The 71,543-nt window shown below is 38.5% G+C and overlaps 1 protein-coding gene across 1 annotated transcript; it reads left to right on the forward strand.

Annotated features, from left to right (window-relative positions):
• The first annotated feature begins 30,770 nt into the window (after positions 1 to 30,770).
• On the forward strand, positions 30,771 to 60,737 carry CUNH14orf132 (chromosome unknown C14orf132 homolog). Its single transcript, XM_014055570.2, has 2 exons — positions 30,771 to 31,241; positions 57,351 to 60,737. The coding sequence occupies exons 1-2, from the start codon at positions 31,215 to 31,217 to the stop codon at positions 57,573 to 57,575; spliced, it is 252 nt and encodes an 83-aa protein (XP_013911045.1). The 5' UTR covers positions 30,771 to 31,214; the 3' UTR covers positions 57,576 to 60,737.
• The last annotated feature ends 10,806 nt before the right edge of the window (positions 60,738 to 71,543 follow it).

Here is a 71,543-nt window from a genome sequence, read left to right on the forward strand (position 1 = left end):
TCTCTTATTTTTGCACAAGGAGTTGCACTTATCAGCCAATTCAAAATAAGAGAGTTGGAAGGGACCTTGGAGGTCTTCTACTCATTCAGACATTCTGAAATTGCTCATTGTTTCAATGGCCTGCTTGTCTAGTTAGTTTTTCACTATGCTTTGGATTATGTCTGCACTGTTTTAGCTCTTTTGAGGATCCATCAATAAAGCAGGACGTAACTCTTGATAGAAAAAAGCAATCCACAAAACCTTTACCAAAAAAAAATCACTTCCAATGAAAATCCAGCACATTGTCAAAGTAATTCTATCACTATCTATAAACACTTGCATGAAAGTCAATTATAATCCAATTACTGGAGGTTATTCAAAGGTTATGTTTAAACTGCTCCACAGAGATAGTAAGATATCATTTCATTCATTGGCAGTGGCAACTGAAATGGAGAGAGGAACTCCTACAGGAGTAATCAAAGTAGGTTTGAACTCCTGCCCTAAAGGGAAATGTCTTAAGATCAGTGGGTGACCTTCACACAAGCACCATTCAGCTGAGCCCCCACATTCTGGCGGGAGAAAAGGAATCCCTGCATAATTAAATGAAGATGCTTTATATGTGACTGACATGTTGACATTGATTAATTGTGTTAATATTTGCTCAGAGTTCTCTGGCTGTACAGTGTGATTAAAGATACTGCTGAAATTGGTGGCTTGGTTTGCATTCTATCCTTTAAACGATTGCTAAATAATTTACTGTAATTAGGTATCAAAGTACTGAATATTTCAAATGAGAGATGCAGTCTGATTAATAAAGATGGGATGGATCCAATCTCTGTCAGTGGGGAATTCCCTGAACATAAATCTGATTGTATCTCTGCCAGCATAGAAAGAAAGAAAGAAATTATATCTGGCAAATTCTTCTTCTTTGTAATCCCCAAGGTCAGAGAAGGAGAATATGAGAGACAAAGTAGGACAGGGCATGATGATTCTGCCCCATTTATGACCCTTGTCTCACTGTAAGGGAGCTGGGCAGTTACAAAATGTGATAAGTACAAAATAAATTGAATTCCAGAAGTTGAAAAATGAATGTCAACACTGTAGCTCAACAGTTCTGTGGGCAAGTTGAAACCTGAATTTTCTTGGTTCTAAATTCAAGTGGAGAATCATTTAAGTGGAACAGAAGATATGTGCAGGTACCCATCCTACAGCTGGTGATGGGCACCAGTGGCACAGGCAGTGAACAGGGGTTAAACTAGGTCTTTCCAAAAAGGTCAACAATGACCTCCCTCCAGGGGACAATGGGACTCATTATGGTTGTTATTAAGAGCCACTTTGGTCTAATGATTCAGGTGCTAGCCTAGAAACCAGGAGATTGTGAGTTCTAGGCCTCTCTTAGGGTGAAAACTGGCTGGGTGACTTTGGGCAGTCAGTCGTTCTTAGCCAGGGTTGCTGTTGTGGAAAAAAATAGGAGTCAGGAGTATTTGGTATGTTCACTACTTTGAGTTGATGAAAATACATGTTTTAAAAGGAGGGATAAAAATCTAAAAATGAAAATCATAATTATTTGTAATATTAAAGCCGAAGAGTTTGGGAATGCCCAAGGTAAAGGGAGGCTAGTCCCCCCCCCCAAAAAATCCAGGTGATAGCCATGAGCTCATGATTGAAGCCAACAGCCTGACTTTTTTAAATCAGCATCCCCAGGCATCATTTGGTTTCCAGAAGTATGAAATAGCTCATCTCATATGATAAAATCTTCCTTTTCCTGGACTTATGTATCAGGGGAAAGTATGCACAAATATACACATGTTAGGACAAACACTTATAAAGATGCACACACCTTCTTTTTGATGTCTATGTTTCCAAAGAAGATTTCACAAATTGAAGTGGTAATGGGCTAAATAACACCTAATAGAAAACATGAGGTACTAAATGAATTTGGACAGATTTTCTTTGTGGCCCTTAGGATATAGGCAGAATGAAATGTGGGCTGCTAGCCAGACATGGCCTAAGAGCCTTTTTTTTAATATAGCTTCTGAAGCAGTGGTGAAATTCAATTTTTTTTACTACTGGTTCTGTGAGCTTGTTGGACGTGGCAGGGGAAGGATACTACAAAATCTCCATTCCCACACCACTCTGGGGCCAGCCAGAGGTGGTATTTGCCGGTTCTCCGAACTATTCAAAATTTCCGCTACTAGTTCTCCAGAACCTGTCAGAACCTGCTGAATTTCACCCCTGTTCTGAAGTCATCCAGTTAGATGGCATTATTGATCTTACTTATTTAGAAGCCACCACACTGAGAATACTGTAAAAGAAAAATTGAGAACAAGTAAAAAAACAGTGATGTTACTATGGTTGATGGTTGAAAATATACGGTAATTTTAAAAAGAATATTAGTTTTGCTACAGAAATGTAGCCCTACCCCAATCTGTGTTTAGGAGAGTTAGCAGTAAAAGAAACCAGGCCACCCAACCACACGGTTGTTGGACACCATCAAAGCTGACACCAGCCAAAACAGAACAACTCAAAGAAGTAGTGCAGGATTGGAATACCTGGCAGCACCTGGCTCATAGAATCGCCAAGAATTGGAACATGATTGAATGAATAACGTCATCATCATATCACCCCAATCTGGAAAATCCATTATTGCTTGATCAATTTAAACCCCATGCTGGCTGGGGAAATCTGCAAGTTGCAGTCCACACATCTTAAAGTTGCCAAGTTTGTAAAACACTGGCTTGAACATTAATTGGCATCTTGCCTTTTACCTATGACCAGAGAAAGAGGTTGTAATGTCTAAGCTGAACTAAGAAGTTTAGAATCTCCATCCAAGAAAAGCATTTTCCTTCTCCAGAATGAATAACTAGAATGTGGAAAGAACTCCAATCAGATTTAAATGATAAAAATGTACAGTTGTATGAAAATTGGGCTGTTTCTTATAGCTGATATTTTTCGCTGCTGTTTATTGTGCTGCTATGCTATAAGAGTTGGACATTTTAAATCCATTTGTTTATCTTTGCTGTTGCCACTTTTAATTCTCCTGAGGAAAGACAAACTAGAAATGTTCTGAATAAGCCAAGTAATTAAATATCTCACTCAGTTGTTTGTCTTATGCCTTAGAAAGCTGTTGAAAGCTGGTGCTTGTTTACTGTTGTCAGATGATATTCTGGTGATTGTATTGTTTTGTGTCTCTTACAAGCAGAAACAAAGAAAACTAGGTTAGGTCTAAAGAGAGAAGATGGTTCCCTCACAGAAGTGGAAATGGATGAAGCATATATCTTGGTCTTCTGGGCATCACTGAGCAAGTTCAGAATGAGACCAGTGAGAAATTAAATGGCTTCCTTTCATAAGTAGACCTTTTTACAAGCACACATACTAAATAACAGAGTTTCTTCCTCTCCCTTCTAAACAATACATTTTACAGATGGTGTGTTCCTTCTGCACTGCTTTGAACTGGCTCATTGGCAAAATAGTTCTTTTGTGACTGTGACTGCTACCACAAAATAAAAGAGGCTGGCCTATTTTTTTTTTCATGCTTAATTGATGTTCTGTACCCCTGACAATTTCTTTATGGCATAGTCATTGAAATAGGCCAAGTAGTTCATCTATTTCATTAGTTGTGCTTGACTATCCAAAGAATTCTGCTTCTTACCAGGTGCATTGGATATGGAGGGAGGGAGGGTGAATGGGCTGAAATATTATAATTAATTATGATCATATCTTCCAAAATCCAATCTTACAATTTAGACACTGAAACTAATAAACTAAAGATTTGTTTGATATGTCAATCCTGGTTATGATTAATCCCCAGTGTTTTTCCAGAAGAACCAGGATTTCTAATATTTTCAGAAGGCCATCCAAGTAGGAGCTATCTTTGCTACAGGGAGAAAGCTTCTTGAAAAGAGGTGAGTTATTGCAGAGAATGCCCACTCCTCCTGCTATACCTCCTACTAAGTGAGATTCTTACCATGAGCTCTGTACCTCTTCAGTAAGGCAAGCAGAAACTATTATATAGGGCAGTGATGGCTAGCCTTTTTGCCATCGCGTACCAAACGTGAGGTGAGCATGGGGGGTTATGTGTGCGTGTGCCCACACCCCTAATTTTTTGCGCCCCCGCACAGGCTCAAACCACCATGCCCCCTGCTTTTGTCACATGATGGCATGGTGGAGGACCTGTTTTTTGCCCTCCGCAGGCTCCAGACCCTTTCTAAGAGTCTGGCAAAAATGGCTTCCCCCCGGAGACCCTCCGGAGGCCAGAAATGGCCCGTTTTCTGACTTCTGGTTTGTGCATTGGGCCATTTTTCGCCCTCTGGAGGCTTCAGGCAAGCCTCCGGAGGGTGAAAAATGGCAGAAAATGAAAGCAGAAATCAGCATGCTGGAGCTGCTGGGGCAACACCTCATGTGCCCTAAGAAATGGCTTCATGTGTCACCTGTGGCACGTGTGCCATAGTTTCTCCATCATGGATATAGGACATTATAGGTAGCAACCAGTACCTTAAATGCTACCCAGAAGTCTACTGGGAATCAGTACAACTCCCATAACAGACATGTAATGTGACAGTATTGTGATTAACCACTAAGCTCACATGTTATTATGTTCTGGACCAGTTAATGTCTCCAGTGGTCTTGAATAGCAGCCTGATACAATATAGAATGAATTACAACAATCTAATTTAGATGTAAAGGGTATGAGTAATCATCTGTGGTACATTCTGTTCCAGATAAATTTGCAATTGGTGCACCAACCAAAGCTATTCAAACCCCCTACAAGGCTATGAGCATTACCTGCTCTTCAAGTAGGAGACATGTATCCAAGAGGACTTCCAAATTGTGATCCTGCTTTTTCTAGGGGAGCATAGTCCCATCAAGAGTCAAATATTACACAATCCTGTAAGCAATCATGCTCTGAATCAACTACCATTCTATTTTGCTCTGAGCCCTTTTTCCTCATCTAGACCCTGACAGTCTCCAGACATTGAGTCAAGATTTCCACCATATCTCCCACCAGGTTAGGACCTCCCATAGACCGATTATATCTCACAGGTTAAGTCTCCTCCGGATTCCATCTGCCAGTCAATGTCGGCTGGCAACTCCCCGGGGGAGAGCCTTCTCTGTTGCAGCTCCAGCCCTCTGGAATGACCTCCCCGTGGAGATCCGGACCCTTACTACCCTCCCGGCCTTCCGCAAAGCCACCAAGTCCTGGCTGCTCCAGCAGGCCAGGGGGCTTGTGAAACATCCAGCCCCATGGAAATTGTGAATGTTGTGTTTTGTAAAGTGTTGTCTTTGTCTATTTATCCCCCTTCACCTGTCTATTGTGAGCTGCCCGGAGTCCTTCGGGAGTGGGCGGCATACAAGACAAATAAACTAAACTAAACTAAACTAAGATGTTTAAAAATAAGTACAGGTGTAACAAAAAGGATTCCTCTATTTGGTTACATGGGCCACTCTGTAATGAATTGTCTGGAGGTCTGACCATTCCTACAATTATACCTGGCATGCCTGCTCAGGTAAAAGTACAACACTTTAACACCATGCCTAGAAATTCCGACCTTCAGTAATAGTCCAAATACTATGGCTAACAGCATCAAAAATAAACTGCGCACACAATGTCCTCAGTGAACTGGTTATTAAACCAGTTGGATCCATCCCTGGAAGCTATCGGCCTGGCAACTATCCAAGGACTGATAAGATCTGTTGTTGCAATTCACCCTTGAAAGACTGTTTGCTGGGACTTTGCTGGATGTGAATACTAGGAATTCACATTAGCTAAATAAAAAGGGTTTTTTTTTCGGGACAAGGAGTCTGTTTCATGATTTGGTGAATCCTAGGTCAGAACAAGTTCAATTGTTCAGCAGCGACATCAGAATGAACTTTGGACTTGAAAAATGCTATATCATCCATTCAGCAAGGAAAAATGAAAAAAAATAATAGAAGAAATAGAGTTTGAAAATGGAAGCATCGTGAAAGCATTAACAAAGGATGACAGCTACAAATCCCTAGGCATATTGGAAGCAGATAACATATTGAATGGAAAATTCAAAAAGTCAACGCAAAAGGAATACATCAGGTCCACAAAATATTAAAATCAAAACTGAATGCTGGAAACATAATTAAAGCCATTAATACATGGGCAGTTCCAGTGATACACTACTCCGTTGGAATTATCAACTGGACTGTGGCTGAAAACCTGGACCGGAAAACACATAAACTATTGAATATGTACCATGCTTTACACCCACAAAGTGACAGATTGAACCTGCCAAGAAGAACAGGGGGCAGAGGGCTATTGCAAATCCATCAAACTGTAGAAGAAGAAAAACAAAGTTTGAATGACTATGTGAACCAAAGTACAGAAAAATTGCTGCAGACTGTGAAAATAGAGAACATTATTAAAACAACAGAAACAAAGGCAGAATATAAGGAAAAACAGCTAGATAGCAGATTAAATAGATGGAAAACCAAAACTTTGCATGGACAGCACTTGAAAAACATCGAAGAAAAATGTGATAATAACTTGACATGGACATGGCTTAAGATGGGAACTATCAAGAAAGAAACTGAAGGTTTAATACTTTGCTACTCAAGAACAAGCACTACAAACTAACACCATGAAAGCAAAAATACAAAAATCCAATGCCAATCCAAACTGCTGACTTTGCAATGATAAAGTTGAAATTGCCTCACATTTAATATGTGAATGCAACAAAATCGCATAAACTGATTACAAAGCTAGACATGACCAAGTTGCTAAATTAATCCACTGGTCATTATGTAAAAAATATGACACCTGTATCCAAAAAGTCATGGGAACATGAAGTGGAAAAAGTTATCGAAAATGAGAAGGTGAAGATCTTGTGGGACTTTTGAATACAGATGGATCGTAATTTGGAACACAACACAGCAGATATCACAGTTGCGAAAACTGAAGCACACAATTTATTGGTATCGCTGTACCAGGAGACACCAGAGTCAAAGAAAAAGAACCAGGAAAATCACAAAAATCATATTAAAACTATGTGATTATGGATGAAACATGTGACAGTGATATCCATTGTCATCAGGGCACTTGGCACCATGTCCAAGAATTTTACAAAGTAAATCAAGAAATTGCAGCTTCCTGTAATAACACCGGCGGAACTGCTACTTGGAACAACATATATTTTTAAGAAGATACTTAGTTGATACCTAGGATACTGGCAGCAAACCATATCGACCATCATAGCCAGTCAATGATATTTGTGATACATTTTTAAATGTTCAGTTGACTGAGTTTCATGTTTAATGAATAAAAGTTTATAATAATAATAATAATAATAATAATAATAATAATAATAATAATAATAATCACATACTCAGCTGCTGTAAAAAAATCGCGCAGACTGATTATAAATTGCGGCACAATTCAGTAGCACAAATGATCCATTGGAATTTGTGCAAAAATTATAATATTAAAACAGCAACAAACTGGTGGGAACATCAGCCTGAAAAAGTCACCAAAAATCAGATGGTCAAGATCTTGTGGGATTTCCGTATACAAACCGACAAAATATTGGCGCATAATACACCAGACATCACACTGGTTGAGAAAAAAAAGGTCACAATCATAGACATCGCAATACCAGGTGATAGCAGGGTTGCTGAGAAGGAACATGAAAAAATCGCAAGATACCAGGACTTAAAAATCGAAATTCAACGACTATGGCACAAACCAGCAGTGGTAATTCCAGTGGTAATTGGCACACTGGGTGCTATTCCAAAAGCACTGGAATTACATTTAAAACAGTTAAAAATTGACAAAATCACCACCAGTCAAATGCAAAAAGCCGCACTGCTTGGATCTGCACGCATATTACGAAAATACGTTACGACGTCCTAGGCCCCTGGGTGGGGCCCGACTAGTAACCAATGCCAAATCCGGCGAAACAACTGGCCGCTGTGATACAATTGTACAATAATAATAATAATAATATCTGACCAGTTTACATGCAATATTGGCCAGGCAACTGAATGAAATTTTACAAAAGGGCCAAATTGATGAATGGTTGACAACTGGAAAAACATACTTGATTCAGAAAGATGCAACTAAAGGAACAACACCTGAAAACTACAGACCAATAACATGCTTGCCAACAACCTTCAAATTACTCACAGGCATTATTGCAGATAACATGATGGATTATTTGGAAACAAACAACATCTTGCCAGTAGAGCAAAAAGGCAACAAAAAAGAGCAGGGGCACAAAAGATCAGCTCCTAATTGATAAAATGATATTAGAAAATTGTAAGAACAGAAAAACGAACTTGAATATGTTCTGGATTGATTACAAAAAAGCATTCGACTCATTGCCAGATAGCTGAATCATAAAATGCTTAGAAACAACTGGCATTAGCAAAAATATTACATCCTTTACTGAAAAGGCGATGAAACAGTGGAGAACTGAGTTGGCAGTAGGGAATGAGATCTACGGAATGGTTAATATCAAGCAAGGAATTTTCCAGGGTGATTCACTTTCACCTCTTCTCTTCATCATCACCACGATGATCCCACTATCAGTAATCTTTAAAAAAATGAAATTAGGCTACCAAACAGCCAAAGAAGCTGAAAAAATTTCGCATTTATTATATATGGATGATTTGAAACTCTATGGAAAGTCAGAAAAAAAAATCCAATCACTGACAAACACAGTCCGAGTATTCAGCACCGATATTTCAATGCAGTTTGGCATGGAAAAATGCACCACTGTATCCATAAAAAGGGGCAAAATCACTACATGTGAGGGAATTGAAATGCCCAATGGCCAACTAATTAAATGCAATGAAAATGAAGCCTACGTATCTGATAATACATAAAAAGGAACAAACAGTTAGATATATAGAATTATTGAATACAGAGGGTGAGCTCAAATCTAGTCAAGAGTTGAAGCAAGAAGGGATGGAAATGAACTGGTATTCATATGTACAGATACAATCTAGATATAATGAAGATAGAAAAACTAAAGGTCTCTATAATAAAATGACTGAGCTAGACAAAATTCTAACAGGTACCGATGAAAAAGTAATTAAAAAACTATATGGATATTTATTGGAGTTTAAATTGCATGAAGAACAAGTTAAAGAAACTATGATTGCTTGGGGGAAAAATTTTAAGTATGGGATTGATTTAGAGAATTGGCAGAAATTGTGGTCTCAAAATTATAAAATGACAATGTCTACTGCATATAGAGAAAACTTGTATAAGATGTTTTACAGGTGGCATCTACCCCCGACCAGAATTGCAAGAATGTTCAAGAATAAATCAGAAAAGTGTTGGAAATGTCACCAGATACCTGGCTCATACTACCACATGTGGTGGACTTGCACTGAAGCCAAAAGATACTGGACTAAAATCCACATGTGGTTGGAGAAAATGATACACAAACAAATAGACTTTAAACCAGAGGTCTTTTTATTGGGAATTTTACCAGAAACCTACAACAAAGACTTAAAATATTTGATTGTAAATGTGTTAACAGCAGCCAGAATTGTATTTGCAAAAAACTGGAAAAATGAAACAATACCAAAAGAGGAAGAAATCATTCGAAAAATAATGGACTGTGCCGAAATGAGTAAATTGACATTTGAAATTAGAGAGCAAGAGGATGAACAATTTTATAAGATATGGGACTTGTTTTATCAATGGCTAAGGGAAAAAAAACAAAATTTTGGAAATGAAAAATGATACACTTATGCCTTAATTGGAAAAAGTAAATGATGATATAATTATGATGTGAAATAATTCAACAATGATATAAGGAAGTACTAATATAAGGTCTGGTGATATAATGTATAAGGTTAAGAACTTATTATAATGATATTTCGCTGCTGATAAGGCAATTCCAATAGGGGAACAAATGAAAACTGGTATATATAGGCAGCGATGCCTTGTTGAACAATGAAGGAATAAGATCTCTGTTTGAAGGTATGAAATGCAAGGTTAACAATGAATAGAAGTATATTCTCTGGGGGAAAATAATGCTAATGTTAACTGAATATATATTGTAGAAGGAAAATGAGACCTTTAGTTACATTAGAGGAAATATCTGAGATGGTAAACATTATTTGAAGATGTAGATGTTAAAACAACCGTAATCAAACGACATGCTGCATGTGATGATGGTTTTTTTTCCCCCCCTTTCCTTCTTGGACATTTTTTTGTCCTTTTTGGCCTCCCCCCCCTCCCCCTACCCCTTTTTTTTCTTCTCTCTCCCTTGTTTTATTTTGTTGTTTTTTTGTTTTTTAAACCCTAGCTTATTGTGGTGCTTATTAAATATACAATAGAGAGATATGGGATGTATAAACTTAGTAGGGATGCACCTGTGATTAAACGACATATTGTATGTGAAGATGGGTTTCCTCTCCCCCCCCCTTTTTTTCCATCCTCTCCCTTTCCCATTGTTGTCTGTGTAACAAAAAATAAAAAAAAATGGTTAAAAAAAATGAAGCCTACAAATATTTAGACATTCTGTAGTTGGATAACATCAAGCATGGAGAAGTAAAAACTATTGTCAGGGGAGAGTACACCAACAGAGTTAGGAAAATTTTGAAATCTAAATTGAATGGTGGAAATACAATCAAGGCCATAAATACCTGGGCAATACCAGTTATAAGATACACAGCTGGTATAGTTAACTGGACACAACCTGATTTGGACATTTTGGACCGAAAAACCAGGAAACTAATGACAATGCACTACAGTTTACATCCACATGGTGATACTGATAGATTATATCTGCCCCGAAAATCAGGTGGCAGAGGATTATTACAAGTGAAGCAAACAGTTGAAGAAGAAAAACATGCACTGGCTGATTATTTAAAAGAAAGAAAAGAGCATCTATTAATCGAAGTAAAGAACAAAAATCTATTGAAGGTCCAACAGACGAAACAAGAATACAGAAAAGATGTGATAAAATCAAGAATGGAGAGTTGGCAGAACAAAGCATTGCATGGCCAATTTCTGGAAAAAATAAAAGATAAAGTGGACAGTGAAAAAACTTGGTTATGGTTAACAGCAGGTACATTAAAGAAGGAAACAGAGTCACTAATCCTGGCTGCGCAAGAACAAGCTATCCGTACAAATGCCATTAAGGCCAAAATTGAAAAATCTTCTGGTGATGCCAAATGCAGACTTTGCAAAGAAGCTGATGAAACTGTTGATCACATACTCAGCTGCTGTAAAAAAATCACGCAGACTGATTATAAATTGTGGCACAATTCAGTAGCACAAATGATCCATTGGAATTTGTGCAAAAATTATAATATTAAAACAGCAACAAACTGGTGGGAACATCAGCCTGAAAAAGTCACCAAAAATCAGATGGTCAAGATCTTGTGGGATTTTCGCATACAAACGGACAAAATACTGGTGCATAATACACCAGACATCACACTGGTTGAGAAAAACAAGGTTACAATCATAGACATTGCAATACCAGGTGATAGCAGGGTTGATGAGAAGGAATATGAAAAAATCACGAAATACCAGGACTTAAAAATCGAAATTCAACGATTATGGCACAAACCAGCAGTGGTAATTCCAGTGGTAATCGGCACACTGGGTGCTATTCCAAAAGCACTGGAATTACATTTAAAATAGTTAAAAATTGACAAAATCACCATCAGTCAAATGCAAAAAGCCGCACTGCTTGGATCTGCACGCATATTACGAAAATACGTTACGACGTCCTAGGCCCCTAGGTGCAGCCCAACTAGTAATCAATGCCAAATCCAGCGAAACAACTGGCCGCTGTGATACAATTCTGTTGTTGCGAATAATAATAAAGCAGCTATACTACATGGGTGAAGGCAAAAGGTAAAGTAGGGCAATTATGTCATTTTGCAACTCACATTTGTGAAGAAAATTAACATTTTTAGGTCTAAACTAAACTATGCTCAAAACAGGTTCCCTTACCCTTATTAGATATGTAGATATGAAAGCCATGTACCGGCTCATTTATTTAACATTACCTTACATAGCTCAAGTATATGTGCATGGATTGAGAATTCTTGATTCTGATTAAAATTGAATAATTTTAATTCTAATATATTATTAAACTTGTGAAAAGCTTCAGATTCCATAAGCTGCCTCCTTTGCATTCAATCAACTTCCTTTGTTGTGAACTAGCTGACAAGAGATTTTCACATAAAATTACATCCCTCTTTCAATTTCTCACTTTTTAATAACATCTTCTGAATTTCAAGCATATAATGCTTATTACTGATTCAAAGTCTCTAATGAACAAACCATTTCTGCAAATTTACTGTAATTGTCCCAGCAAGATAATGTGTCCTATGTATTTGGCATATGCCCTTGGTATTTTAATATTCATGTTTGTAAACATGTCCCCATTACCTTATCTAACCCTAACAGAGATGCCATGGTTTATTGGTTCAGGGTTGGACTTGCATCAGAAGACCCAAGTCTATTCTGAGCCACAGAAGTTCAGCAGATAATTTTGGGCAGTTATTCTCTCTCAGCCAACCTACTTCACAGTAGTGTTGTGAGGGAAATGGGAAAAGTAGTGTTATGTACATTGCCTTATTGAAACACTGGGTAAAAAAACCTCTAACAAATAAGCTACAGCCCCAGGAAAGATAGACAATATGTCTTGTTTCACTCTCACTCAGACTTTCCTGGTATTGATTGTCCTTGGCATGTTATTATATTTGTTGCAAAAAATAAATTGCTTTTTCTGCAGAAACCTGAAGATGGGCTTAGAGGTCCAAGCGGACACAGCTCCATATGGCTCATGAAGTTGCCTAACATAATACTTCCAAGTTAATGCTGAATCAGAAGTTCTTGATAAGGTTTGGCTAGAATTTGGTAGCTGCAGCAGACAAGGTTATTTGGAACCAAGCCTTACTTCTGTCAGGGTTCCAAGTAACACCCCCAATGAAAGAAGACTCTGAGGCTTAAGCTTCCTCAAAGTACATTTCATTAGAGATGTCATATTGGCGCATTTGGGAAAACCCGAATCTGAAAGTTTCCAGGTTTTCCCCATCCAAAATAAAGTTCAAGTCCCTGCCCAGCACACACATGTCCATCACATGATCCAATCAGGCACCGTCCAAAACCTACAACATCGCAGCTGCAGGGCAAGGTGTCCTTGAACTCTATGAGAAAAGAATGTTATTTTGACTATATATCACTCTATCACTCCGTATAATCTGCCCTCCCATTTTCCCACAGTAGAAAATGTGGCAGGCCTGAAGGCCCAATATAAAATATGGCTTCCAGATCTGACAATTCTTTTCATCAACAACAAGACAAATATAAATCAAGATGCTCTCTAATGTAAGCCAATCATTTGAATCTTGATGTCAGATCAACAATGAATGTTCCAGAGTCATAAGGGGCTATTTTATGGATCTCAAGTGGATTCTGGTTTTGCCTTTTTCCTTTCAAGCATATTGTTGGGAAATGGAAACTTGGAAATTCTTTATGGATTATCCATTATTTGCCGGATGTTATGTCTTACTAGCCAGCCTTCTTAAACACTGCTGATATCTTCAGCGACTCTGAAACACCTCTCACCAGTTTTTAAAATCCAAAAGATTAGCAGCATTGAAGCATTTGTAATAGAGCTAGCAAAAAGATAGCAACAGTAGATAGCAACAAAGAAATACAGCCACAAATCATTTAACTCTTCTCTGTGACAGGCCCTCAAGTATGGGAAGACTGCTATCAGATTACCCAGTCCTTCCCTTTGTTAGACTAGATATACCTAGTTCCCACAACCATTCATCCTGTGGTTTAGCTCATGGTGGGCTGCTATGGGTGTGCCTGGGTTCGGGAAAACAAATAGCTAACTTTATGGCCGGTTCAGAGAACTTCCAAATCCCACTCCTAGCTGACTCTGCCCACCCCTCCCCTCCCATCCCTGCCCGCCCCTCCCTGCCCCTCCCTGCCCCTCAAAGGAGTCTCAATGTGGCCCGTTTTGGATGCAAGGTAAGTGCAGGGACAGAGCGGAGACTTGGGGAGAGGGGAAAATGGGCCTCCTAGAAGTTCCAGAAGGTTGGAAATGGGTCCATTTCCAGCCTCTGGCAGGGCTTCGGAGCCCGGGGAGGAAGTTTTTGTCCTCCCAGAGGCTTGAGGAAAGCCTCCAGAGCCTGGGGAATGTGAAAACAGCCCCCCATTGTGGTGCAGGAGGCTGGCTAGACCATGCTCACCATGGCCATGTCCACCCAGCAACTGGGCAGAGAACCTGTTACTGAAATTTTTGAAGCCCATCCCTGGTTTAGCTTTTCTCTGCACTGTTTTATAATCAATCAAACACATAATCAATAAATCAATCATATGTGTGTGTGTGTGTGTGTGTGTGTGTGTGTGCGTGCGTACGTACGTACACACACACACACACACAAACGTGCACAACAAGTAACTCTACTGAAAGAACAGCAACTTAAACTGAAATTCAGAACTGAAAGAACCTATTGAAAATATATTCAGTGTTTGCATTGACTGTCTATATATATTCAGGTGAATATACCAATACAACTGTATATTCTTTTCTGGGTTTTCTTTGCCAATTCCAAAAGCATGCCAGAATTGTTTATGTTGGCATTGTTTCTCATAACCTCTCCTGGAAAGGCAGCTCGTGTTGTTTCCAAAGATAATACATTAATAGAAGGAGAATATCTTGGTTATGCATTCACACTAAAAAGGATAGACTTTACTTCTGAGGATGCTCCCAATTCTTAAACACTGAGGGCCATCTTTTGTACAAAAAGAGAAATGCAGGGTGTTTAGCAATATAGCAATGGCTGTTGCTGCTTGTTCAACCAATTTTATACCTTCTAAACTCTTTGATAAAATTCCCCGGAAAACCTGACATCAGGGCATCCTATTCACAAGGTAATTAAGAGCTGCAACTCACACATTGTTTGTATTGGGATAAAGATTCCAAACTATGTGCACAAAATCTGATTTAAAGGATGCATTCTAGTTCCAAGACAAATATTCCTTTTAAAGTGCTTGCAGATGGCAAGGAGATTCAACCCCAACTTTTGACAGATAAATGAAAAAAAAAAGAGGAAGACCCATGTGTGAAACAAAGGTTTCCCGCAAAAATCCCCAGGTTCCAAAATTTCCTCTGTAATTTCAAAGGAAGTCAAACATTGGAAGACTTACCCTTAACTATAACATGCCAGAGTTCTCTGTGGATGTCCCAGCTTATGAAACAGCTTGTCCCACATGATGAAGTTCATCCTTTACCCCTTTTAATTTTGCAGAAAGCAGTCAAAATGTTGTTCTTTGCCCAAGCTTTACTGGGGCACTGTATTGTCTGTCAATCCTGTTAAATTCTGTTTTGTAATTTTATATGATAATGTTTATAGACCTGGGTCGTTTATAATTGTGGACTTTCCAGGGATATGTATTACAGTAATCAAAAGTTAATAAGCACATACTGTTGCATAAATAAATATAGAAGTACCCCCCCCTTTCCTCCTTTTCTTTCTTTCTTTTTCTGAAAGGTTTTCCTCCAAGTTATATAAAAATAACGCCTATCAGGGTTAGGTTGTGGAGAGAGAGAGAGAGAGGGAGGGAGGGAAGAAAAATATTAGCTTTCCTTTCTTTTTGCAGCTTTCTCTATTTATCAATTAAAATTCTAGTCTGTTTAATAATTGATAATTGTCTATATATACTTCATATGAGACTGACCTATTTTATTAATCTGCACATGTTTACTGGAAAGATTAGAGGTAAAAAGATTTATCCAGGACATTTGCAATCTGGCCACATTATAACTGGAAATATGATTTCATTAATGTGAAGTCTTCAGAATCTTACAACTTACCGACCAAAAGAAAACATAGACTATAAATAGAGCTAAGAATTTACTTTGTATTCTCTTTTGGTAAATCATTCCATCTAGTCTTTGTGTGAGATTTCACTCCTCTGCTTCATTAATTGTTCCTCAGATTAGGTTTCTGCTATCAGGAATGCTCATAACCACAAATTCTTCCACCTTCATCAATAACAAAGCTTTTGTTCTTAAATGTGTAGAAGAATGTGCTTGAATTTTCATTATTACAATTTTAAAAGGTTTGAAGAAATGGTTGTCTGCTAAGTTGCTGTCATGATGTACATTTTTTCATTTGCCCTTAGGAACCAATTGGGCAGCAGTTGATCAACAGTTGATATAAACATTAGTGATAATTTAGCCTAAGACAATAGAATCAGTTCATAATGTTTTCCATATAAGGGGATCTCCTAATATGAGCAGCAATCCTGTACATAATTAAAATGTTGTCTATCATGTTGACTACAACAACCCATGAGAAGGGAAGATAAGCACACATGTGCAAAATTTCAGTTGTATTAAGGTAGCTGTCAGTCTAAATATCAGCATGATCTCAAATAAAAAGTCTGATTTAAACCTTAGTAAGTTGTTGCTTCCTAATCATTAGTAACACAAATCATATACTGCAGATTTTAATAGACTTTATAGAGACAAATAATTTCTCCACCTTTACTGGGAGTAAAGATCCTCAATCTTCCAGGCCAATCGTGGTGGGTTTCAAAATTTTTTAGAACCTCTTCTGTAGGTGTGGCCTGCTTTGTGGGAGTGGCTTGCCGGCCATGTGACCAGGTGAGAGTGGCTTGCTGGCCATGTGACCGGGTGGGAGTGGCTTGCCAGCCATGTGACTGGGTGGGCATGGCCAACTTGTAAAATGTGGTGAAACTCACTTAACAATGCTCTTGCTTAGCAACCAAAATGTTGGCTCAGAAACTCTGGCATTTGAAGCACGCAAGTCTTAAAGCTGTCAAGTTACAAGACCCTTACACCGCTTTAGAAAAAAACCACAGGGGTGTTCAAATTTGACAGCTTTAAGACTTGTGGACTTCAACTCCCAGAATTCCTCCTCTCATTCTTTGTCTTGATGATGTGCAGACTGGCAGGGGGAGGGAAATGGAACCGGTTCTAAATGGCACTGTAGATTTGTGGAACCTCTTCTATAGAAGAGGTTAGAAATGGCAGGAACCCACCCTTGAGGACAATGAACACTCTCACAAAATGTTTGTGTTTTATGTGATCATTTACAAACATTTATGTACCATAAGACAGACAAAGCATTTGATTGCAACCACACCATTTTTTTACTACCGGTTCTGTGGGTATGGCTTGCTGGGCATGGCTTGCTGGGCATGACAGGGGAAAGGTATTGTAAAATCTCCATTCCCACTCCACTCCAGGGGAAGGATACTGCAAAATCCTCATTTCCTCCCAATCAGCTGGGACTCGAGAGGCAGAGAATAGATGGGGGCAGGGCCAGTCAGAGGTGTTATTTACCAGTTCTCTAAAGCAGTGGTCCCCAACCTTTTTATCGCCGCGGACCAGTCAGCCTTTGATAATTTTACCGTGGCCCGCTGAGTGCGCGCAGGGGTAGGGGGGCGTTGTTCACGACGACACATTGATTGTTTATATATCAGATTGTTTTGATTAAAGGCGCAGGAACACTGGGGAGACGTCTTCTGAGCGAGGCGTTTTCTATAGAGCCGCAGGGAGACTGGGGAGACGTCTGCAGGGTCGCAGGTACACGTCAGCTTTGGGCCACACATGCGTACCTGCGCAGGGCTCTCTTCCCTGGAGCCTTTGCGCATGGCCCAGGAGCTTTTGCGCACGGACCAGGAGCCTTTGCGCTGCAGCGATCATGTCCCCCGGCCGCTGCAGCGATCATGTCCCCCGGCCGCTGCAGCAATAATGGCCCCCGGCCGCTGCAGCGATCATGGCCCCCGGCCGCTGCAGCGATCATGGCCCCCGGCCGCTGCAGCGATCATGGCCCCCGGCCGCTGCGCGGCCCGGTGCCAGGTACTCCGCGGACCGGGGGTTGGGGACCACTGCTCTAAAGTACTCAAAATTTCTGCTACCAGTTCTCCAGAACTGGTCAGAATCTGCTGAATACCACCTCTGAACCACACACTATTTTATTTTCTACAAATGCCTTTGGCTTTTACATGAAAACACAGAGGCACTATTAGAAATATAGATCATACCAGTTTCTATCCATTTCTTTATCTCTCTTTTTGCTTTGCAGCATGCTAGTTTCACAGACCTTTTCTTATATAAGGAAATTAAGAAAATAAAATTAGGGAGGACAGAAAAGAATGATGCATATAAAATAACGATCAAAAACCAATATGTTGTTGCCCCTGGATATCACAGCAAAGATCCAAGATGTGAAAATTTCAAAAGTGGTATCGGAGAAGAGTTTATCAAATATCTTTTACTAGAAACAGATTATTTAGTTTACAGTTTCTGTAGCAATGAAATTTCTCAAGAAAAGATGCATGATCACATGGTGGCAGGAGAGACTCACCTGAATTAAGGACTCATCATGATTATTGAACAGTTCTAAATAAACATCCAACTTACTACGCCAGAGGAAAACAGCCAGATCTTATCCCAGATGAAGAGAAAAGAAAGATTGCGATCGTAGAGAGATGTCATAAAATTTGCTCAGAAAGTTGAAAAAACAAAGCCTAAAAAATTGAGGTTATTAGTCTTGTTTAGCTTTGGAAAAGCCAAGGTATTGTGTATATCTTACCTTTTGTTATATAATCATTTCCCCAACAGTCTGTGGACTCCTTGGCTTTATTAGTGATTCTGATAAACACCACTATTTTTCCACCACTATTTTAATCTCACTTGTGGAGGGATTATATTAAAACCTTCCTAACTAGTGTCACAGTCACTAGTACCTAGAATATACCAGTAATGTGAACTGGAATGGGATGGCAGTTAAAATGTCTGCAAAGTATCTCAGAATGCTATCTGTCTCTCTCTCTCTCTCCCTCCATCCCCCTCTCTCCCTCTCCCCTTCTCTCTCTGCATGTAATGGTACAAGACCATTGATATGCTTTCATATACCTCTTTGGTCTAAGCACTGAGAGATGCAGGCATTCTGTGGACAAAGATTGACCACTTATACATTAAACCATAAAGAGCCTTTGAGTTATATAAGGTAGAGAAAACGTGGAGAATATCAGCCTCTCTCAGAATGTTCCTTGGCAGAGCATTTAAAATTCATCTAGGGCTACTTGCCCAATAATTCTCTAAGATATTTACTCAGGCACATCGTTCTCAAATTAAATCGATGGGGTTTTAACAAAGTATTGGCTATTCATTCCATTTTATAAGTAGTCCTGATATAGGACTGAAGTATGAATGAATAGCCTTCTGCCATTTGGTAATGCAGCCCAGCCAGTCTTTTCTTTATAAATAATTCAACATCCTTTGCCTGCTTTAAGCCGTTGGGCAAGAAAAACAGCCAGGGTCTGATAAGCATAAAGCACTTGATCTCCAAGCAGGATTCCACATTCACTTGGATGATGTTTGCCAAAGGCAATAAGCTGCCAATTCCCTCCACTAAAAAACCAATGCAGGAGGGAAGATGGCAGAATAAAAAAAAATTGGATGTGGCGCATTTATATATTCATGAATGCATCCAAAGATGAGGTTTTTCTTTCTGTTTACATGTACACAGAATTATCCTACCCTTTAATACGGAAGCACTTCCAGAGAAGCTCATTATCAAACCTACTGGGGAGAAATAATGTCTCAGATCAAAAATAAATCAGGAAAAAGAGAACAGGCAAACTCATTGCACATGAAAAGAGCTCGAGTCCAAACAATCCTAGGAAAATGAAAAAGTGCTCTGAATGCTGAAATTAGATTGAAGCAGGCACCAGGTAAAGCTCTCCAGGGACCGCACTTCATAAATGGAACACAAGAGCTGAGAACACCCTGTGGCTATAAACACAGGTCATTTGAGATAAATTATTAGACAAAACCCATGGAGGATTAATCCATCACAGGTTATTAAGCTGTACCAGCCCAAAATGGAAAATGTCCAGAAAAAAGGGTATTTTGAAAGTTAGAACCCTTACAGTGAGTGGTACTTTACCTAAAGATTGTACAATCCAAAACTGATTAAAGAATTAAATTGCAAAAATAAATAGAGATGGATGGATGGATGGATGGATGGATGGATGGATGGATGGATGGATGGATGGGAGGGAGGGAGGGAGGGAGGAAAGACAGACAGACAGACAAAAAAGAAGGAAGGAAGGAAGGAAGGAAGGTAGGTAGGTAGGTTTGGTTAGCATCTGAATCAAATACAAAAGTTGACTGATCAGTTTTCCACGCTGTGGTAAAATATTCTGTATTACCCTATGCAAATACGATGTACATTGTTGTTTCCTTTTTGATGCATTTTCTTTTTCAAATCTAACCAAAGCAAGTAATTTCAGTCTTCTATTAAATAAACTTCATGAACTGAAGAAATGGAAATCCTTGGGGAGTAAAACATGACCTTCTATAAATGCAAATGTACATATGTATACAGTGCTTTTTGAAAATCCTTTTCAAAGTCAGATTTGATTTTCAAATACTGTTAGATGGCTTTTATAAAGCAAAAGTTGAGCTTACCTTCCCATTCAGCTTCACAAGATTTCCTACTGTGCCACAAGAAATCTGATATTCGTTAAAATACTGTACATTTCTTTGCAATGAAATTAACAGTAATGAATCTCTAACCTTTTTACTAGCAAGCAACCATTTTTCTGAGTGATGAAAGAACTATATAATTGTACAGCTGGCTTTTACTTTTTCAAGTAGTACTATCCAGATGTATTCATTCAAAAGCTAGTATAAGGCAGATGGCAATTGTCAGCGATATTTCAGTGGTCATTTTAAAACCAGTATACAGTATAGTACATTGCTGAAGGTGAAAAACATTGGATTAGATCCAGAAATGTGGAACTGGATTTGTAGTCAAGCAATGAGGTATCCCGTGACCTCCATTTCTGATTTATAATGGCTTGAGGGTCTACACAGCATGGAATCAACAACTCTCCAGAGGCTGATGAAAATTATCCATTATTGCAACAAATAAAAAAATAATACTACAATAACAGAAAACCATTTATATAGTGATTTGCAGAAACTGAGGTCACCTTTTATATTTGAACAATCAGTGTTCTGCTAAGCTGTGATGCCAGATATAAAATTGTTTAGAAATTTGGGTTTAATATATTTACTATTTTATTTCATATATGAATGTTATTTTAAATGTTAATAATTTTGTCATATGCTATGAAAGCATGTATTGTAAGACCAATTTTAATTAATGCATGATTTTGCTTTCCACCCTTTTTTCTTTTTGCACATATTAGGTAAATAAATATCAGATAGTCTTTAAGGAGTTCTAACAGTGTTTCGCATATTTTATATCCCCATATTTGAGTGATAAAATGGATAGTAAAAGAATATGATCATATCATATTTGGTATCATATCAAAAGCAATTTGGATAATGTTTGTCTTTCATACTTCATCCATCAAGTACAAATTAACCTCTCTTTCAAAACTCAACCAGATTTTGCATGATTCTGACAAGACGGTGCCCTCACACCAATGCAAGTTGCACATAGGTACGGAAAATAATATTGGCCACAATCAAAAAAGTAACATTGTTCTGTGAATTAGTGTAGCATTGCCATTTATTCAGTGTTTTGGTATTTCATGTCGTTCATGTGTATATTTAATCCCACATTTATATATTAGGGAAAGAATGAGAAGGCAAGGATACACAAGGGCAGCTAGGCTTTGTGTCTTCAACCACAATTTAAACAAAATAACTTTTTACTATTTAAAACATAGGCTTTTTGGTCAAACTGCACTTAGAATACAACTTAATGCAACTACATCAACTCATCATTGTAACTGGAATAAGAAATGAAGACAGTGTTAAAATCATCATCAAAATGAAACTTATGCACATTATGTAGAAATAGCTGAATATTCCTATGTAGGATCATACAAGGGCCCTTTTCTGTTATCTCTATATGGACAAAATAGGTACAAAGAAGCCAAAGTTGTAAATTTGTATTCATGTCGGCATATTCTAGGATCAGTCAGTTTTTCTAACCAAACATCACTAATTGTCCCCCCCCCCCCCCCGCCACACACACACAGTATAATGTATTTACAAGCTACAAAATTCTGAAGATTGGAGGATATTAATCTGGCTTCTGATATCATCCTTTACTGGTTATTCCAAATACTAATTTTTGGGCTCACCAATATGTCGTATGTGGCCTGGACTGGAAGTTTTGCTGTTGTTTGCAAATTGATGAACACTTCTTGCAATCCTTCTCGTTGATTGATGAAAGGTGTAGACCTTCTGATTACAATAAAATACTGAATCGAGTCGACCCAGGAAATTAAATTTAGGACAGTTATACAGTAGTTTTCATAGGGTGCATAGAGTTTGCTGCTACAAGATATAATGATGGTCCCTAACTTGGACTAATATTAAACTAATACTGAAAAAACATAACTGGGCAACACAGGTTCTTATTGGCCATTGTTAGAAGAGTATGTTGGATTAAACAGATCTTTGAGATGATCCATGGCAGCTCTTACACTGTTGAATCTGCTGCTTCTAAATCAGGTTGTCAAGGAGACAACAACTACCCCAAATACTGATAACTTAAGGATCTGAAGCCTGATTTCTTCAGTTTATTCTAAGCTGTAGTCTTCTCTTCACAAGAAGATACTTGAATTTCAATACACTTAGATGAGGAGGATGGCATGCCATCTGAATTTCCTTAAAACACAATATTGCGATCCTGTAGTAATATGCAACCCTCCAATTATTTTGTTCCCATGGAAACATCACAAATGTAATTTATTTAACAAAAATGTGCTGAACCTAAGTTAAACATCAATTATATAAATCCACTAATCTTACATACTAAATGTCCGCAACGAAGAGCATTAATTAAACATAGCGATTTTATATTTTTAAAGCAAGGATCTTTAGATGCTTCTAATTAAGTAGTCCATAATGTTCAAACTGAGAAAATCCTGACAAATGCCTGATCATATGTATCCCAAATGTTATTATAATAAGTCGTTGGCTACCTTTTTGTGGTTGGGAACTATGTTTTATAGTTGAGGGAAGGTAAGGGCTATCATGCTATGAGAATAAAGTAAAATAGACCTGAGGATGAAACTGAATTTTCTTTTTTTCCATTTTTGAAGGAAGGAAATTCTTTGTTTGCTAAACATAGATTATAAACATTAGACCAGTGGCCAGAATTCCCCAGCCAGCATTCTGGGAGTTGAAGTCCAGACATCTTCAAGTTGACAAGGTTGAGAAACACTGCATTAGACACTTAGTGTGTATGGATTCACCTAAACTAAGATATAAATCAGTGATGGCGAACCTTTTCGGCACTGAATGCCCAACAGGAACATGCGTGAGGAATGCTGGAAACCCAAAGACCAACTGGCTGGTGTGCATGCATGCACTGGCCACCTGCTCTTTGGGTTTCCAGCACTCCAGTGCGCCCGAAGACCATGTGGTGCATCGGAAACCAGAAGAGCAGCTGGCCAGCTGTTCTTCAGATTTCCGGTGCTCGGGCGCGCATGAAGACCAACTGGCATGCTGGAAACCATAAGAGCAGCTGGTGACGGTGAGCGTGCCCACAGAGAGGCCTCTGCATGCCACCTCTGGCACACATGCCATAGCTTCGCCATCATGGATATAAATGATAGTTGATAATGTACAAAATGCAATGTAAAATGTAAAAAAAAGGCCACATTCCAGCATAATATCCTTTATCACTGCCATGTGCCAAAGAAAGGTTCTCTATGGAAAATAGAAAGGTAATATTTTAAAGAGAGAGGTAATATTTTCATTAAACAGTTTGTTTTGATTTTGTTTTCCCACTTCAAAATGATGGGAAATCATCCTATTAAGTTTCTGACAAGTGCTTCAGTGAATGTTGGGACAATTCTAAGGATAAAAGAGGTTTAAGGGATAGGTAATCTGTGCTGGGGTGGTGGGGGGTGAGAGGGTACAATTTTCCCTGACTGCATTTGTTTCTTTGTTTGAATTTATAAGCCACCCAACTCTAGTGGACTCTTTAAAGCAAGGTATCCAATCTTGGCCACTTTATGACTTGTTGGCTGGAGAAGTCTCCCTGAAGTTGGACAGCCTTGCTTTAAAGTAACTTAGTATATCATTATCATTATTGGATGACCATCACTTCGTTTGGCACCTGAACAGATTTTTTTCTAGCCTCTAAGCATTTCAAGTTTCTGCAGGCCTTCTCCTAAATCAGTTTGCTTGATATATCCTCTTCTTTCTCAGGGTCTGTATTTCCAATCACTTGCAACCTAAGACTTAACAAAGTTTCTGAGTCAGACTGCACGCAAGCTACCCTATGAAGAAAGTAATTTAGTATTGAAAATTGTAATTTTGTATGTCGACTTATTATTCTACTTACTTCATTGTATTTTAAATATATGCTCAGAACCAGATTTTCACATTTTGCTTTTGCAAAAAACTCTTCCATTATGTCTTGATATTTCACTTTCCCCCTGTCCAGTTTTTCTTTACCTAGCTGGAAAAGAAGTTTTAGAGAATGAAAAAAAATCTCAACCACTAATTTCCAGAATTTAGTGGTAAAATATATTAATTTACTACTAATCCTAGTTTCCTCTTTCCCTAGATAGTCCAGAAATTTTGCGGAGTGGAGAGTGGGGAAAGAAATGGAATGGAATGGAATGGAATGGAATAGAATAGAATAGAATAGAATAGAATAGAATAGAATAGAATAACTTTATTTGGCCAAATGTGATTAGACACACAAGGAATTTGTCTCTGATACATAAGTGTACATACAAGCAACAACTGATAAATCATTATCATAATCATAAAGTACAATCATAAATAATAAGATACAACACTCAGTGATAGTCATAGGATACTAAGTAATTAAACAACATACATCATAATAAGATATTAATAAAAACAATCAACATAAATCATGAGATAGAAATAACAAAGTTATAGTCATAAGAAGCTAAAGAAACAGGAAAGATGAAAAGGATAATAGTAATAGTAAATACAGCCTTACTAGGTGGTTTGACATCTCACGGCATAAGATGGTGTTGTGGAAATTAGTTGTTTAGCACAATGATAGCATGGGGGTATTTTTTTTTCTTTTATACAACATGTGAATGCAAATGTGGAAGATGATCTGAGAGGAAAATTAAATGCACATTCCAGTCTAATAATTCGTTTTATGAAAACTTTAAAACTAATGTTTCATATGTGTAAATAGCACTAAAACACCTGCCCTATGATTTCTTTTAAATGAACAAGTCTTCATGTATTAATTGTATAAATTATATTTTCTGTTTTGAAAAAATTAAATTTAGTTCTTCCAAACCTGGAGGCTCCTGTACAAATCTCCTGCTTGCATTTTTAAACTGAAGATCACTTGGCTGCTCAAGGAAAAAGAAACTGGGCTAGATAGGCTTTCAACAGGTTCATTTAGGATAATAGAAATGGAGGACACTATACTAAACTCCAGAAAAGTAGAGGCGCCTTAGGCAAAATGGTAGCCTGAAGCAGAGTCGCGAAGGAACGGACAAAAGTAAAGAGATTGTAAATAAGTACTGAAGGGGGCAAGCTATACAGAATTGCTAAGTAACATTTTCCCTTCTACCTCCTACAGCCATCAAGAGACTGTTGAAGCGTCTATTAACTCTGTTGTGGAAAAAGCCTAGAGTTTAACTTCAGGGGCACAAATGCACTATAGTAGCAAATGATCCATTAGATGGTCTCATTTTTGTCTACAGTAAAGAGTCCAACTGAGTTGTGTTTCTGAGTCTTCTGCTGACTAAACCAATTCCCGAATAAGTGAAGTTTCTGAAGAGTTGACAGTTATTGCCAAATTCTGGTCTGAAACCTAATGTATCACTTTGGCCCAAAAGAATGTTTGTTTGGCCCTGGATACGGGCAGTTGGTAGACAATTTTACTCCAAGGCTAGTAAGCCTGTGTAGGACTACCAGACATCCAATAAAAGGAAGACGTGTCCTTTTTATTTCTACCTACCTCCATCTGGCAGGCATAGTCTTAAAATCAAATATTATCTGGCTTTTGGAGCATCTCTCTCTCTCAAGCAGCTTTTTTTTCTATTAGGCAGCACTTTCCTAATAAGTGCTAATTGCGAGTTAACAAGCTCTGAGCAGTGACCCTAATTAATTGATTATTACCTTCAGGCTGGCTTGCATTGCTGCCTGAAATTGACAGGACCTTAATTAGTCACCAACTGAAAGCTTTTACCACCTAACCAGGAACACCATAGGCAAACAATTGAAGCTAGCACATTCTTCACAGTGTATTCCCACTGTGTGACTGTTTACTCACTTGTAATCCCTTCCCCTTCAATAAATGTAGAGCAATTATTAAATAATCATGTGTCCTCCTTTTCCCTCCTTTGTTCTCCTTTCTAATTGTCCTTGTTCTCCTTTGTCTCTTCAAATATCTGGGTAGACAGGCCTACTTTATAGACTAACCCAACTTCATATTAGCCCACAGATAGTGGCAATGGGGTTGTTCATAATTTTACAGTGCAATGACTTGTGTTAGCATGCTTCTAGACACTTCTTTGATTCTTAGTTCAGATTTTGTTGGTATCCTACCTTGACTATAAAGTTTTAAAATCTCATTTTGAAGGGAGCCATTGGCAAGCTTAAATTAACTATATATGGGTGATGTAGTATGGGTGAGGCCTCTAAAGCTAATGTAGCATGTAGTGCATGGAAATATAACGTTTCTTGAGAGGTGGCAATGGTATCTATACAAAGGACGAAAAATCCAAGCTAAAAATTAAAATAGATTACTTTGGAAATGACCACCAAAGAAAATCAAGGAGAGAAACAACCTAGAACTAAGAAGAAAAGATTGATAAAAAACCCAGCTAGTATTCAACAAGGCACAAAAAGGTGGGGAAACAGCAAACCAAGGTAGGAATAAACAAATTATATATTTCCTAGCCCACCCTATTTCTCACAGAGCTGTAAGTACCCCTTTACCTAAAAACAAGCTTGCTATCTTGAAAAAGAAGACTCCACATCCTCTCCAAAGTAGGTTGAGAAACGACAACACTTGCCAACTCCATATTGCCCAACAAGGTTTGATATAACGCTAGTTGCCATCAGCCATACTATATTGCAGGGAACAGAAAGGAAAGTTTTGCCCCACAAAAATTCTTTTTTCTAAATGACATTCAATTTAAACTTGATAAGCTCATTCAAGCTCTAACAATGCCTGGTGCTAGTAGTTGCCATATCACATCTAATAATGGGAAATGTTCTACTAAAAACAGTCTGGAAATAAAACTTGAGTGCTTCAAAGGATCATGCTCTGCTGTTTATCCCTTTAAATAGCTTGTTGGCCAAGAATTCTGCGCATAAGAAAGCGGTAATAAATCTGCCAAGCAAGCTTCTAAACTGTCATCCCAAGCTCATAGATCTGGATATATTTCATTTCTGCCTAGTTTACTAGGGTTTAAAAGAATCTTGTTCATAAATCATGCAATGTACAGAAGATGTTTAGAATGGCAGACTATTCAACAAAAATAGTGTTTTCTCTTCCAGAATTTTAAAGATGCTCCAATCCAGCCTGATTCAGCTGCACTCTCCCCACTTGCTTGAGGCTACAGCCTTCTATTTAGAAGATAATTACTACAGAAACCAATGCTTCAGTGTAGAGATAATTTTTCTCTCCTCCAATGACTCATTGTTATGCTCAGTTAACAGATCTTCAGAATAGATTCCTGATTTTAAAACAAACATCTCCATCGACATCGCTTAGACCTACTGGACAACAACTTAGAGGAGAGTATAACTTCCAACTTTCATGTTCCAAGAAGATGAAATTATCCCTATAGGCTCACACCTACAACAAGATTCAAGAATTAAGCCAGTATAGAATTTCTCTCACCTCTGATATTGACCCAGATTTGGATTCTGATATACAAACTAATTTATTATATAATAATGAACTATCACTCCATCTATTTAGAGGAAAGCTATTATTTCACTTCTCAGTTTTAATTCTTAAAATTTACTTAAAAGACTGACAATAATGTAGACCTGTGATGGCAAATCTATGCCACGTGTGCCACAGGTGGCATGTGGAGGCACTTCTGAGGGCACACGAGGCATTGCCCTGTTAGCTCCAGTATGCATACGCACGCTGGTCAGCTAATTTTTGGCTGTTTTTCACCCTCTGGAGAGCAAAGAACTGCCCAATGCGCAAACCGGAAGTCTGTTCCTGAACTTCCAGTTTGCGCGTTGGGCCGTTTTCACTCTCCGGAGGCTTCAGGGAAGCCTCCTAAACCCTCCAGAGGAAGAAAAATGGGTTCACCAACAAAAGGGCGAACAACAAAACCGCGCCCAACTAACCCTAACCCTAACCCTAACCCTAACCCTAACCCTACAAAACCGCGTGTTCTAAAGCACTCAGACGAATGAGCACTGAATCGCGCTGACAACAGCACGGCGACAGAAGCGCGCTGTAAAACTAAACCTAACCCTAAACCTAACCCTAAAAACGTTACTCTAACCCTAACCCTAAACGTAACGCTAACCCTAACCCTAAACTTAACGCTAAACCTAACCCAAAACCTAATGCTAAACCTAACGCTAACGCTAACCCTAACGCTAACCCTAACCCTTACCTTAAGTTAAATCGGCTTTCTGTTGACGCACTGTTGTAAAGCACCCTTCTGTCTCCACGCTGTTGTCGCTGCACTGTTGTCGGCGCGTTGATGTCGCGGTTTTAGCAACACGATTTTGTCGGCCCGCTTTTGTCGTGCCACGGAAAAATGGCCCAATGGGCAACCGTGAATTTGACAAATGGGCCATTTTTGGAGGGCTTCCGGGTGGGCAGGGAAGGCTGTTTTCCCCCTCCTCAGGCTCCTAGAAACCCTCTGGAGCTTTGGGAAAGTGAATAACGGGCCTTCCAGTCCAACTGGAAGTCGGCAAATGGGCTGTTTCCTGCCTCCAGAGAACCTCCGGGGGGGGGGGGGGGGAAGGCCTTTTTTTTGCAAAAAATGGGTCTACCGTGCCATCCTGTGGCAAAAGCGGGGAGAGCACAGGGGGGTCAAACATGCATGTGCAGGGGAGGGCACATAAAATTATGAGTGTGGGGCAGGCGCACACACAACCCCCCATCTGTGCTCCCCCTGCTTTTGGCACACAATGGCAAAAAGGTTAGCCATCACTGACCTAGACCTTCCTAATCAATCTCTACATACCCGTTGATGCTCTCAGCACTGATGAAGCTAATCATAAAATGAGAAAGGGGTCACCAAACACTCAGAAGCTGCTTATAGATGATCTAGAAGAGAGGGAACATTAAACTTCAAGAGCTACATTACAAAAATGAAATCAGGCTAATATATAACAGCATAACAGAGTTGGAAGGCACTTTGAGTCTGTCATCTGCACCTCTATAACTGTCAGACACAGACTTCAGAGGATAATCAGAACTGCAGAAAAAACAATTGCTGCCAACCTGCCTTCCATTGTGGACCTGTACACTGCAAGAGTCAAAAAGAGGGCCGTGAAAATATTTACAGACTCCTCACACTGGCTAATTGTTCTCACTGTCAGGAAATTTCCCCTTAGTTCTAGGTTGCTTCTCTCCTTGATTAGATTCCATCCTTTGCTTCTTGTTGTGCCTTCTGGTGCTTTGGAAACACTCTTCATTCAGGATGTCTGGCTGGAAGATACAAAAAGATGCTATATTCATTATGTGTATGTTCTTGTGATTCAGGACAGGTGGAAACCATCAAACATCTCTATGATGGTTCTGTATTGTCAATTTTATGTTAAATCTTGAGATGCCCAAAATGCTGCACTCCTGACCAGCAAAACAGGATACAACAATCAACACTGTAAACAACTTCTGCTATCCAACATCAACCCTGAAATGACACACAAAGTAGACAGATTCTGCATGGCAGATGCAAAATCAGGCAAAGAATAATTAGGAACAATTGAGCCTAATTGAGTCTAGATAATCAGAAACAGCTCAGGGTCAGAATTGGAGCATTGGCTATTTTTTAACTTTATGCTTTGGTGTGTCCATGCCATCCATTATTATACTATATTTTTTCAGATTTGACAGGGATCTGTAAGATCATTTGGGGTAATTTTATTGTTTTATCTACAATATATTTATATTTTCTATTGCTATTTCAATGTTTATATTAGCTGGATTGCTAACGTTCATATATTTTCTCCTTTGCTCCCTTTTGTAGCCTAAGCACATCCCATAGCATATTTTCCTTTAATGTGTGTATTGTATTTTAGCCAAAATTCTTTGTTGGTATTCTTTCCTAATTATCCTGATATTGTCAATTTGGTTTTGGACATCTGAATATCAATTCCCTTATGCTGGTTAATGACCACAACTGCTATTTCTTTCTAGTGTAGAACTGGGTACCTCATTCCTCAATTGGAAGCCTAAGTTTCCTAAAATCATTCGTTCCAGTTCAGTATATCAAAGCCTTCTTGACCTCTTCATTTGGATTAAATCTGTCAAATTTGCTCAACCAGAAGAAAACGTCCTCTTCTTCCCATACCAGGCTGAGCAGCAGTTCCCTAAGTGTGAACTTTATTCCCAGTAAAGATGCTACCCGCTCGAACAAGTAGCAGCGGCTGACACCTGTGGAAGGTAATATGCCTGCCTTTCAGTTGACTAAACCGCTTATCAGATCAAAACAAACATGCTCTTGTATCCGACGACCATAGATAATTTGACGCGGGCGTCCCAGACGAGCCGTCTGCTGCCAGAAAGGAAGCCTGCTTCCGGGGGCGGGGGACACTCACGACTGCATCAGTCAGTAGGTGGTGGGAAGAAGCCCCCCCCCCCTTCTCTTCCTCGCAGCATCCCTGGAAGGAGCGGCCGCTCGCCGGCTTCTCTTGGCTCTTCCGCACTCTGAGCCTCCGCGGGGAGGGGCGTGACCAACTCGGGGCGCGCGGACAGACAGGCAGGACTCCACGCGCGGCTTTTTCCCCTCGCCGAGACTGGAGCCTTGGCGTCGGTCCTGCGGGCGCTGGTGCCGTCGCCTGGCCAGCTTGCCGGCGGAACATGTTCCCAGAAAGCTGATTGCAGCCGGGCAGTCGCGACGGCACTGCCGCCGCCATCCCAGTGAGCTGGAATTGGTAACGCGCCCCAAGTTGGTCCTGCGGGAGGCCGCTCCCCAGCAATCCAGAGAGGCGTCCGGGCCGGGCGGCGGCGATAGCGGCCTCGCTGCCACCTTTACCCTCATCTCGACCACCACCAGTAGCAGCAGCAGCAGCTCTGACTCCCACAGCACCATGGACCTCTCCTTCATGGCCGCGCAGGTAATTGGACCCCCGTGGCGCGATTAGTGGCCTCCGTCGGTCGGCCGAAGGGCGCTTCCTTGGGCTCGCTCTTCCTCCCGCCCTTCGTGGATGTTTGGCAGGGTAGCGAAAGAGGAGAGGAGCTGCCCGAGCTTTGACTCGGTTCCAGGCGAGGATGCCTTCGGGTGGGAAAGAAAGCTGGCAATTGCACAAAGCTGGATGTTTCCGATGCCAGTGATGGCTTCTGCATATTTCAGACTCGGGGATTGTGTGTCCTTTTCTGGGGAAAACGGGGGTCCCGTAATTTTTTTTTTTAAAAAAAACCTGTTAATTAAGTTATGTTAATTAATTTAAATCACTGAATGTGGGAGGAGATGGTGGGGGGAACCAAATGACAGGTGGGTTTTGAATGAAAAATGTCCCTTTTAAAATACTTCGCCTAAAGAAGGGTATAAATGGATGTCTGTTTAGCTGGGCAAATAAATTACGCTGCTACTACTATACTATTGTTTGGTACCGCTGAAAGCCTGATAAATAAAGAGTACTTTGATTATCTTGGGTAGCATGGATAACTTGGATAGAGTGGCTTGAGTAACCTTTCGCAGGGCAGATCATCTGGAAGAAAAATCTACCTGGTCACTAATAGTTGACAGCAATTTAATCAACAACACAATCAATCCACCTTTAGGGAGGGGGAAAATATCCTAAACTTTCTAAATGTCTGTCACTAGAAATATGTAAATGTATATCAACATGTAGGGAATGTGAAATTCTGGCAGATGTAGTCTGAATTCGGAGCGCTGACCATTTTTGAGAAGTAAAACTACTATCTTACTTCCCTGTCTTACACAAAAGAGTAAAGCATAAGTAAAGGATTAACGCTTAATTTTCTTAGGCGAAAGAGAAAAATAACCATATGTTAATTAATTATATATTTCACCAGATGGTCTGCTGGTTGACCTCAATGCCTACTGACTGAAGAATAATTTCCTATTCTAGTCTTCCCAATATGGTACATTTCAGGCATGCTGTGCTTGCTCTCCTATGATCACCATCTAGCATTTCCTTGCTACCCTCCAGAACGATTGCACTACAGCTCCATTTATTTTCCTAGCTAGAATGGCTGGAGGTTAACAAAGGCAGTAATAGTTCCATCCTATCTACAGGGCATCAGATTGAGAACAGACATGTTTGTTTCTTACCAAAGAAAGTTTGGTAAAGACCAAATAAATGAGTGTGTGTGCCCTCTTGAAAAGGCCTTCTGTATATTTCCCAGTATCCTCTTTAGTTGAAGGAGAGGGAAAAATCCATTTAACAGCAACAAAAACAAAGATCTAATCAATTTTTGTTTTGTTCTGTTCCTCCCTACTCTGTTTCCAGGCAAAATGAGCCTTTAGACTTTATTTCAAAAATGTGTTTGAAAGCTTAATTGGGAGTTGCAGCAAACAGAAGTTGTGTAATTGGACATTTCAAGCAAGGTTTCTTTGTTTTTAAAAATAGGATAGTAGCAATAGGGCTGAAAATACTGCTGGTTGGATTATTTTTAGTTCGCAAAGCTTCAAATTTCTGCTGGGTGATTCCATGTTAATTCAAATTAGATTGCCTTACAGATGGATGTAATATGTTTCTTGTGATGAGACATCATGCTTGAAAAATGCATTAACTTGTTTTATTAAAAGTCATGAAAATGGCATCTACTTCAGCAGGCAGTTTTTTAATTAATATGTATAAATTTTACTAACAATGAGAGCAGAAAGGATTTTATCCAGAAGACAGTATGAATTTTGTCCTGAGATAAATGTCTTCACCATGAATGTTCATGTTTAAATATTTCAGTTTCTTTTCTATCATATACTCAAATATTGACATTTCCATTTTCAAATACTTTTATAGCTAGATCACTTTAAATAGTAATAAATAAGTATAAATTCTTTGTATTTTCTGAAAGCTATGTGACGCAGTCTTGAAATGTAACATAAATCTGACATGGCTTCTTCCTTTATTTTTAATCGTTATTAAAAATGTCATTTTTGTGTAAAAAGGATATGTTTAAAATCAGAAAGATTGATTTTAAAATTTGATACAAACTTGAACAGTTCTACTTTCAGATAACAATTATATGAGGTGAATTGACGAAATAAGAGTTAAGTTGGCATAGCTTGATCATAGGTGTTATGTTGTTTCTGTCAAGGTATTTAACTGTGTTGAGTAAAATATTATACAGTAAACTATTTCCATTCAATGATCCTCTTTTTAAAATTCCATTTCACTCCCTGTTTAACAGCCAGTCAGAATTCCATAATTGTTGAGCAATCTTTGTTCTTATTAGTGACTATTAAAAGTTATGATGGACTTCTCTGGGATTATTTAGAACCCAGATTCAAAGTCCCCCCCCCCAAGTCATGTGACCACACATCAGACACTCAGCATCCAACCTCCATTTAAAGCTATTTACAATATTCCGTGGTCACATTACCATGTTTTACCACAATTTCACTGAAAACCGGCATTTTGTTTCCGTTTTCAACTAAATAAGCCCATAGCAAACTATTGATTCAGTTAATGATTGCCTTGTTTGCTTTCTAACCACTGTGTTTAATGATCACTGCAAAAATGGTCATAAAATCAGGTTGGTCACATGGATGATTAGATTTATGATCATCACAACTTACAACCGTAAAAGGCAAATTGTCATAACATGACACCAGTATGTTGTTGGTTGTTTTCCCTATAGATTTTCTTTGTTCTCCTGCAAACCTTGAAATTTTATCAAATCAGCTAATAAATCTGTCTTACTTCTGGTAAAATGTTTTAGCAACATAAACATTGTAAACTGAGAGTCAATGTGATGCATTAATTAAAATGTTAGAGTAGGATTGTGGTAAACCAAGTCTTAATCCACAGAAGATCAATGAGGGATTTTGGTCCAGTCACTTTTTCTCTGCCCAACCTACTTCCCAGGGTTGTTATAGAGAAAAATGGAAGAAAAGAGTATACCAATGTGGACTAGTGGTTAAGGCACAAGCTAGATATCAGGAAACTGAGTACTAGTCTCATTTTTGACATGGAAGCCAACTCTCTCTTAGCCTAACTTTCTCTTTTAGCCCAACTCTCCTAAAAGAGTTGTTGTTGGAAAAATAGGAGGCGGAAGGAGCATTATTTGTGTTTTCTACCTTGTTATTATAAAGTAATAACAATGGGATAAAAATCTAATAAATAAATAAGTGGGATATATTGTAAATTTAATAAGTAAACTCTTTAAAACTTATTCCCCTTTAGCAGTTTGCACATAAAATCCTTTTTGAATCTTGCAAGTAATTTAAATTGGTCTTTTTAAATTAATCATTTATTCCAAGAAGATTTTGGGAGTCAGCATAGGATTTTGTTAGCATTATGCGTTTTGTTAAGTAATTTTCATTTTCTTTGTTGTTCATCATAATTTCTTCACCATTCTAAATCTACCAAGATTGGAGTGAATTATAAATTGTGTTGATCATAGCAATATATAGTTCTTATCACCAGTAAATCTTAGACTGTAAGTTGAGACCATTATTGAGTTTCTTATAGTTTTGGTTATTTGGGAGGAATGCGGGAGAAAGAATACTATTCCTCTTTGACGTGAAAGCTTCTCTCTATTTCCAACCTGTGAATATTTTCAGTTATGTTGATTGCTTAGGAACAACATCGTTAGATATCTTGGACTTCAGTTTTGATTATCTCACATGTGCAATGGAAAGAGATCATGGAAAGCATCTGGAGAAGAGTGAGTTACTTTTCAAAGGCAATTTTGGGGTAGATGTGGCTTGCATGCAGTTTTAGTTAAGGAAGAACCCAGAGTGGCTGGAGCTGCATCATGTATTTTAGGGCAGGTTTTTTTTAACATGACACTTACTCTGGTGATTATAATAAGCTTTATCATGTTTTGCACTCCAAACCTACAGGAAATTTTGCAACTGATTTTGGGAGAAAAATCCAGATTGAAGCATTCTTAATAGATTGTCCATCTTCCACTTAAAGGAATCCAGTGAGATGATCTCACCAATTCTTTTGCTGTCTGGTTCAATACTTTTTAGCTAATATTCAACTGGATGAATACCTCTTGAATAAAGGTTATCTTTCTTATGAAAGTAATCTACCATGTTTCCCCGAAATAAGCCAGGGTCTTACTTTCTTTTTACCTCAAAAATAAGCACTTGGCTTTATTTTTGGAGAGGTATTATTTTTGAGGTGCAGGAGGGAGCAAGCGTGGTCAACTCATGGCTGCTGCTGTGTTGCAATATTTTTGAGGAGGGCTTATTTTTGGGGGATGGCTTATTTTAGCGCATGCACTCAAAAGCCCAATTGGGCTTATTATTCAGGGAGGTCTTATTTTTAGGGAAACTGGGTAACATTTTCCCCTCCTCAGTAGAAGATTGAACATTATTCTGTACAGCCGAGGTCTAATGTTAAAAAACTAGTCTAAATGATTTCTTGTGTGTAATATAACTTTTTGTTATTCTCCCCCCCTCTTTTGTCTGTTTGCATGTGCATTCCATCTCTTTTTTCTTTTTTGCTTCTCTCTAATGTATATATTAAAACAATCAAACAAATAATATAACCAGAAACAGCATTACTCTCAGGCAGAGGATTTATTGGTAATCCAGTTCAAAAGCTACTACATCACTTTGTCTTTACAATGCAAATCCATTAATCATATTTTAGCCTCGTGTTGCACAAATGTAGCCTGTGTATGATTTAGTGTGTGAATATTGAACCCAGAAAAGTAGATTGCTTAATCAGCCAAGAAACAAAGATTAATCATGCAGTGCAAATGTAGTTTGTATATTTTAATCAGGAACTTTCTGAAGAGGTTCCATGGCTAAGAATACTAAAAATTGGTTAATTGGTGTAGATATAATTTTAGATAGTGAAATACGTTGAAAAATAAAATACATTGAAAAACTTTTTCAATGGAGCTACTTTTCAATATGTCTAAGCCTTTATCCAAGCCATAGTCCCAATAAGGCACGCTGCAATGAAAATATATGCCCAATTAGAGGAAGCTCTTTATTTCTAATAAAGATTTTCTTATATAATGAAAATTATATCTCTACTGGATGAAACAAAAATAATTCAGTGATTTTCATAAAGAAACTGAAGAGTTATGTAGATGTCAGTGAAGAGAATATTATCTCTTTCGAAACAAGCATTCCAGCTGCAACTAATGAGGCCTGACTTTTAAATTCTAGATGGCTTATTTCTTAGTAATTTATCTCTTGCAATTCATTTCGATATGCATCCTCCAATTAAAACTATAGAAGCTATTCAGATGAAATGTTGAATACTTGTCTAACTTATCATTGCTACATTGGAAAGATTCAGAGCCCTGTAAAAACTCTTTCTTAGATTGAAGTGAAATGCAATGCTGTGGAAAATTGGGATGAATGCATCAAGAAATTGATTGATGATAAAATGTGTTAGTACAGTTTGGTCTTCAGACGAAATGCTTCATGGCATGAAATACCTTCAGGAATAAGAAATCATATCACAACCTTTGATATGAAAAGATCTGTCTAAATACCTGTCAATGTTTATCTTGATTAATTATCAGTAGCCCTAAAAGAGGGAATTGTAGGTGCTACTAAAATGTAAAGCACTTTGGTGATACCGTGCTTCCCCGAAAATAAGACAGGGTCTTATTTTTTGATCCCCAAAATAAGCGCTTGGCCTTATTTTTGGGGAGCTCTTATTATTTTTGAGATGCAGGAGGCGGCAAGCATGATCACCTCATGGCTGCTGCTGTATTGCAATATTTTCAGGGAGGGCTTGCAATATTTTCAGGGAGGAGGGCTTATTTTAGTGCCTGCGCTCAAAAGCCTGATTGGGCTTATTATCTAGAGAGGTCTTATTTTCGGGGAAACAAGGTGATAAATAGTAAAATTGTGCTTTAATAAAAATTAGACAGTTTATTTTTAATTAGTAAAACTGATGCTGTTTATCTAAACAGTCAGTGACCTCATATAAGAACATACAATAATCATATTCAAAGGATGTAGTGAAGCAAGTAGAAAGGAAAGGAAAGGAAATCTGGATTTCTGGCAGAGGTTATTCATGGCAGAAACAGCATCAACTTGCATAGATATCTGCATGCTTTAGTGATTTCCAATCTTTTCGGGATGGTAGACACATCTGGAATTTTGAGACTAACTTGCAAGTATAAATATAGCCTCTTTTTGCTATAAGAATATGTATTTTATACAATTAAGCTTTACTAAATTTCTTCCTTCTTTTTGTATCTTTCTGGTTTTATTCTTTTTAAGATTGTGCTGATCTTTTTTTTTTTACTGTTATTGCTTACAGTTCCAAAATGCCTGTCTGACATTTCTAGCTTGTTTATTGTGATGTCCCCTATATTGTCTTCTCTGTAGAACTGATTTCTATGGAAAACCATATCTAACAGGTTATTTGCATTCTAGTAGATTTTTGATAACCTCAGGTTCTACTTTAAAGTCATGTTTGAAATATAGAAACACAGGTGCATGTTTATATTTCACATTTCTGAACCATCTCCCTCAAAGAGTTCTCTATCTCCTATTGTCTTCGATGTGTAATATTTTCTTATATGGCCATTTATCCTATCCATTTTCGTATGTTTATATCTGCTCCCATTTGGGCAATTAGTTTTCCTAAGCCAGATGCTTCCAAACATCTATTCGCTTTCCCCAAAAATCCTCCTACACTGTTTCACATTTGAAATTGAAGTGCGCAAAGTCTGGAAAATATTCCTTTAGTGTAAGCTTCTTTTTTCTCAGAATGGTCATTTAATGCCTGATAAATCTTGACTTATATTTCCTAAAACATCATTTTATCCACAGCCCCAAAATTTATCATCTTGTCTTGAAGTGAAACAGGTAACATTTTATAGAAAGTTAATTTGGAGATCCTATCTGTTAACTTACATTTGCCCCTAAGGACCATTCAGGAATGCTTATAATTTTGTGTCATTTATGCTGATATGCATCATGACTCCTGACTGCATTCCAACATTTTTTATAGAAACATGCGCTGTCCATTAGCTTCAATTCAACCAGGCCCTTTACCAAGCATTCAGTATTTAATCCATCCTATTTTTTCATGACATTTTTTAAGAATGTGTATGTATTTTTCATGTCTGTATATGCATACAAAATTGTGTTTATGTTCATCAAAGAACTGTGCCCAAATTTGAAAGGCTGTGAAATCAAAAGTTAAGCTGACAAAATATTAAAACAAATCTTGCCTTCATTTTAGAAAAAAGTAAAACAAAAAAGGCACAAGGCATCTCACAACTTCTCAGAAATAGAGAAGACCACTCTTATTCCTCTGATTCAGCCAGTCAAATTATCTTTGGTTGTATATTTGTGGCTTACAAGCTTCTTTCTTCAAGGCAAGGCTGCAAGTCAAAGTGAATTAATTCATCCTTCGTGCTTCACCTAATGGTGCATGTCAACTCCGCCATGTAAAGTGAATTATTGTTGGACATGTGTCCATTTTACATATCCTCTTTATTGCATTTGGTGGCACAGTGGTTAGAATGCAGTACCACAGGCAACTTCTGCTGTCTGCCAGCTGCCTGCAATTTGGCAGATCACATTTCACTGGCTCAAGGTTTACTCAGGCTTCCATTCTTCCAAGGTCAATAAAATGAGGGCCTATCGTATATTGCTGGGGGCAACATGCTGACTCTGTAAACCGCTTATAGAGGGCTGTAAAACTGTATATGAGTCTTAGTGCTATTTGGGTTCCTGATTTAAGAATGGCAACTTATATTTATAAGTAAACTAGACAACTTGTGCCCTGGAAGATCATCATTAAATAGATATTTCCTTAAACTAAACAGAGAAACTATGAACTTTGAACTATGGTGATGGAGAAGACTCCTGAGAGTCCCTTGGACTGCAAGGCGATCAAACCGGTCAGTCCTAGAAGAGACCCTGACTGCTCTTTAGAAGGCCAGATCCTGAAGATGAAACTCAAATACTTTGGCCACCTAATGAGAAGGAAGGACTCACTGGAGAAGAGCCTAATGTTGGGAATGATTAAGGGCAAAAGAAGAAGGGGACGGCAGAGAATGAGGTGGCTGGATGGAGTCACTGAAGCAGTTGGCTTGAGCTTAAATGGACTCCGGGGGATGGCGGAGGACAGGAAGGCCTGGAGGAACGTTGTCCATGGGGTCGCGATGGGTCGGACATAACTTCACAATTAACAACAACAACAAACAGAGAAACAGAATGACCAAAGATGGGCGAAAAAGCAATTGAGAAAAAGCCACTACTGATATCCAGCCATCTTCCCCATTGAATTGTCTTGTATCTGGCAGGGAACTTCAGAAATTCCCTTCTGAGAAGCATTGAAAATTAAGATCAAGTGATCCCCAACAGCAATGCAGCAGCACCAATAGCACTGAAGGAGCCACAATTTTCCCAAATTTCATTCCATCGGGAGTTATGGGTCCCAGATTTTGGTTACTTTCTCACCCAATGATGTATTGTTTTCCCAGTTAAGATCATGACAACAAGTTTTAGTAGTATATCAGTAGTTGCAAACAACGTACATTTTGTCTTTGCAAATGTAACACAAATTCAGATTATATAGAATTGAATAAAAATTAAGCCTGTATTTCTTGCTTATAAGCACTGTCACTTTTATCTTTTGCAGAGCTCTAGTTGAAATTCAAGATTTCTGTAACCACTTTACCTTCTCAGTTGTTTTGTTGACAGGTTTATATCCTTTGGGGGTTAGTTCTGGAACTTTTTAAAAAATATTGATAAATCAGTGATAATTTAATCAAATGAGAGTACCTTTTCTCTGCGTAGATGTTCAACTAATGGATGCTGTGTTGATTTTAATTTTGTAATTTTAAATGTTTTAAATGTTTTTATTGTTGTTTTATTTGCTGTGAGCCGCCCAGAGTCCCTAGGGAGTGGGCGGCATACAAATACCATTAAAGTTAAAAGTTAAAGTTAAACTTACTGTATATGCTTAATTTATTACCAATTAGGATTTATCAGGATATTATTAGCTGCCCTTCTTCCTTCCTTTATATTATGTTGTTTTTCATTCCTAAGGGGGATTTCAATTCTGATTTTTATTAAGCATTTTATCCTGAGTTTTTGAGTGATGGGTGGATGTCATTTTTTTCATTCCTACAAACCCCTAGAAAATCTATTTGATAACTGTCTGTAAACCTCTTTAGCTGTACTCTTGAAAAACCAATACATTTTTGTTAAAGCATAAATTGTGCTTCTCATCTTTCCTAATAGGGATTGCTGTGTAGAAAAACTCATTTTGTAAATATCCCAACATTTGTCAACCAAACAATATCTTAGTATAGTGTTCAGATGTTTTTTTAAAGTGATATATCTACGTATGTTTTAGTGATTTTCTCTCTCATTTGTAAACAACTCAGTGGTGCTGAGATGAATAATTCTAACATCAGTAGCATGTTTACCAGGTGTAACTCTTATTTGTATGTATATCCTTTTACACCTTTTAATTTAGTTTCATTTAAGCCTCCTAATGCTTTGTTCAGAGAACAGCAGTGCATTTTTAATTTTTGAGTATTTTAGAGATACACATTTTTCCTCCTCTTGACAGCTACAGTCATGGTGGCTCTTCTTTTGCTGGTGCTGCTGCAGAATGAGAATGTTATAATTTTCATTCAGAATACAACCAATGTATATAGTTAGGTGTTGACAAATACAACATGCTGTGCAATGAAAAAATACATTAAGGTTTTTTATCTCTCTATACAGAATTATCAATAGATTGTAGCAGACAAATGTTTACATATACATACTTTGCATACATCTAAATATTTCATCTAGTCTTATCAGAGAAAAAAGTTTTCTTGCACAAGTAAAATAAAATCTCGTGAATTTATTTCTGTAGCAGTAAGTAATTTACTGAGTTGTTCCCATTTACGGTAATATTACATACTACTCTGCAAACCTCTCTTAAATCATTGATCACTTGGCTGAATACATGGAAAATTCAAATGGAGAAGGAACGGTGCCATACATAGACTAAATCTAACTTAAATACAGTTGCTATATTCATGTAATGCACATTACCCAACATTAGGCCATAGCACGTTGCCTTGATTCCACATAACTTGTATCCCACAATACCATAAACTAAACATTGATTATGTTTTATCAGATAATATCAATCTTAATTTTACCAATCTCAAAACTCTTGAACTTATCAAATAAATATACCTTGACATGTAGAGGTCAGTCTATGTGCCAGTAGTAAAGAATTACAATATAATAGTGTGTTCAAATCATCATACAACATAATTTCACATGGTACTGTAAAAATATTTAGAATCCTCCAAAGCAGATTGGAGCCCAACATGGAAAAGTTGCTTTTCAACCTGCTTTTAGAAAAGTCCAAGACACATCAACATTATTGCTGATGCTTACAGGATAACTTTCTATTACTAAAGACTCTAGAAAATATTATGATCAGCCAAGAAAACCAGTAAATGGGTTGTTGAACAAATCAAAGTTGTCTCTTGTGAACTTTGACCAGGCTTAAATTATATTTTGGTTATATTATATATACTCCCTTCAGAAGTCTGTAATGGTGGGAAATATGGAAGGAGATATATATTTTAAAAAAAGACATCCAGCAAAAGAATTCAATGGCTATAGTTTTAGAAGACTTTGGTGGAGACCAATTATTTTGGAGAAGACCTGTCTATGTGGTTGATAAGAATCACCATTGATTTGATGTCACATAATCAGTCAAACACTTTATGTACTTTTTCTAGATGATCACGTGAGTTCTACTCATTTCTAATTCTTAGAGAATCTATAATTTGCCCTTCCTTTGGAGGTAAATGGCACTGTCAAACTTTAATCATATTTATCAGTTTTATTATATACTCAGTTCAGTGCTGATGTAGCTTTGTGTAATATTTAAAATTGCTTTTCTCCTTGTAAAGGATTGATGAAAGGAGGCGTCCCCCATGTTTTCCCCCTGCTGTGGCACATGTAAAATGTGAATAATAAACCAGCAGGAGGAGCTCTGATCATGTCTTCTCAGAGCCTATGTAGGCACTGGTGTCAATGCCAGTGTCCCTCTGCAGAGGGAGTAGGAGCAGATATGATGGTAGCTGTTTTTATTCAGGCAAAAATTTGCATACACTTAAACTACCTAGCCCTTGATTTGAAAACATTTGTGAATGATAAACTACTGAGGCATTTCTAAATTTTTCAAATGTGGAATCTAATTTATATCCAAAGCATTTATGCATAATAGTATTCCTGTAAGGAATCTATTTTATAGTTTATAGTTGACTGTTTAGTATAGTAACATAATAACAGAGCTCTCTGCTGTTGCTATTTTCTTTTTCCTATATTGGTGTCATATTTTTATTTCTAAATTAACAATGGCAGCTGTTGTAGTCTACAGTTTCTTTCCCCAAATGTACCAGTTAAAAGCAAGAAACAGCTGCAACAGAATTGACAATATACAATATATAATTATGGTATTTTATTTGTAGACTTCGCAAGTTTTTAAAATTTGCAGTTTACAGTTTGATCTTAGACCTGTAAATTCATGAAAGACTCAGCCTCTAGATTTAAATACAGGTAGTCTTCAACTTACAACCATTCATTTAGTGACTGTTCAAAGTTACAATGGCACTGAAAAAAGTGACTTATGACTATGCTTTACATTTACGAACGTCGCAGCATGCCCATGGTCCTGATCAAAATTTAGATGCTCGGCAACTGACTCATACCGATTACAGTGTCCTGGTCATGTGATCGATTTTTGTGACCTTCTGACACACATAGTCAATGGGGAAGCCAGCTTAACAACCATGTTACTAACTTAACAATTGCAGTGATTCATTTAACTGGCAAGAAAGGTCATAAAATAGGACAAAACTCACTTAACAAATGTCTCACTTAACAATATAAATTTTGGGCTCAATTGTGGTTGTAAGTCAAGGACTACGCAGTACAGCCTTTTGAAAATATTTGTATTTTTGCCTAGAAATATACATTTGAGATTGGGAAAGAGAAGAATTCCATTATAATTAATGCTTGCTGAATGCAGTTATCTGACATGACCCATAAATCTGGAAATCATTATTATTCATGAAACATTATTAACATTTAAATTATATGGCTTCATTTATGTTTCTAATTTTTCTAAGTTGCCCAGTAATTGTAGTCTTTTTATAAATTGGGAAAGAGGAATTTGTAACATTCCAAATTCTTATATTTCTTTTTATTGGTTGAAGCTGATGATAATTGAAATCCAACAATATCTAGGGAGATAACCCACATAAGGGGAATCTAGAGCTAGATCCTCCACTCGTACACACACTAACACTGACTATAGCCTCAGAAAAAAAAATCCAGTGTAGAACAGTTCCTCTAACTTCCAAACTCCAGAGCCAGTCTAGAATGATAAAATGGTACTAAGCCATTGAGAAATCTAGAAAGACAAGGATGGATGTGCTGTCTCTATCTCAAGCCCTTCGAGGTCTAATGCTGTCTCCATACCATAACAGGGCTTGAAACTTGACTGTAAAGAGTCCATATAATCAACTTCCTCGGGGGCCTCCAGAAGCTGTACATCTACCACCTTTTTCATAATTCTGTCTAAAAAGGGAAGGTAGGAAACGGAATAAAAGTTGTCTAGTACAGATGGGTCCAAGGATGGCTTGTTAAAGAGGGGATGAACCACCATTTTCTTCCAAACAGGTGGAACTACCCCCTTCCATAGAGAAGCAGTCACTGCCACTTGGACTCAGTTACCTGCTACCTCTCAGCTACTCTTGACCAACCAGGAGAGATAGGGGTCAAAAATATAGGTGATGGAGCCAATTCCACCAGGATAGGGTGGTCCTTCGACTGGACCCTACTTTTCTTCCAAAAGTTAATTCCTCTTTTCACAGGATGCAAAAGATCATTTTGCCTAACTTTTGTCTGTCCCCCTCTCATGACAGGGAGTGCCTCTGGCACAGTCTTGACGTCTGTTGCGCCCTGCGCATCTATCTTAGGCGCATATCAGGGGTGCACAGATCTGAGGCCCTCTTCATTTCCTTTCAGCCTGGCTCCTTGGGGGCCAGGATGTCTTCAGCCACAATTGGCAGGTAGTTGAGACAGGCTATTGTTACTGCCTATGAGGCAGCTGGTCAGACACATCCCTCGGGGATCATGACCCACTCCACATGGAGCGCCGCCACAACCATGGCGTGGGCCACCAGGGCCCCATTTGAAGACATTTGTAGGGCGGCCACCTGGTTGTCTCTGACTCTCATTATCCGGCACTATCAACTGGATGTGTTCGCATCTGCAGATGCGTCTTTTGGACGTAGGGTTCTTCAGCAGGTGGCGACCGCCTCTCCCCCTGGGTCTTAAGTTCCCACCCTGGGACTGAGCTTGGGTATGTCCCACGTGTAATCCCTCCCTTGACTATACAGGAAAAAGAACATTGGTCCTTACCTGAATGTGTCTTTTCTGTAGAGGAGATGGAGGGGTTACAACCCGCCCTAGTTAGCTATAGAGTTAGCCAGGGGGAGGTCCTGTGGTCTGCTTGTGTTTTGCCGGTGTTGTTCTTCGACCTCGAGGAAACTGGGAGCCAATAGGGAATGGTGGAATATTTAAGAAAATTCCCTCAGTCTATGGACCAATCAGTCTGTGACTGTACCCACATGTAACCCCTCCCTCTCCTCTACAGAAAAGACACGTTCAGGTAAGGACGAACGTTCTTTCTCCTTAAGAAAGCCTAGGAAAGTTGCAGCGTTTTCTTCTGTATTTCAAATGCAAGTGGAAGGTTAAGCCTTCTTCCTTAAGATCACAGGCGAGAAATCTGGGACACTTCAGCAAAGTTTGGAGCTGTGTGACGATCCACAGTATTTTGATTCCCCCAAGTGAAATGCGCCAGGGCATTTCTTGCATTGCAAAATAAACTAATGAGACATTTCCTTATGTAGGGTGCTCGCTGAAATCCTCCTCCCCCCCCATTAAAAAAATACATTAGGAATTTTGTGGGAATGTGAATTGACTTTCACTTTCTTTTGAAGCAGACGATAAATATTGTCATAGTTGATCTTCATGTTATTTGTTATAAGAAATAGGTGGAACTCTATCAAAACTGATAAATACATAAGCAATTCACAATGCTGGGTAAGGGAGCTAGTGTCTCTCAACCTCAGCAGCTCACCAATCCAAACATCTTAAGGTTGTTTAGCAGCAAGCTTTAGTAGAGTATCTGTTGGGTTAGGAAAATCTAACTTCCTGAGGAATTCTAGGAGTTAGCTATCTACACATCTTTAATTGTTGAGGTTGAGAAACACTGGCCTATCTCAACAAAGTATAGTTCCAGTCAAGCTGACCCAGACTAACTTGAAGGACTGAAACTAATCTTGAAAGCCTAATATTTCTATTAAAACAGGCAAAGAATCTTACATTTGATTGTAAAGAGGGTATCTGACCCTCAAGACATTCAACAGAATACCTTGCTGCAGCATTATTTCAACTGGATTTTACAAATAACTAATTGGAAAATGCCATGATACAATTAATACAGCATTTAGGCAAAAATTGTCCCGGGTGTGATTTGATTTTGGTAGGTCAACTAGTAGAATTTCCTACAAAACATGTTACAGTGACTTTCATTCTGAGTTTCTTGAAGGAAAGGGCAACCAAATGGAGTTGTGTCCATCACAAGCAGTGATTTAGTGCTGAATCATTACTCTATTTCTACAAAAATTTAGAGCATCCTTTAAAGATTCTGCTAAAAGAACAATGGAAAACTGAAAGTTCTCCAGTGTGCTGACAGGAGAATCCAAGTATGGATTGACTTCTGTTTTTCTGCCCAGAGACTGAGTGGTCAAAGTTTAGCCACACCTCCTCTACTTGTCTGAACCCAGTTTTTTTTACTCCGTCTTATCCTAGAGAGACATGAAAAACTTTGGCTCTGGTCATCTGTTTGGACAGAAGGCTTATTCATCTTGAATTCTCTCATCAGTTCTATCCTGGAAGCCTGTCTTAGAAAAGGAGAAAAAAATCAAGCGTTGGTATAGCCACAATGCAGAGCTCGGCTTACGATCCCTCGCTGACATTGCGCCTAGGGACATCTAGCCACTGGTGAGTGTGCTGGTCCCCCCCCCCCCCCGCCAGTCTGTCTGGCATGACTGCCACCACCCTGAACTGCTCCTGCTAGAGTTAACTGCTTCAGAGTCAATACCTGATTATTCAGGGCATACTCCACGGAGTGCTTTTGTCCAATTTCACCAATGTAGAACACATGCTGTATGTCCATATCTGAGTACAGTATATAATTTTTGTCTAATTTCTTTGCCAATTGTAGCCATTCTGTTTTTCTGTATACTAGTTGGACTTTGGCTTCCTGGTGTGTTTAGATTTTCACATGAACACAATTTAAAGTTCTGGGATTTCCTTTTTGCTAAAGCATAAACATTGCTGCCTCCAACCATAAGCAGAATAACTTGCTTCCATGTTCTGTCAATTTCAGACTGATGTTAATCATAAAACTCATAAACCTCCTCTATGCATGAATGGTTGGAGTATAAATTAGATACTCATCATATTAAAATCTAATTGATATTACTTGGTCATTGACTACATTGCATCAAGTAGTGTCCTTATTATATCTTTCCTTATTATGGAAACAACACTGTCCCTTCATTGTTGTTCATGTTCTAAGTAGTAAATAATATATTTTGACTGTAGGAGTCCAGTTCCTGTCCATTTTAATTTGCTAGTGCCTGTGTAAGTTATTCATTTCATCTTTCACTGTGTTGAGTTTTCCTATGTTTACGTTTCTCTGTCTTTGCAGTTTCAGATCTTATTTTCCTTCAAGGCAACATCAGGAAGTAGATGTCCCAAAGGTTTTAATCTAGTCATGTCATAACCACAATTACTACTCTGAAAGATTCTTAGCTTTTCCTCAGCATGTTAAGTGCCAGTTGACCCAAGGGGCCCATCATCCAGTTACACTGTATATCTATATGGTTTTCTTGTTAAAGTATCAGTGTGGTTTACCAAGTTCCTTTCTCCCACACAGTATGAAATGATGCCTTTACCCTTGTCACTAAAGTGAACATTCGCTTACAGAATCTTCCTGTAATGTTTCTGCCTAATATAGATGCCTGTTTGCTTTAGCTGGATAGCTGGCATACCTTCATGCTTTGGATGACCCTGCTGGGATTATGTATTCTTGGCATACACTCACAGGGTTCTTTAATTATCCCACCCAGGAACAGGAACAGGCACAGGCACACACACACACACACACACACATCACAATGACGCAGAAAAGTGGGATTTGACGTGAATAGAATAGAATTCTTTATTGGCCAAGTGTGATTGGACACACAAGGAATTTGTCTTTGGTGCATATGCTCTCAATGTACATAAAAAGACAAGATACATTCATCAACAATCATAAGGTACAGCGTTTAATGATAATTATATTCAGTGGTGGGTTCCTACCGGTTCGACCCACTTCAGCCAAACTGGTAGTAGTATGGCAGCCTGGGTCACTGGAACCGGTAGCAACCCAGACTGCCATGCCCCCGAACCGGTTCCTTTGTCGTCATCGTCGCCATCTTGTTTTTTAGTTCTGTGCATGCGCAGAACAATTTTAATTGAACTGTGCATGTGCGCAAGAGAGCGAAACGGCAGTAAAGCTGGGCAGAACCCACTCCTATTGATCCTATTTTATGGATATGTTTTCATTCAAAGAGGCCCTGAAGTTTATGAAAAGTGTCGTGTCCAAAATGACAGTGAAATCTGATAGGTTCTCTTTTGAATGATTTGCTATTCCAAGAAATAATGTAACTGCAAGATCAGAACAAACATCCATCTAATATACCATCTTTTTTTTGGCGACAATCCTAACCTGCCTATAGGTAGTCTTTTCATTTTATTTCTTCTTCTTCTATAACCTTACACCCTCCAGATGTGTTAGACCTCATATTCCATGATTCCAAGACAGCATATCTGGAAATTATAAGAGTTGATGTCCACTATTTCTATAGAACAAACGGATGAAGACATCTGGGCTATAATATTATGAGTAACAGCAATGGCATTTGTATTCTCTGTTAATTTATCTATTACCTACAGAAGACATCTAGGCTAATATCTGGTTTTTACAAATAATTTATAAATCTACACAATAACACAATATGGGAAATGGTTACTCAGTCTAGAAATGTGCATTTTTAACCCCCATTAAAATGTGAAAATGGTACATGAAGAAAAATAAAAGGAATTTCAAAATAAGGATATTACATATACTAATGCTTTTGAAAATAACATTTTTATTGCTAGCTGGTAAACTTCAGACTTCCAAGATGGCATTATTCACTTTTATTATTTTGCACATCAGACTGTGCAAATGTGTGATATATTGAAAATAACTACATGTCACACATTCTGAGTAGTTTTTTTTTCTTCCTTTCTCCAGGAGAAAGGAATTTGAATGCATGAGTTTCTTCAAGATTGTATAGCAATAGCTTCACTATTTAAATGAGAATTGAAATACTATTCTATTATTATTGTAGATGCATCAATTTAACTGTTCTACCTTGAAGTACATTAAAATTTAGGAATACTGTCATCTAGCTTATGCAGACCAATCATGAATCAGTAAGGATGATTTGGGGAATCTAGTAGATAACGGTATATGGGAAGAAATAAGGTATGGGAGTTTGTATAATATAAAAATGTATCCAGATGCTACTATTTGCAGATATGTCTTCCTATAAATATAGATAAGTTTTTTTTCTCGAAATGTGTTCCAACTGTGGGGCCTTCATGTCCTACCCAGGATGTTCACTGTTTTCTTCCCCCATGTTATCCACCATTTCCCAGGATCCTCTGCTTTGCCCCTGTTCCTTCTTTTCCCAATATTTACCTCTGCCTTCTCTTCTTAAGTCTTTTGTCTCTACTCTCTGCCTTGATCCCCTTCAACTGCGTCCTGCATTTTCCTCCTTCTCCATTGGCAGTTATAAATAAACTGCCTATAATTTAAATTAAGTTATCCCCCAGTCTGAATACCAATACAATGCTGGTGTAAGAGGAACCCTCCTGCCAAATGGTATCAAAGGTCTACTTTGTCCTACCTCTTGTTGCCTGCAAAGCCTAACCATGTCTGTCTGTTTCCACACCCAGAACATTATAATTTTTGTGATTTTGGATCCACAGGACCAGGGACGTGCAGTCAGTAGAGGCAGGGGAGGCAGGGCCTCACCAGTCTCCTGAGGGAAAGGAAAGATTTTTTTTTTAAATAATTAAAGCCAGGGTAGTTGCTACCAGATTCAAAGTCACAGTGGCTTGGTGTCTGCTCTCAGTGTTAGCTATGGGAGGAGGCCAGATAACTCAGGGCCTCCTTTGCATAAGGAATTTTTTGCCTTTTAAAAGTTAAGAAAGAGTTAAAAAGCGAAAACTTTCATATGCAAAAGAGGCACTGATTCTCCCGCCTCCTGATCGGGGAGCAGCAAATCATGCCTTATGAGCACGCTTACGTTGAGCACGCTTACGTTGGGCGGACAAGAGGAGAGTTGAGAGAGTTTCCACAGCTGGAAAAGGTGATCGGACGGAGGGAGAAGAGGATTCAAATTTATTGTAATTTAATTTGTAATATTTTTATTGTGAGGTGTGTGTGTGTGTGCGTGTTTTTCTTTCTTCACAGCAGTGGGGTCGGAGGAGGTGGGGGGCCGAGGCGGCGGAGCGCGGAGGCGGCAGGAATGTTCTCGCCGCTGTGTCCCAACAGGCCAGGTGTCTCACGTTTATGTCTGCCATAAATGCGAGACGCCTGGCCTGTTGGACACAGTGGTGGCGGGGGGAGGAATGGGCGGGGTGGCTGGGGAGGGGGGAGCCCTTTAAAGCCTTGCTGCCGCGTCTTCCCAGCAAGACTTCCTTTCGGCTCGCGGTTTCCCTTGCCTGCCTTAACCAAAGCTTGGCGCCCTGCCTCTGCTTTCGCGCTCTCCCTCCCTCAGCTGTGCAGCAGCGTCGGCGGCAGCTCTCGGCCTATGGCGGCAGCATCGCACACGCTATGGAAAGAGGAGGAGGAGGGAACCAAAGAGAGGCTTTTACCAGGCGTGCACCCCACAGCCAGGACCGTCATTGCAGCTCAAGCCGCATTTCTTCCTGCAAAGCCCTTCAGGCGTCAGGTGGAGCTCGGGTTGCAGGGCTTTAAAGGGCTCCCCCCTCCCCAGCCACCCAGCCCATTCCTCCCCCCGCCACCACTGTGTCCAACAGGCCAAGTTGCTGGGAGGAGAAAGTTTGGGCTGCAGAGCAGCGTTTGAACTCCCGAGTGACGTGCAGTGACCTTCATGGCCGGTGAGGATCCAGCTCTATGGCGGACGCGGCGCCGGGGCTTCGGCGGGGCTTTCACGCTTGCCTCACCGGTCATGAAGCTCACCGCACGTCACTGCACAGGACTTTCCCTCCATAGTTTGCCATACTCTCAGTGGAACCCATATAAGCCTTTAGTTAGTATTACAGTTTATATTAAATTATCTAAATCAGTCTTTTCCATTCCACGTCACTTTCATTCTTCTACTATAATTCCCTTCATCAATGGTCAGAATGATGACTTATAACCATCTCTACATTAATATTTTGGAAGAATTTCTTATTCCTCTTGTGTTTATCCTGCATTTTTGTTCCATATTAATCTCTACCTATATACCTATTTTATCTTCACTAACTTTATTTAACAATTATTAAAAACTTGATTCTTGCCCTCTAGAAAGTCTTCTTCCTGAATTAGATAACTCCTTAGCTCATTTTGGCTTTCCTATCCAAGAGGCAATTGAAATGCTGCTTTGCCATCTTTTTAATATAAAGTATCAGCTTTTGATATCCATCTATTGTTTATCTTCTTCCCAAAACCCTGTGGCTAGCAGTGTTTATAGCCTCGTGACCCTTAAAGATATTAAACTCCCCAAAATACTTGCCAGCAGATGGTGAAGATTTCTGAGAATTATACTCCCATACCTCTGAAGGTTGCCAGATTCATGTCATGGGCTTAACTCTTGTTTATCCTATACTTTCAGAAGTGGAGAAAATAATAAGGTAATGTAAATGTACTGTCACACTTTTGTTTTGCATCAACTTTAGAAAAGAATTGCATATGAAACAACCGTAAACTCTTTGATAAGCAGCTTTCCAAATTTTGGGGATCTTTAAAGTTAATTAAGGTTTTCCTAGAGAGAATTTAATAGTTTGATGCATAAAGCTTGCAAATATATTTACACAATCACATAGTTCAAGATGTTGGGAAAAATAACCATCCTGTGGCCATTAGATGGTTGATTGTGTCCATTGGAGATATTTTAAGAGTTCCTTCCATGCTTGGTTCCAACACTAAAGGACATTTCATCCATCTTAATTCACCAATCAAAAATGGCAGGAAACGTAACCAGGCTTCTGGCAAAGACTAGTGTGCCTCTATTTGTATCCTGGTAGTGATAATTGGAATAAACAGATTAATTAAATTCCAGTCTACTTCACAATTAACTGGGAAGAAGTCCAATTGAAATAAGTGGGATTTGTTTCTGAGTAAGCATCTGTACAACTGTACCATAGTATAAAATGTACAAAACATATAGAACTACATTTTATTTGTTTATTAATGTTTATTAATATTGATATATCACAAAAGTCTTTCTTTTTCCTTGAGAATAGTCTTTCTCTGTTGGGACTTCGCTAAACACCTTAAAGAGAGATATCAGAACTTTCATTTAAGATTTCTTCCCCCCGACCCCCCTTTCAGAGAGGAGTGATTGAAGAGAAAGGGATTATAAGAGAATAAGCAGGCACACAGTGGGGAATACATGTTAAAAGGAATGTGGTAGCTTGGAAGCCCTAAGTACACTCAGTCTGGGAGCTTCAAGAACCCTGATATATTCCCCATTGTGAGCCTGCTTATAATCTTTTCCTCTCCAATGACTGTAAATACAAACAATAATTAACTTCTAGTTATTCCAGTGCTGGAATAAACATTACCAAGGGTGGGAGTGTGAGGAAAAAGGAAAGCCAAAATAAATAAGTCGCACCTAGCTTTTGGGGAGGAAAATAACGGGGGAGGGGAATCTGCCTCCCAGTATCCATCTGGTATTCATCTGGCCTGTTTGCCACCGGCATGGCCCATTTGGCATGGCCTGTTTGCCGACGTCTGTTCACCTTTGCCTCTGCCACCCCTAATTCGCCACTGCCCATTCACCACAGCTCATTCACCACCGCCCATTCGTCTCTGCTACCATGGCCCGTTCACCACCGTGGTCCATTCTAGAACAACTGATTGGCGCCGCACCAGCCCCCCTCCCCTGCTGCAATATTTGGAGTATAAGACACACAGACATTTCCACCCACATTTGGGGGAGGAGTGCATCTTATACCCCAAAAAATACCGTAAATGAGAAATACCTGTACTTAGATTTTGATGATATATAGTTGGATGCTGTCAGCTTACTGGCATTAGCCTCTTCCCCAATTTTATTTTTTCCTGGCTTCAGGCTAAAGCCTCCAGGGTATAAATCTCTTTGCCGTTACGAGTAGGAGTGACACCAGTTGGAAATCCTTTGGGAAGAAGCGTAGAATATTCACCATCATTTTCATCTTCAACTGGGTGGAGTTGTATGTTTGAAAGTACAAGGTTGGTGAAAGCTACACCTCCCATAAACATGGTGTGTGTTTGTGATTATGTGATTATACACACACAGACACACACACAAACAGAAGTGGCTGCTTTCTATAATTCAAAGGCTACACTAAGAAGAATTGCTTTTATAGATACTGAGTACTCCCGAAAAGCCATTCTATCCATTATTTAGTAAGAATAAACTGGCCCATTTTAAACTTCTTTCTTCATTTAAATTTCTTGGCAAAGTTTCCTTGTCCTTTTCCATACCCCCGATGCATCATCTTTAAAATCTAATCTATGTTTGTTTTGACTGTAAAAATCATCAGGACTGGATTTCCAAAATGAATGCTAGGTGATTAGATTGTTTGCTTTCTGCACATTTATTATGGAGAGTTCTTTTGGTAGTATAGCAAAAGTATACAGTTCCTATCAATTTTTCAGCTGTCAAAGACATATGGGACCTTTCTAAGTAAAGCTTTAGTTGGAAAGTGAAAATATACTTGATTTAATCCCTTTCTGCTTGCATGAGAGTTGTTTAACCTTTGGAAAGGCTAGAAATATTTTCATGATGGATAAAGCATTTTTACAGAAGAAAAAAATAATTTAAAAATCAAGAAGCTTCCTTGCGTATCAGGTCACGCTATTACCTACGCAGTCTAATTTCTCTAACTGACAGCAGTATCTTAGACAAGACTTTTTTTAACCAGAATTACCAGAAATTGAACTGGGACTTCATCATGAGTTACGTTTTAGTTTCATTTATATTTTATTACTCTCCACTTGATGTTGCCAGATTTAAAGTCTAAGGAACTATAATTCAGATTTCTCTGCAATTCTGCCTCTCCCCGCTCAAAAAATAATAATTGTCTCCAAGTATTTTGACGTATCTACAATACTCAGCTAATATCACCCAGCCTGGTACTATAAAGTCTAGCACATTCAAATATCACCAGACTAGGGAATCCTGTATTTCATTAAAAATCTCCCTCCTCCATTTTTTTCTTTTTCTTTTGTAAAATTTTATTCAATTCTGATCTCTTGGGATTTCTGGTCCTATAAAGGATATAAAAAGTCTACCCAGACCTATTAAAATGCTATGTTTTTGAGGTGTAAAAAATCAGACTAAGATAATTTACTTAAGAATTATTTCCATAATTAATTATAACATATAAGCTGTACAATTCAATTGAAAAACAAATGTAAAACATGTAGGGGGGTGGGGGTGGGTAAAAATAAAAAACAATAATTTGAGGTTATAAGAATGCTTTACATCTCACTTGAATTATACAGGTAGTCCTTGATTTATAACCACAATTGAGCTCTGAATTTCTGCGAGAATTTAAGCGAGACATTTGTTAAGTGAGTTTTGACCCATTTTATGACCTTTCTTGTCACAGTTGTTAAGTTAATAATACAGTTGTTAAGTGAATCTGGCTTCCCCATTGACCTTGCTTGTCAGAAGGTTGCCAGAGGGGATCACATGACCTTCGGGCACTGCAATCATTGTAAATATGAACCAGTTGCCAAGCTCCTGAATTTTGACCATATGATCACAGGAATGCTCCAATGGTCGTGTGAAAAACTCTCATAAGTCACTATGTTCAGTGCCATTCTAACTTCAAACAACTAACATTCTAACTTCAAACAACCACTAAACGAACTATTGTAAGTCGAGGATTGCTTGTACCTAGAAGCCTTGTGGGATCCAGAACAGCTTCTGGAGTAGAAGTATAACATGAACTTAGTAATGCCAAAAATTGCCCACACTTTTGCATTCAGAACCAGCTGCAGTTTTTGAATGTCCCATTTCCAGATCACATCACAACAGCCCCAGGACAAAATTCAGATTTAATTTGCGATTACCAATGTACATCAAGCCTCAATGACTTGGGATGGGTCCATCATTACCATGGAGGTCACAAATTCCTGAGCTACCTTGGACTCAACCCATATTCCTTCATTTCTCCAACTTTGGCATTCCAATCATGATTTTTTTTGTGTCCTTTCATGTAGCAATGTTTACAGTTATCTGCTAATTTTTTCACTACATCTGTATAGGAGCATACAATTGTACACTGTTGATATTAATCAAATGTCTATCAATGGTGACAGATAGGTTTCTGTAGTTTATAGATTTATAGCTAAACTCACACCAATTTCATAATTTCACATGGATCACTGATTTTCACATTCCATTCCATATTTTCATTTAGTGTGCCAATCCACACTAAGGTTTTTTTTCTTAATTTCAAGTAGTTGGTACTCACTGAAAGTCTTTGATCTTCACTGTCATTCAGAATACAGAATATTCTGTATTGAAATTCAGAATACAAGTCCAGAGGTGTTTAAGAAAGTGACATATGTATTGGTCAAATATCCATTAAGGCTTCGCAGTGATTGAAGGCACATTGTAAATCCCCTAGTTCCCAAATTTTAACTTGCAACAGAACACTAGAAGCTCGGTTTCTATAGTCTCCTTCCAAGAGTGCAATTTGGTAATCCCAAAGATCTCTCTTTGCCTCCAGAGGGACTTTTGTCAACCAGAGAGTAGCTCCTGGCTTCAATTCCACCACAATCTTGTCCCTACTCACAAAGTACTCAGTGTTGCTTAATCCACCATCACCAGCAGTGTTGCTTAATCCACCACCTCATCTGGAAGTTTATTACTTTAATAATACTGGCCCCAATGCTTTTCAACCTGGGATCATATCATTTGACACTCAAACTTGTTTAAATGTTTCCGCTAAACCCATATTGCTTTTGTGCCATTAATAGAAACATGATTTTTTTGTTGTTGCCTTATTTCAGGTTTAATGCTAGGGATTGCATCTCTTAGGAAATCCTAATGTGTACAAAGCCTCACATTTTCTTTCCCCATTATGGATTACCCTTAATTTCTACTCTCCTGTTTCTATTTTATCACTAGAGGAAATCCTATGAGATGTTTCCACATCCACCAGTAGAGTTCTTAAGGTCTTAAGGAGCCACTGAAGTATCCAACAATATCAAGGTGGTCATCTTCTAGGAGGAAGATGCAAATAATCTAGCCTTTAAAGCTATGATATAGCCAGAAATCATGTTAGAAACATTTGTTATATATTTTAAAATTTCAGGAATGCTATTTTTCTCATTAAACAAATGAGAAAAGTTATACGAAATGAAGATAATGGATTGAACATAATCTGTATAAAATGAAAGGCTTTCTAAAATGCTAATTTCATGGAGGTTGAAAATGAGACAAGAAGTTGGGAAGGTTTTATGACAATTACTTAATAAAAAGAAGAATGGAAAGCACAATTGTAGGTTTCTTGTCAATTTATTTCTTTTTTCTGTGTTTCTTATTTTTCTATCTTTGGTCTTGTTTATTTTCTATATTTTATTATATTGAAAGTTTCTAATAAAAGTTAAAAATGCTCATTTAACATCTTGATTTAAAGCCATTTTCATTTTTGAACCATACTTTCATTTGAAGAATTGATATCTATGTGGATGCTATTTTCCTTCGCCTTCCTAATAGCACTTGGACAATACTAACAAAAGCTTGAAAACTTTGACTAGTATTTATCATGAACTGCTTGCAAATGAGGAGATCCCAAAGCAATGGTTTTAGAGTTGACAACATTTTCCTATTTATTTACACAATGCAGGTTGGTGGTGGTGGTGGTGGTGGTGGAAGAGTGAAGAGAGAATAGAATCAATAACCAGGAAAGAAAAAAAATGAGCCTTTGAAAGATTAAAATAAATTGGCTTAAGTTGCCTATTCAAAACCCCTTTCCTACTTCTAATCAACACTCACTCCAAGTAGGGTTTTCCTTCAAAAGTTGTTTTTCAAACATGAAAACTTTAAACTCTCGGAATTCCCCGCCAGCTGGCTTGGATGACATTCTAAACATAATTTCTTTGATTCAGATAATATGGGTAAACTATGTTTATTCTAGTCTGGTAGGGGAAGTGACTCCATTAGGGGGAGAAGGTGTGGAGTGCCTAAATCATATCCGACTTCTCTAACTGTGTTGCCTAACTGCAGCCCATCAACTCCAATAAAAGTATTGTGTGTTCTGAAGCATCCATAGCAAGGATGCTATGTGTTATTTTGGAGGGCTGTTTAGTCATATTCTACTTGTAAGAGCATTTTATTTTCATCACCCACTGTTGGACACCTCCGTTAATCCTTCATGCTTTTCATGGAAGAGTAGAGCTCGTGAAATTTTGATATCCTTTGAAAGGAGATGTTGCTGTAACTTGAATGCAAAACATATTTATTTCATGCAGTACATCTGCTTAGACAAAACTTATTTTTAAAAACAGGTAACCTTATCTAAAGCATAGTCTGCAGCTTTGCTGACCAGTGGAGTTTAGCTACTTTTTTTGTATGCAATATGTATCTATATAGTTATCTTCCATTAACATTAACTTTATGTTATGTGGACATTAACTTTTATGTTTTAAATTTGTCTTCTGCAGCTTCCAGTTATGGGAGGAGTGTTTATGGATTCGTCCAATGAAGAATTTAGCACAGAATATTCTTTGTTTAATTCATCTGCCAATGACTACACTACTGCCTCAGTGCCAAATCAGCCAGAAGAGACAGCTCGTTCTTCAAATGATGCCATTTTGTTATGGATTGCAATTATAGCCACAATTGGAAACATTGTAGTTGTTGGAGTTGTGTATGCATTTACATTCTGAGAAGTAAAGAAGACAACTCCAGGAGACACGTACGAACAGATGTACGTGTATGTATGTAACATTATGTGCACATACCTATGTAAAATGTAAATCTTTATACATATTGGTAGGTAGATGTAATTTCTTATCTAAGGTCCCAATTAACAGCAAGTGGCAAACAAAATCACCAAAGTACCCTTTACAAAAAAGATTTTTGTCTATTATGTGGAGATGAAACATAATTTACATCATAGCCAATTAAATATGGATCTAACATGAAAGGTCAATGTATATAAATGGAAAAGCAGATTTGTTCATCAAGGGCTCTATTGTGAATCTATAGGGTATCTAACCTTTGGATTAAACATTGGATACCTTTTTTTTTCAGGGTTGTTTTTTTGTTATTGTTGTAAGCCCCCCCCCCCCCAGTTGTTACATTCTGCGACAGATGCCAGTGTAATTCTATTGTTCTCTAAAGACACAGAGCAAATGAAATTTCAATTCGTGTTGAAGTCTGCTAGGGAAAAATGGTCAGGGTGTTTACTGTTAAGTAGTGCAGAGCCTCGCAAGTGAAATGTACATTATTCACAAAAATTTCACAGATGGATAGATTCCTATTGTGGGCCAGATTTAATTTTTCAAAGCTTTCTCTCTGGGAGAAAAAAAATTGCGAGGAGTCCTAAAAATAACCACATGTCTGAATTTGAAAACAGCTCTAGGAGTTAGAAGGCCTCATTTGGGGAGACTGATTGGACAGGGTGGATTTAGAATCTTTCCTTTTGAGAGTGTTATAGTTTTCATGAATTTTAACTATCCAATTGGAATAGGCTTGGAGGGCTTGAGAAAATAAATTTAGAGGCAGCCAATTGCAACTCCAAAAATTATCTCACCTCGAGTTTATGGTGCAAATTAGGGTGCACCAATCTTTCTTAAAACCAAGAACCTTATTGGAAGTATTCTATAACTGTATGCCATAAAATCTGTTCTCCTTTTGCCAATTTTATGGAGATGTATTTTAAAATGGCTATTTTTGATCTTTTTCAGATATTTTTTAATCACACATATTTATGTGTAATTTGGTTGGTTGGTTTCCTTTATAACATAATGGATCTTTTTTGTTTAATTCATTTATAATCTTTTTTCCTCCAGAAATTTAAAGAAACTCCTTTTCCAAGTTTTTACTACAATTATAGCCCTGAGAAATAGGTTAACTAAGAACTTTTAACTTGAAGTGCTAAGAAATACTGTCTTAAGGCTATTGAAGGACTTGAACCTGGTCCTAATCCAATATCTAAACCATCATATGACACTGGTGTCATTATCTGATGTACCAAACTTTTTTCCTTTCCCTTCATATAATCCCATATAAAATGTCCCACAGTTCTGCCATATCTTACAATGCAGGCCTATTTTTGCATATACTATGAAACAGCAAATCATTTTTTCATGGAATACAGCAAATTATACTCATTTTCCCCCCTCCCAGCTGCTCATTCTGATTTTGCTAGCAGAATGTTTCACTCAGATTAATTTATGGGGGTTTTATCCAAGTCAGCAGCATGAGTAGTCTTCTACATACAACACATGACCGTTTTGCAACAGTTGTTAAGTTAGTAACATAGTTATTAAATGATGCTGACTTCCCCACTGACTTTGCTGGTCAGAAGGTTACAAAAGGTCATCCCAGGACCATTGGACACTAAATATATGCCAATTGTCAAGCATCCAAATCTTGACCAAATGACCATGGGGATGCTGCAATGATCATAAGTGTGAAACATGGTCATAAGTCCCTTTTTTCAGTGTCATTGTAATCTCGGATAGTCACTAAATGAATGGTTATAACTAGAGAACTATCTGTACTTTCTTTTTCTATTTAAAAGTTTGAAATATCCTCTATGGATAAAGAAAAGACTAGAATTAACTAGAAGACTAGCATAGAATTGACAATATTTTAGAAAGGGGATAAAAACTAACCTTGACTTTTTTCTTGAGAAATCCAAGCTGACCTGGTAATTACCACAGGTCAGGTTTTTTAAAAAAAATAAATATATAATTGTTCATAATTCCATAGTACTGAATGGAAAGATGACAGCATTGTAATATACTTTACTGTGAGGAAACCAAAATTGTTACTGCGGGTATGTGATTATTTCCCTTGTATCAATTATTGTTCAAGAAGGACCTAGTTTTTAGTATAAATCATAGTGATGAGATTTTCTGTCGTTTCTAATTCTCACCAAACTATGGAGATGAAAGGGATGCCATCTTTTGTAACCCCTAGCTCAGTGCAAGAATCTTGCTACTAACAGTACCCAAATAAATAGTCATTTAACTTCTGCTTAAATACCTCTAGTAAGGAATAGTCCATCATTTCTTAACTAAGACGAGTTTCTGCAATGAAGAAGCTTAATTCAAATCCTATAACCTGCATTAATTTTGTTCTGCTCTCTACATCACCCGGATGGATCCCATTTTTCTCAAACATTTTAAAATCATGGTGTCCTCTTGTGCATTAAGACTGTAATCAGTAAAAGTGCATTCTTTCTTAAGCTGAGTTTGATACCAGGTGGCTTCATGGGCATATCTTAGTATTTTTTGGCAACAACACAGAAGTAGTTTTGCCCTTGCCAGCTGAGGCTAGGTCACTGCCTTCTTCAGACATTCCTGATAACAATTACAAACTTAAATCTTTTTTATAAAACGATGTGAATTCATTTTAAATAGAAGGGGAAATATCATACATCATGTTGGAAACCTCAGTAATATAAATGAGAAACATTTGTTTTGATAACTGTGAACAGGTGGTGTATGATGTAATAAACTGTTGCTGCTTTGCATTTTCTAATCCGTCTTGACAACAACTTTAGAATCAAAGCTGTTTATAAAAATGCATCTTGTATACAAAGTTGCAACGTTCTGTGTTAACAATTTTGATGTAATTTATAATGTGGGTAGTTCTATAGTAGGTGGATAGATCATTTATTTATACTAAAACTATTTTGCAAGACTGTGTGTATTCTCTCTTGCTGTTCTTTTGCAATCTGGTGGTAATCATTCACATGTTTATGAAGCTTTGCACAGCATGCCACTGTTTTGCAAAACATACCCTCCTTGCTTTTCTTAAGCATTTTAAGGCAGCTGCCATTCAGACAAGTAGAGTAATCCTAAAATGTATACTGTAGAGCAGTGATCCCCAACCCCCGGTCCGCGGACCGGTGCCGGGCCGTGGAGTACCTGGCACCGGGCCGCGCAGGGGCCGGGGGCCATGATCGCTGCAGCGGCCAGGGGCCATGATCGCTGCAGCGGCCGGGGGCCATGATCGCTGCAGCGGCCGGGGGCCATGATCGCTGCAGCGGCCAGGGGCCATAGTTTCTTTCTGTATGCAAATTAGGGCTAACTGGCACAAGGGGTGTTACTGGACCGCTGGTGGCACTCTGACGTCACCAGCGGCCCACCGCCCCTCTGTGTCCAGCGCCGCCCTTCTCATTCCTTTTCAGCGCTTCAGCGCTGGCCGATTCCTGAAAAAAACCTAAGAGCGCCTGCGCAGCTACGTAGGGCTAGCGTAGACAGCGCTAGTAGCGTAGCCTTGTGTAGGCGCAGTTTGTGCTACGCTATCTACGCTAGCCATACTGAACTGCGCCTGCGCAAGGCTACGCTACTAGCGCTGGTCATCGACGTATTCCACCGAAACCGTGAACAATGCCCCCCTACCCCTGCGCGCGCTCAGCGGGCCACGGTAAAATTATCAAAGGCTGACTGGTCCGCGGCGATAAAAAGGTTGGGGACCACTGCTGTAGAGCACGCCAAAATGAAAATTCTGACACTGGTTTTGTTAGAAACCTGGTATTTTCATGGGACCAATGTTAAATATTTTGCCTTTAATAATAATTTTTAAGAATCTCCATAAGAAACAAGGAACTGGGTACTGAAACTGCCATTTGAAAATTTTATGAGCGTTACACCAAGGTATTATATATTTAATTAAAATGGTATCTCTAAGTTCCATCTAATTGGAGCACTGCACTGCCATTGTCAAATAAGCCCACCAGGAGTTTATCTGCACTGCACTGACAATTGCACTGCCATTGTCATAAACCCAACAACGGGACCAAATCAGTCTCCTTACATTTGCCATTGGTTCAAACCTTATTACTGATCTGGAGGTAAAGCAAATAGGAAGATATCCATGAATAAATCACAGGTGAAATTGGGTGACATATTATCCCTGGATAGGTGTAGAAATTATCCAGGATAAGAAAAGCAGAGGGATGTAACAAAGAATGAAAATTAAGTCCTATGTATAGTTGAGTTGCTAACATAATGTAGTACAAACGTCAGGCTTCCCAGGTTAACTTGGAAGTGGTTTTTAACATTTTATCTGAGAAAAAGGTTGTTTTGTATGGTGTAGAGTTTCCCTTGACATCTTTAAGGCATGTGGACTTCAACTCCCAGAATTCACCAGCTGGGAAATTCTAGAAATTGAAGTCCATGTTTCTTAAAGTTCCCATGGTTGAGAAACCCTGGTATAAGATAATAGCAATAGCAATAGCAGTTAGACTTATATACCGCTTCATAGGGCTTTCAGCCCTCTCTAAGCGGTTTACAGAGTCAGCATATTGCCCCCAATAACAATCTGGGTCCTCATTTTACCCACCTTGGAAGGATGGAAGGCTGAGTCACCCCTGAGCCGGTGAGATTTGAACAGCCGAACTGCAGGACTGCAGTCAGCTGAAGTAGCCTGCAGTGCTGCATTTAACCACTGCGCTACCTCAGCTCTGTTGTCTTTAACCAAGACACTTGGTTTTAAATCTATCTGATTCAAAGACTGAGAATTGAATGGTCAGAACTGAAAATAATGAAGGCCAACAATTACGTTCTATTCTAAACATGTCTTAGCTCAGGTAAATTGTATGCTTGCATGACAGTAGGAAAAAGATATGAGAAGCTACAGAATGAAGTAAAGATGAAGTTTACATATTGATAATTAGAATAATAAATAAGTAATATATTATCATCATTGATAAGATTATGATAAACTCGTAATCTTTGATGAAATACTTGATATATTCTTGCTTTAAACACTTTCTTATACTAGTTGGTTCTTTTGGAAACGCCATAATTGTACATTTGGTCTACTGATACTTTTATTCCTATAAAATAGTCTTGTTAGATGGGGGTTCTGAATAGGGGAGAAAAATCCAGATGTTTTCTTTTTACTTGGGTTTTGCAAAACAACTTGTATATTTATGACTGAGTTAAGCAAATCGTACTACAATGTTCCTCCTTTTATAGTCTTCACTATTGATGTAATTATTGTTATTGATTGGGTAGGTTGCTGATGCCTTTGTTAAATAGATAACTTGTGCTTTAAAAGAATCTGATATTAAAGTAATGTTGTAAATGTTAATACTTTCCATTAATCATGAAAAGGGTTGGATATTGGTATTAGAACAAGGCCACTGTTTTCACATCCCAATGTGGGCATATGATTGACAAATGACTGTCTGATCTTAGTTTGAAATGAAATGAGTAGGGGATGAAAAGTGTTACCCCATCTCCAAATAATCTGCTACAAACTTGCAGCAAAGAGAGAAGGTCTAGTTAGTTTCATCTCTAATCATGTTTGTCTGAGCTGCTACCTTTAGGACTTGGATCCATGAAGAAGAATCAGGCAAGGGTCGCCCCAGTAAGGAAATAGACACTCAAAAACATTATTAAAGCTGACAAAAATAAATCAACATAGCTCTCAAATGTTGATCTGGGAACACTGACCTTTGTAGAAGATTTCAGATTAGCACAGAATCTTATGAAAGCCCTGAAGATTTTAAATGCAGCCAAGCTGCTATCTTGAAGCCTGAATAATTAGTGACAAAGGTAATTTTTACCTGCAAAGAAAAATCTGATAAAATACTTAATTTTACAATCAAATGAAGAATAAGAAATGATGAAAGATAAGGGGCAATAATGAATTTAAATTTGGTTTATGTCCGATCATTCATTCTACCTCTTCATAACTTGATATCCTTTCAAACTCTTCTATGACCAAGTCCACGTTCTACATGTATCGCCTTTTGTTCTTTAAACTTCTCACTGCTATCTTTTTCAGGATCTCGTTAATCTCATTCTACATAACTGTCTCAGTCTATCTCTTCTTATCAGATCCCAAAAATCAAGAAAGAGACATGGTGATTCTTCCAAGCAGATTTCTTTATTGTTGCACATCTATAGACAAAGCCTTGCCAAACCGTAGCACTCTTTATCAAAATCAGGCATATATTCCGATAACTACTAGGGAGGGGCTGTCTTTACCCTCTTTCTACCATACAAACAGTCTGAACTGAGTTGCCTCTTACTCCTTTGCAATGTACTCCTGAGAATCCAGCCCATTACCTTCAATCACATTTGACCCATTCATTCTTCTTCATGTATTTCTTTTGCAGCTTCGCCTTAATTCAGTTTCTATGACCAAATGCATTGTTGTATTTATTTCACCTTCATTCACACATTCACCATCCATTCATTATGACCTGATCTTTCTTTGTTTTACTATCCACAATCCTTATATTGCATTCCACTAACAGCCATAGGTTCTGAATTCTATGCCATGTCCATCAGCAGAAAAAATATCCATTGAAAAAAATTATTGGCTTATTTCAATTTCAAGCTTTTTCAAAACATTTTGGAACGATTCAAGTGTTTGTAAGAAGAGTAAAATGAATGAGGATTTTCATCTGAGCAGAAATTTCTTGCACAATCTTGTATGGAATGTTGCATTTGGATAGATGGAATTTGAATAAAAGCTTTCCCAAAAATGATGAAATCCTGAGTAATCCCTTGTTTATGACATCTACTACTCCAAGAAATACTATGTCAAATATGGAAATGTCATGATTCTTAATGCAAGTCTTGACTTTTGTGATCGGTGTTCAAAATTCTTAATGGAGTGTTGATTTAAGCAGTCGTCCATTTCACAATAACTATTCTAAGCAACGAAGGGAATATTTAAAAATCAAGTAAAACCAGATTGGAGACCAGTGCAATGGGGCTGCTCCAGAAGAACATGCACAAGCTCTATGAATTGTGGAGTGGTGATGGCAGTGGCCTAACAGTTGTGCAGATGGTTCCTTTAGCCAGATTTCTGTTCATAGGCAACCAACAATAAACTACTCGGAAGTAACTCCTTGTGTCGTTTTAGATTCCTTGGTCCTGACAAACTTTGAGCTTCCAAACGTTTTTCAAGGACAATGCCACGTGTGGCACTAATTCAAAAATCCAAACTGGACTCAAGGCTGTTGGTGAACACATGCAGTGAAGTGAAAGAGTAGGTTTAATTATGAATGAAAGGGCTAAAAACTATGTCAGAAAGAATAAATTTGTATCACTTCGGTGGTTTTGGATGTGCAAGGAGGTAGGAAGCTTCAGTTGATAATAGCTGCCTATTACGCTCCGTTTAACAGTGATTAAGAAGAACCAGATATTTGGGAGGAAAGAGAGTGCAACGTTCTGAGCTAAGTGATTCGAGGAAAAAAAATTGTTCTGCTAGGCAACATGAATGAGATATGAATGAGATGAACGTACACAGAAACTAATTGGGCTATGTGGAGGATCAAAAGTGAATTGGACCAGTGACTAGTAATTATCTATTCAGAAAGATATTTGTTTCAGTTACATTGGTTAAACAAAAGATTATTCATAAAGAAATGAATCCGTATCAAAAATATTTTGATTCAATTATTTATGAAGCAAGTTTGAGAAAATTAGTGAAGGTAAAAGAGAGATTTCTGACTATCCAGAGCAAAGAAATTATATAAAAATTGCTTAAGACAAACCAAGAAATAATGAGCTTAAAGTTTGAGGATATATACTTCTTTGAACATAAGAAAAAATTCTACATATAGAGCTTTTAACAGTAGAATAGACTGCCTTCAATGGTAATAGTATTTTCTTTACTGGATGTGTTTAAATGAAGTTTGGATAGGTACCTGCTATTGTAGTGCAATCCTGCATTGGGGAGGAAGGTGGACTACATGATCTGCATGGTGTGTAAATATCTCTATGTGTTTACATATTTGTACATTTTACAAATGTGTACGCATGTTACAAATGTTTACACATTTACAAATGTTTACACAAGTACAAATGATTTAAACATTTTACAAATGTATATATTTACACATGCAAAAAAAGACAAAAAAAGCTAAGAAGGAAACAAAAAGAGCAGAATGCATCCTTTCCAGGACCCTACACCTAGATAAGCAGAGATTAACACCAGACAAACAATCAAGTAGAAAATACCCTAATCAAGAAACAGTCTCCACCATCACTAGCAAGGCAAACCACTCTCTATAAACGGAGAAAATCCCATATTCCCTAGCACTGATAATGTTGTCTAGTTACATAACGAAACACCTGCAAGCAAGCAGCCAAGCTCAGAGAGCACCAAGAACTCCACAGTCCAACCATAAGCTACACAGTCAGTAAGAAAACAAGCTTTCCTTTACAGGAGTAGTAATTTGGGACCTTGAAGACAAGAATGTTGAAGACAAACATTGCATATACTTTGCAGATCATGGTGATGTTTCCCTCATTTTCTATGTTGCTTGGAGCTCTCTCTGACAACTCTTCTTCATAGTCAAAACTTCCATGGAAACCATCCCTGTTTGTTTCCTTTGGTTGCAAACTACCAGAAGTTTTCTGGGCTAGGAAAAAAAATATGGAGGAAAGAGCAAAGGGGGGGAAAGAGAGGAAGGGCCAAAATTGCCTCAACTTTGGTTTCCAAACTCCCATTTACTATGCTTCTGATAAGCTTGTGGGAATGGCTAGTGGGACTAAGGTCTAAACACCTATGTTTTTGGCTCCATTCAATAAGACTTTCCTAATGTAGTGTAACAGTTGTTCAAATGAATCTTCCTCAGAATTAAATTTATTTTTGCTCATTTTCCTTTGTGATACAATTTCCCCCACCATAGCAAAACAAATTATGCATTCCTAAGAAAGCATTAAGGGCAGAAGATAAAAATGAACTTGAAATAAATTTTCAATTCCTTATCCAGATACTTCTAATCTCTCACTTCATAAAACAGGCAGAAAAAATGCTAAACCCCTTCTAAAAGCATTTCTGTCTTCTATGAAATTAAGTTTTTTTTTCCTTCCGTTTCCCATTAGGTACTTCCAATCATCAAACCAAATAAATCTCTTTTTCCTAACTTTGATTTATACCATAAGGTCATTGCAAGGCATTTCCTACAGCATAAATTTAGTCAGCAGTGTTTTCACTGCCAGGTTGTGTCACAATGGTGAGATTAAAATGTCTCTTGTTCCCCCCCCCCCTTCAAAAAGAAAAAGCTTCCAGCAAAGTGAGCAGAACATGGAAAGTGTGCTAATGACATTGCAGCCAGATATCTTATCTGAGCCGAAGGAGAGTGTGGAAAAGCTTCAACCTTCTTCCTAAGTTGTTATAGCAACAGGTCCTATTTGTGCAAAACATCTAGGGATATGATGATGAACAGCCTCACTGCCTCAGTGTCCTACTTTGCTGGTGTCATTGCTCTGTTCCACTTAGGACTGGTTTGCAGTCCTAACGGATGACTTCAGGACATGACTCTGACAACATTAAGAGAGAATGACAGCAGGAGAGAGGAGGGGAGGACAGAGAGAGAGAGAGAGAGAAACAGAAAGATATATTTCTTAAGAATCCCAGTGGTTGTTATTCAGGAACATCTCTATTTTCTGCGTTTTCACTTATTTTAGATTCAGGATCAAGAAGGGTTACTTTCTGTGGATGAAGGATCAATATAAAAAGAATTGGGTTTGCATTCAAATGAACAAGTTTAAAAAAGGAAATAAAAATAAAGTGATCTGTCCTAATCATGTTATTTTTATACTATGCATGAGAGAGAGAGCGGGGAGGGAGGGAGGGATGGGAGGGATGGATGGAGAGAGAGAGAGAGAGAGAGAGAGAGAGAGAGAGAGAGAGATGCATCTTCCACTCCTTTCCCCACATGCAAAGAATCTTAAATAGGTCGTAGTTCTCCACATAATGTGGAGGTCCCCAAGCAGCCTTAACTTGGCAGTTTCTATTCTTGCCATATCAGAATTGATAAACTGCAGCGTGAACTGTGAATGAAAAATGGGGCAGCGGATCTGATAAAAAGTGCAAGAGGTGGAGCTGAGAAATAATTGGTAATATTAGTAATATTAATAAAAGCTGTAGGATACCTGAAATCACCCTAAAGTGTGCCTCTCTACAGCAGCGTGTTCTGCCTTATTTACAAACCTTAAAAAGCAAGGTTTTCAATTCTAAAGGGGGGAAATGTATTGTCACTAACATAGCAGGCTTAGGGATGATAATGCAATTTTTCCTCCTTTAGGAAAAGGAGAGAAGTTCCCTAAGAATGAGCTTCTCTCTGCTAGAGAGAAGTTCCCTAAGAATGAGCTCCAGCACCTGTCTGAAAGCTCGGAAAACTAAACCTCTGGTCCCCGTGACCAAACCAGATTAGATCAAAATTAAACAACATTCTTCAACATTCAACAGTGCTGTCCGAAGATGTCTCCATGGTCATGTGGCCGGCATGACTAAACAGCAAAAGAGCATGGAATGCTGTTACCTTCCTTCCAAAGGTGGTCCCTATTTTTCTACTTGCATTTTTATATGCTTTCGAACTGCTAGGTTGACAGAAGCTGGAACATGTAACGGGAGCTCACTTCGTTATGCAGCACTTGGGATTAGAACCGCTGAACTGCCGACCTTTCTGATAGACAACTCAGCGTCTTAGCCATTGAGCCACTGCGTCCCCTTATTCATAATGTACATTCCCTTTAAAAACATTAAAATGGACTTGCCAGTAGCCGGAAGAAACAAGGCTACAAAGATGAGACAATATTGAAAGAGAATATAAAGTCGCCAGGCTAAGCACGTTCTGATTAATTCAAGAAAAGAATAAACAAACAGGAAAGCCCTTAGAATATTGACTTCCTTAGACACAGAGGGATGATGCCTCACACCACATACATCAAAGAAAAATCTACAGATCTAGTGAATTTGATTAAAAACCACAGCGGAGCCACACATCTACCAGAATAAACAATGTAAGGGACATGTTTTCACACATTTTATTTATAAAAAAAACATAATATTGACACCTCACTTTCATAAACTACATTTCAAAAGCTGGTTTTCATTTTTTATAAGTGGAGCACAGAAACCAGTGGTGAAATTCATTTTTTCCCCCTACAGATTCTGTGGGTGTGGCTTAGTGGATGTGGTTTGGGGGTGAGGGTCATGTGACTGGGTGGGCGTGGCCAACTTTTTTTTTTTTTTACTTTTTTTTAGCATTTTTTAACTACCGGTTCTCCATCAAGCACCCAAATGTAGCCAGATCCACCCTTTGTGACAAGAGCTGTGAGCATCTCCCTCATATTGCTTCATCTTATTGCTTGGTTAGAGTTATTTGTGAAGTAATTGCAGTTTTAAGCAGTAGACTTATATACCGCTTCATAGGCCTTTCAGGCCTCTCTAAGCGGTTTACAGAGAGTCAGCATATTGCCCCCAACAATCTGGGTCCTCATTTTACCCACCTCGGAAGGATGGAAGGCTGAGTCAACCCTGAGCCGGTGAGATTTGAACCGCTGACCTGCTGATCTAGCAGTAGCCTGCAGTGCTGCATTTAACCACTGCGTCACCTTGGCTCTTTAATTAATTATCTGCAGGGTGGGGGGGAAATCCTAATAAACATATTTGAAAAGTAGTAACTTGAAAGGAATCATTTGATCTGAAAAAATACACCTGCAGGTCACAGCTGATTCCTGCCCCAAGCTAAGTAATCAAGATGATGTATTAAGTGCACACATGCATCCTTACCTCCTGCGATGCTCCATGATGCTCCAGCTGCTTGGCAGAACATCGTGCAGGCGCCATGCGCTCCATATGTGTGTGTGGAAGTGCCGAAGAGCTCAATTACAGGTAAGGATGGTGGGCGAGTGGGTCGGCCCTCCGGAGCACCATACCAGAACGGTACCCGGTGCTCCCGGCAGGCACCGGTACGCCCATAACGAGGCATACCGCCTGCAACCCACCACTGTTTATGGGCTTGCTCAGCAGCAGAGGTCCAGAACTGGCCACAGGTCAATATGCAAGTCCTGTGAGAGGAACTGTAGTAGTGGTGCAGGAGATAAGTTACAAGAGCTTGACTGCAAGCAATCCTGACTTGAGACACCACCAACACTTTGCTGGAATGCCTCAGAGTTAGAGTTAACATTTTCTAATTTGCTCTCTTTCACTTCAATATGCTATCACGGTTTCCACGTTCTGTAACTCCCTCAGGGCAGCATGTGGTGGTGTTCTACAGCAACATTCAAAGTAATTTGTTCACTTTACTGAAGAAGGAAATGTCTTTAGTATTGTTACTATGCCATCACATTGTTTTGATGCTAAACAATGAAATTATGGGGAAGAAAACCATTAATACATAAATGTAAAGTAAATGTAGTCATCTCTTGCTAGCTAAGCTTCAATATTTGTTAAAAATGACTCTCTCTTTTCTCTCTCTCTGTCCCTCTCTCCCCCTCCCCGTCTCTACCTCCATCCCTCCCTCCCGCCTCCTTCTCCCTAGCCCTCTCAATGTGAGAATTTTCAGATAACAAAATATGTTGCTCAGATGTTAAGCAGCTGTGGGTAAGAAGCAGATTTCCTAAACAGAACTGTCTAGAGGCATTTGTATGCATTCCAAAAAATTTAAAAAAATAGAAATGTTTGAGGGAAAGAAGGAAGGTATAAGATTTAAAGGAAAAAAACAAAAACACAAATTTTGCATGCAATTCATGTGGGCCAAAGACCAGACAAGGGAATTACTTCATCATTAAAATATCAGACTAAATTATTCATTTTTCTTCTGAATCATGGTTTATTCTGTGTACACAATGAAAATAAGAATAAGGTTTTGGTGGGAAAGACTATTATAATTATTCATTGTATTTTTCTGAGGATAGAAAGTGGCACATAGAGTTAATTTTTATGGTGGAAACAGGATTTGATTTCCTTAAGGATGAAAGCATTCATAGGTTTGATTACTGCCGGATGAATGTTTAGGTGTGGGAATCTTAAGGACCCTATAATAGCCAAACCAAGTGAGCTGTTGTTATGCACACTCAGCCATACCTATGCATTAGTAAAAGAGTTGTTTCTGCATTCTTTATGTCTTTGTAAGTGGTTTGTTCATTGCCCTTTCGACTTTCTAATACAGCCCCTTTTCTCATCCAAAGACTCTCTGGAAATAAGTAGAATGAATAAAATAACAGAATGATAAAATGTTGCATCTTTGTAGCTTCACAAGTTCTCGGTTTGCTATCCCATTCCCCCCCCCTTAATATTACCTCACAAAATAATAAAATGATATTGAGAGTCTAATAATTATATTTGTGTATGACATGGAACTACCATGTCATTTCAATGTCGTTGTAATGAATTGCCATTAAGTAACATGCCCACTGCAAACAAAACTCTGAGGCAAGTTGATTCCTCAAAGAATAGCTTTATTGGATATGCCATATTGGCATGGGTTGGTGAAAACCAACTCTATGTGTTCCTGTGATTTTCACCTAATTAAAAGTAGACGTTTTTCACTTTCTCAAACAATCAGTCACATGGCCCAATCAGGATACAGTCCAGTTGCTAGGTGACCTCAGGCTTCTCCTTCCAAGTGCCTGCTGAAATATCCTTGATTCCCAAGAGAAAGTATTTTGTTTTGGCTACAAATTCCAGCTATCTCTACTCCCTCCCCTCCCTATTCCTTAGCCCCAGTTGTGGCAAAACAGCCAATCCCCAAAATGGCCTCAGTCAGGTCAACTTAAGAGTTGACACATCTGTTAATTGAGCATGCATTATAAAAGAAGAGTTTGGAAGCCTGATGCAATTCTCTGGATATCCTAAAGGAATATTGCTGATGTAGGAGAGATGTTGTACACCACCCAGAGTTGCTTCTTGTGAGA

The sequence above is a fragment of the Thamnophis sirtalis genome, unplaced genomic scaffold, assembly GCF_051295495.1.
Source record: "Thamnophis sirtalis isolate CommonGarterSnake01/CBP01778 unplaced genomic scaffold, rThaSir2_p1.2 scaffold_1, whole genome shotgun sequence".
Lineage (NCBI taxonomy): Eukaryota > Metazoa > Chordata > Lepidosauria > Squamata > Natricidae > Thamnophis > Thamnophis sirtalis.

Excerpts from the sequence above, each read along its gene's own strand:
- CUNH14orf132 (XM_014055570.2), top strand. The coding sequence starts at position 31,215 with ATGGACCTCTCCTTCATGGCCGCGCAG. Across the intron at positions 31,242-57,350 it reads TCTCCTTCATGGCCGCGCAG|CTTCCAGTTATGGGAGGAGT; the intron begins GTAATTGGACCC and ends TGTCTTCTGCAG.